The sequence below is a fragment of the Diplotaxodon limnothrissa genome, linkage group LG23, assembly GCF_057381915.1.
Source record: "Diplotaxodon limnothrissa isolate DT_005_m linkage group LG23, D_limnothrissa_male_GT1.1, whole genome shotgun sequence".
Classification (NCBI taxonomy): Eukaryota; Metazoa; Chordata; class Actinopteri; order Cichliformes; family Cichlidae; genus Diplotaxodon; species Diplotaxodon limnothrissa.
Window position 1 is genome coordinate 48,918,962 of NC_140617.1, and position 72,089 is coordinate 48,991,050.

General features: G+C 42.2%; 1 protein-coding gene across 1 annotated transcript; it reads left to right on the forward strand.

The window, feature by feature from the left end:
- The first annotated feature begins 10,859 nt into the window (after positions 1-10,859).
- pudp (pseudouridine 5'-phosphatase) lies at positions 10,860-41,359 on the forward strand. The gene is made up of 4 exons (XM_085348263.1): positions 10,860-10,923; positions 11,396-11,614; positions 15,350-15,579; positions 41,076-41,359. Exons 1-4 carry the CDS (start codon positions 10,860-10,862, stop codon positions 41,250-41,252), a joined length of 690 nt encoding a protein of 229 aa, XP_085204389.1. The 3' UTR covers positions 41,253-41,359.
- Positions 41,360-72,089: the final 30,730 nt, after the last annotated feature.

Sequence of the window (72,089 nt, forward strand, 5' to 3'; positions counted from 1 at the left end):
CGAGATGTACTGTCACGTAAAGCGGAGCGCAGATGTGACAGGAGCTGAAGCAGAAACCTGGAGCTTAAGAGGAGTTCTTTGTTACCATAAAGCAAGGACCTTAAAGGTTCTGGAAAACCAGGCAAGGAACTTGGAAAGGGGAAGCAGTTTTCTTCCCACATTGTTTACATACTGATATGGACAATGACAGCTTGTACTTACATTGTGCATATGACTCCATATGATCTCGACTGGGGATGTAGGTGGAGGCTGGAAGGAATACTGAGCAGTACTGAGCATTTCCTGAGTCCCACTGACACGCCCTTTGTAGATGTAGCTGAGTCTGGGGACGAGGTGGCTCAGTGAGGTAACTCAGGTAGGAGAGTCTGGCTGTATCCCAATTCAGGGTCTGCAGCCTTAATGGCCCACAAGGGCCGCGTACTCAAAGACCGCTAAGGCCGGAAGTGCGAGGCTTGTGAAATGGGACGGTCTAGCCTCCGTTGCGCTGCCCAGGTTGCCTAGCAACCATGATACTAACAGCTGGAAACGTGTCATACAGCTTTGTGTGACAGAAATGAAGGAGAAAATCTTTTGTTCATTTGTTTGTTTCTACATCAGCTTTGATCATTCTCTGTAAGATTAAGCTCAGCTATTGAACGGCGTATATTTGAAAGTAAAGGCTTTAAAACCAAGTTAGTACAAACGTCACTAATGTCACATAACTTTGCCGACATGTGGCCAACAGTAATGTTTAATGTTCTTCGTTATTAAACATTTGCACATAAATAAGTGACATAATATTCAGTACTTACTTAAAGTTTACTCTTCGGGGGCCCCTCATCCGCCGTTTTTTTTTCCGGCAAATTTATCCACACCCACCGCCAGGCTATGCATTCTGGGATATGTTGGGCCACGAAGTCTACACCGCCACAGCCTTAAAATTCAGGGAAATGAAGGACGCATTTGAGGGCCGCATTTCGAGCAGCCTTCGAATTGGGACAGCCTTCGTCGCTTCGCTGTGATGTAATCGGCCTTAAAATGCGGCCTTTAAGGCTGCAGAGCCTGAACAAGAGCAGGTGAGACACCCTGACAGGGACTAGAAAGAGAGAGCAGATTTCTCCTGTTTTGGCTTCCTGTTAAATCCAGAATTCAAAATCCTGCTCCTCACATACAAGGTCTTAAATAATCAGGCCCCATCTTATCTTAATGACCTTGTAGTACCATATCACCCTATTAGAGCACTTCGCTCTCGCTCTGCAGGCCTACTTGTTGTTCCTAGAGTATTTAAAAGTAGAATGGGAGGCAGAGCCTTCAGTTTTCAGGCCCCTCTTCTGTGGAACCAGCTTCCAGTTTGGATTCAGGAGACAGACACCATCTCTACTTTCAAGATTAGGCTTCAAACTTTCCTTTTTGCTAAAGCATATAGTTAGGGCTGGACCAGGTGACCCTGAATCCTCCCTTAGTTATGCTGCAATAGACGTAGGCTGCTGGTGATTCCCATGATGCACTGAGTTTTTCCTTTCCAGTCACCTTTCTCACTCACTATGTATTAACAGACCTCTCTGCATTGAATCATATCTGTTATTAACCTCTGTCTCTCTTCCACAGCATGTCTTTATCCTGTCTTCCTTCTCTCACCCCAACCAATCACAGCAGATGGCCCCGCCCCTCCCTGAGCCTGGTTCTGCCGGAGGTTTCTTCCTGTTAAAAGGGAGTTTTTCCTTCCCACTGTTGCCAAAGTGCTGCTCATAGGGGGTCATATGATTGTTGGGTTTTTCTCTGTATCTATGAAGCGCCTTGAGGCGACTTATGTTGTGATTTGGCGCTATATAAATAAAATTGAATTGAATTGAATTGAAATGGGATACAGCCAATGTCAAACCTCTGATCCAGAAGGAGCCTCCAACACAGGCAGTAATAAAATCTTATTATTTCTGTTGTTTTCTTAGTCATAGTTGTTATTTTTTATACATTACACAAAAAAAACTGAGCATGAGCCTCACAATCAGTGGGGAAATCTGTTGCATTCAGTCAGATCAGTGAGGAAAGCGTTCCAGATTAAGCTGAAAGTCGGCATTTTAAACGGGATTGTCTGATTTCCAACTCGGAAAATTGGGGCAGCCTCAAAAACTCCAAGTTAGCAATCCAAGAAGGCAGGAAGTAAACAGTAACTGTACAACGTTTAATCTGTTGTGCCTCTGTGGTGTCTTCCTGACACACTAAATAAACTATGCATGGATCAGGCTCTTTCTATGATTGGTCTGCAGCCGAGGTTTTAAGCACAAAAAACAAGTACTGTGCTGAATTGCTCGGTATTGCTAGTGATGCATGAATGACTCTACCTCGCAAGGAAGCAAAATAAATCCCGTTTTCCTTTCAGTCCTTATGATTGGAGCACGCTTCACTCAGAAGTGATGTCAGTTCTGAGTTCAGACACGTGACTTCTGAGGGAACAGGAACACAGTGAAGTCAAACTCTTTTTACCTGGTGGACCACACATCAACCCAGTATCACAGCAAAATGTGACACCGGTCCACCGTGAAGTGTGAAATGGACAGGCGTGCAGAAGTTGCGCTACCAGCAGGAGGAAATAATATATTTAAAGCCACGAAGTCGGTATTGAGCAAAAACATATTAGTACACTCCAGGGTCAGATTACTGCAACAAACTGCAACTTCTACATTTCATGTTTTCAAGAGGCAAAGCGTGAACGGACACTGTGGACAAGCGTGTCTATTACACACTGTGTCAGGATATCGGGTTGAGCACGTACTTTCATTCACTGCGGTAAAGTGAGCCGGCATTTGTGAGCCGCGGTCAAGCCAGCCGCCTCCTATCCGCCGCATAAATTTCCTTGCGCTTTTACACCAGTCTTTACGGTAGCGCCTTTTCGCTTTACATCCTGATTGAAAGCCTAGACTCGCGCACACACGCACGCGCGTGAACAGTCACACGCACGCGCGCACACAAATTACAATGGAACAGCTCAATACAGCCATCGTGACAGTCTGGTTGCATATTCAAAAATTCATTAAAAATCATTCTTAAAAGTTGATGCCAAGCTTTCAACACAATCCTCTTCTCGGACACCTACTTTACCTCTGGGCCAGATTTACTGTAATATTACTCAGAAATCACAGTAAACTCATATTCAGTGCAATACAGTCAATGCACTACAATTATGTTTATTTCAAAAATTCATTAAAAGTCATCCTGAATAGTTGATGTCCAACTTTCAACACACCCCCCCTCTGGGACACCTACTGTACCTCTGTGCCAAGTTTCATCCAGATTTACTGTAGAATTCCTCAGAAATTAATGGAAACATTTATTCAATCTAATACAGCCAATGCACTACAATTGTGTCAATTTTCAAAAATTCATTAAAAATCATCCTGAGTAGTTGATGTCCAACTTTCAACACATCCCTCCTCTAGGACACCTACTGTACCTGTGTGCCAAGTTTCAGACAGATTCACTGTAAAATTCCTCAGAAATTAAAGGACATTTATATGCAATTCAATACAGCCAATACACTACAATTATGGAAATTTCAAAAATTCATTAAAAATCATCCATAATAGTTGAGATCCAACTTTCAACACTTTCTTACTCTGGGCGTCCTACTGTACCTCTGGGCCAAGTTACATCTCAATTCACTGTAATCTTTATCAAAAATTGAAAGAACAATTATATGTCAATGCTGGATGTGTGTCCTTTCTAAGTGACACTAAATAACAGAACTCAGGCACATCAGGGAATAATCCAAATGGCGTATTTATTAAACAAAAACAACATACAAAATATCTCTAACCCATACTACATAACCTAAAAAGAAACAAAGGGACACTTAGAAGCACAAGGAAACAATACTGAAAGGGCAAGAGACACAGTCCAAACATAATCCACAACTAAAATGCCAAAAGAACAAGTCATCCCACATAGCAGACGGGTCTTGCCTGGATCTGGTGTCAAGCCGGCACTGCTGGCTGACTTCTGGCATGGTAAGATGGCACTGTTTATGTGATGGCATGCCACATTTGGCCTGATTGGGTGAATGTGACATGTTGTATAGAGCACTTTGAGTAATATGGGTGAGTAAAAAAGTGCTGTATAAGAATCAGTCCATTCACTGTCTGAACAGAGTTTCGTCATGTTACTTTTGCACTATTATGTTCCAGCACATGTTGTTATTACATGGCTTACATGGCTAAGGTACACATTAGGCTGACATCTGGGGCCAGAGCTGAAACTGTTCTGGGCCAGCACAGGGCCAGCAGTGTGTCTGCAACTGGCCTTGTGCTGGCTCATGTGTGGGCCACCTCTGGTAAACCAGATCTGGGCCACCATAGGGCCGTCATTCTTTGCGGTACGCAGGCCATGTGTAAGCACATTGTGTGGGACAGATCCAGGCCATACCAATTTTGCTATGTGGGAGGAATTATGTAAAAATAGAAACATCATAAAAATGAAAATGAACATAAAGTAAAATGTACTGAAAAGAACATCAGTATGGCCATCATTATTTGCTTGGAAAGTCTAAAGTTCCATGGCTTTGAACAGCCAGAGAACGCAATGCCCAGCTTAGAGCGACTAAAAGTAACTTCTTTTAACATTCTGTCATTCTGCTTCTATATCAAACATCCACTAAAAATAGTCATTTGAAAAAAAATATTCGCCACTTTTCATCAGTTTGGGTTCCTCTGTTTATAGCAATTTTTAGAAAAGAACCCAATACCTTTGTCACTATACAGTTGTACAGTGAGATACAGAGCATCTCCTACTCATTGCAAACATGCTGGGAGGGTGGCTCTATCCGCCTTAGTGCAGCTGCTGTACCATACTGTGATGCAGTAAGTTAGTAGGCTCTCAATGGGCGAGTGGTGGAAGGGTGAGCTGTAGTCCACAAAGAGCATTCTGGCGTAGCTCTGCCGCTGTTCTAGGTGACTCAGCACCGAGTGGAGGGTGATGGCATCTTCTGTGAATCTGTTTGCACGGTATGCAAACTGGTGGGTGTCGAATTCTGGGGGGAGGTAATCCTTGGTGTGCTGAAGGACTAGTCTCTCAAAGCATTTCATGATTACCGGTGTGAGGGCCACAGGGCAATAATAGTTCAGGCTGGTGATGGGAGACTTCTTTGGTACTGGGATGATTGTGGCTGATTTTAGACAGGATGGGATGGCTGCTTCATCCAGTGAGAGGTTGAAGATTCTGGTGGAGATGAGGGTGAGCTGGTGGGCACATGGTCTTAGCACTTTACCACTTATTCCGTCTGGACGCCTTCCTGGGGTTCACTGCTAGGAACACTCATCTGACATCGTGCTCCGTTACAGTGAATGGAGCGGTGCAGGAACCAGGTGAGGATGAGGATGGGAGCAGGGCTGAGGCAGATGAATGCTGCTGTTGTGGTGTTTCAAAGCGGGCAAAGAAGCTGTTTATGTCCTCTGCTAGCTGCCCACTCAGGTTTTCTGTTTTCACAGTTCTGCCTCTGTGGTTTATGATGTCTATTATTCCATGCCATGTGTTGTTGCTGGACAGGTGGGACCCCTTTTCAGGTCAGCTCGAGCAGACCTGTACAGAGCTCTGTCAACAGACCTACAGGGAGTGCAGAATTATTAGGCAAGTTGTATTTTTGAGGAATAATTTTATTATTGAACAACAACCATGTTCTCAATGAACCCAAAAAACTCATTAATATCAAAGCTGAATGTTTTTGGAAGTAGTTTTTAGTTTGTTTTTAGTTTTAGTTATTTTAGGGGGATATCTGTGTGTGCAGGTGACTATTACTGTGCATAATTATTAGGCAACTTAACAAAAAACAAATATATACCCATTTCAATTATTTATTTTTACCAGTGAAACCAATATAACATCTCCACATTCACAAATATACATCTCAGAATCAGAATCAGAATCAGAATCGTGTTTATTGGCCAAGTATATGTGCAGACACATACAGGGAATTTGGTTCTGGTAGATGGTGGCTCTCAAGCACAGCAATGTAAATCTCACACACACACACACACACACACACACACACACACACACACACACACACACACACACACACACACACACACACACACAAGTGTCTATATATACACATTACACATACATACACAAAGCTATGTAAACCAACTATAAATAACGAATCTAAACTTATATACATAAAATACAGAAATGAATGAGGTGGAGTGAATACTACAAAATGTACATAAGGTGCAGTTGCAGTCTGGCAGTGGGAGCAGTGTGACAGGTCAACTGTTAAGAAGGGAGATGGCGAGGGGAAAGAAACTGTTCCTGTGTCGGGTGGTCCTGGTCTGCAGGCTTCTGTACCGTCTGCCAGAGGGCAGCAGATCAAAAAGTCTGTGTGCAGGGTGTGAGGGGTCTGCGATGATTTTCCCTGCCCGTTTCCTGGTTCTTGAGAGGTACAGATCCTGGATGGAGGGCAGGGGGGCGCTGATGATCCTTTCTGCTGCCCGTACAGTCTGCTGCAGTCTGCTCCTGTCCTGTTTAGTGGCTGCTCCATACCAGACTGTGATGGAGGAGCACAGGACAGACTCAATGACCAGTGTAGAACTGGATCAGCAGCTCCTGTGGAAGACTGTACTTCCCCAGTTGTCTCAGGAAGTACATCCTCTGCTGGGTCTTTTTGAGGATGGAGTTGATGTTGGTCTCCCACTTCAGGTCCTGGGAGATGGTTGTACCCAGGAACTTGAAGATCTTCACAGTCGACACAGGGCTGTCTGATATGGTGAGGGGGAGCAGAGTTGAGGGATGTCTCCTGAAGTCCACCGTCATCTCTACAGTCTTAAGAGTGTTCAGCTCCAGATTGTGCTGACTGCACCAGAGTACCAGCCGCTCAACTTCCTGCCGGTATGCAGACTCATCACCATCTTGAATGAGGCCAATGACAGTGGTGTCATCTGCAAACTTTAGGAGTTTGACAGCAGAGTTATTGGAGGTGCAGTCGTTAGTGTAGAGGGAGAACAGTAGTGGTGAGAGGACACATCCTTGAGGGGCACCAATACTGAGGGACCGGGTTTCAGAGGTGATCTCCCCCAGCCTCACTTGTTGCTTTCTGTCTGTCAGGAAGCTGGTGATCCACTGACAGGTAGCTGGTGACACGCTGAGCTGGGAGAGTTTGGAGGAAAGAAGTTCAGGCACAATGGTGTTAAAAGCCGAACTAAAGTCCACAAACAGGACCCTGGCATAAGTTCCCGGGCGGTCAAGGTGTTGCAGGATGTAATGCAGCCCCATGTTCACTGCATCATCCACCGACCTGTTTGCCCGGTAGGCAAACTGCAGAGGGTCCAGCTGGTGGCCTGTAATGTCTTTCAGATGGGCTAACACCAGTCGTTCGAAGGATTTCATGACCACAGACGTCAAGGCGACAGGTCTGTAGTCATTCAGTCCTGTGATGGTGGGTTTCTTGGGAACAGGGATGATGGTGGAGCGTTTGAAGCAGGAGGGAACTTCACACAGCTCCAGGGATCTGTTGAAGATGCGAGTAAAGATGGGAGCCAGCTGTTCAGCACAGGTTTTGAGGCAGGAGGGTGAGACGCCATCTGGTCCGGGGGCTTTCCTGGGCTTCTGTTTCTGGAATAGTCGGCTCACATCCTGAGTGTGTATTCTTAGTTTCAGGGAGGAGGAAAGGGGGGTGAGAGGTGTGGTGGAGGTCGTTGAGTCTGGGATGGAGAGGGTGGTGGTGGTCGTTGAGTCTGGATTGGGGAGGGTGGGGGTGGTCGTTGAGTCTTGATTGGGGAGGGGCAGGGTGAAGGGGGGAGAGGTGGAAGGTGTGTTGGGGGTCAATGTCTGAAGCAATGTCCCTGGGGAGGGGAGGGTGGGGCGTGGGAGTCTGTCCGTCTCAAACCTGCAATAGAAAGTGTTTAACTCGTTGGCCAGGTCTTTGTTTGCTTCAATAGTGGGTGGGGGGCGTCTGTAGCTGGTGATTTCCTGCAGGCCCCTCCACACTGATGCAGGGTCGTTGGCTGAGAGCCGTTCTTCCAGCTTCTGGGAGTAGATCCTTTTAGCTGCTTTGATCTCCTTGGTCAGTGTGTTCCTGGCTTGCTTGTACAGGGCCCTGTCACCACTTCTGTAGGCGTCCTCCTTGGCCTTGCGAAGATGTTGGAGTTTAGGAGTGAACCATGGTTTATTGTTGTTGTATGTGCAAAAGGTCTTTGTTGGCACACACATGTCTTCACAGAAACTGATGTATGATGTCACAGTGTCCGTGAGCTCATCTAGGTTCTCAGATGCAGCTTCAAAAACAGTCCAATCAGTGGAGTCAAAACAGTCCTGCAGTTCCTGCTTTGCTGTGTTAGTCCACTTCTTCACAGTTTTGACTACAGGCTTGGCACGTTTGAGTTTTTGCCTATAAACTGGAATAAGATGGACCATGCAGTGATCAGAATGTCACAAAGCTGCCCGGGGCACAGAGCGATAGGCATCTTTTAGAGTGGTGTAGCAGTGATCCAGTATGATGTTGTCCCTGGTGGGGCAGTCTATATGCTGTCTGTATTTAGGGAGTTCGTGGTTTAGGTTTGCTCTGTTAAAATCCCCAAGAATAATTGTAAAGGAATCCGGGAATTTCCTCTCCAGGGTAGTAATCTGGTCAGCCAGCTCGCACAGTGCGTTGTTCGCGTTGGCCTGTGGAGGGATGTAAACTCCGACCAGCATGAAGGAAGAAAACTCCCGCGGTGAATAAAAAGGTTTACAGTTGATGAGAAAACTTTCCAAGTGTGGGCTGCAGTGTTTCTGTAACACTGTGACATCAGTACACCAACCTTCATTAATGTAGAAGCAGACTCCACCACCCTTTGTTTTCCCTGAGAGCTCTGTTTCGCGGTCCGCCCGGTGAAGTTGGAAGCCCGGCAGATTTAAGACAGCGTCTGGGACTCGCTCACTGAGCCAGGTTTCAGTGAAGCAGAGGGCAGCAGAGCGTGCAAAGTCCTTGTTAGTCCGGTTTAAGAGCAGTAATTCGTCGACTTTGTTTGGAAGAGAGCGGAGATTCGCGAGGTGAATGGAGGGGAGTGCCGTGCGGAATCCTCGCCGACATTCAAAAACAAAACAACAACAAATCAGTGACCAATATAGCCACCTTTCTTTGCAAGGACACTCAAAAGCCTGCCATCCATGGATTCTGTCAGTGTTTTGATCTGTTCACCATCAACGTTGCGTGCAGCAGCAACCACAGCCTCCCAGACACTGTTCAGAGAGGTGTACTGTTTTCCCTCCTTGTAAATCTCACATTTGATGATGGACCACAGGTTCTCAATGGGGTTCAGATCAGGTGAACAAGGAGGCCATGTCATTAGTTTTTCTTCTTTTATACCCTTTCTTGCCAGCCACGCTGTGGAGTACTTGGACGCGTGTGATGGAGCATTGTCCTGCATGGAAATCATGTTTTTCTTGAAGGATGCAGACTTCTTCCTGTACCACTGCTTGAAGAAGGTGTCTTCCAGAAACTGGCAGTAGGACTGGGAGTTGAGCTTGACTCCATCCTCAACCCGAAAAGGCCCCACAAGCTCATCTTTAATGATACCAGCCCAAACCAGTACTCCACCTCCACCTTGCTGGCGTCTGAGTCAGACTGGAGCTCTCTGCCCTTTACCAATCCAGCCACGGGCCCATCCATCTGGCCCATCAAGACTCACTCTCATTTCATCAGTCCATAAAACCTTAGAAAAACCAGTCTTGAGATATTTCTTGGCCCAGTCTTGACGTTTCAGCTTGTGTGTCTTGTTCAGTGGTGGTCGTCTTTCAGCCTTTCTTGCACTGAACATAAGTTCCCTGCAATTTCTGAAGAATATTACAGTAAATCTGGCTGAAACTTGGCCCAGACGTACAGCAGGTTTCCCGGAGGAGGGATGTGTTGAAAGTTGGACATCAACTACTCAGGATGATTTTTAATGAATTTTTGAAAAATGACATAATTCTATTGTACTGACTGTATTAGATTGAATAAATGTTTCCATTAATTTCTGAGGAATTCTACAGTAAATCTGGATGAAACCTGGCACACAGGTACAGTAGGTGTCCCAGAGGGGGGATGTGTTGAAAGTTGGACCTCAACTACTCAGGATGATTTTTAATGAATTTCTGACATTTCCATAATTGTATTGACTGTATCGGGCTGCTACATTGTAATTTGTGCGCGCGCGGGTATAGTCTTTCAATCGGCACATAAAGCGAAAAGGCGCTACCGTAAAGACTGGTGTAAAAGCGCAAGGAAATTTATGCGGCGGATAGGAGGCGGCTGGCTTGACCGCGGCTCACAAATGACGGCTCACTTTACCGCGGTTTTTCATTCTAAGCGGGCTGGATGAGTGAAACTCGCCTTTCAGTCTGGGAGAAGAATAAAAGGAAGTGCAATCCCAACAGGAGTCTGTTACCATGCTGTTTGAGCTCAAACTGAAAATAACAAACTGATGAAAAGTGAAAAACAGAAAGATTTCTGTCTGTTATCTATTACTTTTGAATGAGTCGTGGCAGGTTTATATCAGTGGGAAAAGCTGTAAATCTCATATATAGTCAATATTAGTTAAAAGTCCCTCACTTTTAACATAGTGTCCCAATTTTAGCATCAATTTTACATCCCTGCTGTAAAAGGTTCGTGTGGACTTCATTTCCCACAATCCATTGCTCTGGGTCATCGAAAAAGTATTCATGAGAAGACCGAATATTTTATTTAGAGAGCAATGCAGAAAGGCTTGTTATTTATAACCAGATGTTTACAATAAGGAACCGTGTGGCAGCTGTCTGTGAGGGGACGTTGGTGGAAACGCGCGTTTGGCCGCTATTTGTTTCGTGACGCGAACATCTGGCTGAGTTTTGGTTGTCCTGCTCCGGCCACGCGGAACTACAGTCACAAGTGAAACATGTCCCACGGCAGCTACAAACCTGTGGACCGTGTCATTTTTGACATGGCTGGATTGTTATTAGGTCCTGAAACGCATTTTTATCTTCTTCTGGTGATGTTGTGTTTTAAGTGCTGAAATCCATTCATTCACTCGAGTCGTGTTCGAGTCTGGTGAAGACCCGGTCCACCGCAGCCCGTGGAAAAACATTACTGATGTGTCGTGTAAAGTTTTTATATATGTGATGTTGAATTCGGCACAAATCTAAACCACCAGTCTGTGCTATCAACTTGTTTACCATAAAACAAACCAGTCTTTACACGAGTGTAAGTAAACTTGTGTTACCACTAAACGCAGACTCTGTAACTAAGTTACTTATACCTGGCAAATGATTCTGCCTAAGATGATACCGGCGTTTGGCCTGTTTTAAATGGGTTTTAATGAATGTTAAACACTGATAATGTCATCAGGTCAGATGTGCTCGTTTGTTTGTAGGTTTGTGGTGAACACAATGTTCAGTGACATTTAAGTAAAAGCTGTTTATTTCCTCATTGTAGACACCGAGCGACTTTACACCGTGTCCTTCCAGGAAATATGTGACCGGTTTGGAAAGCAGTACACATGGGACGTGAAGACGTCAGTGATGGGGAAGAAGGCTCTGGATGCTGCCCAGATGATCCGTGATAGGCTGCAGCTCCCCATGACAGCTGAGGAGCTGCTTGCTGAAAGCAGACAAATACAAGAAAAGATCTTTCCCTCTGCTAAACTCATGCCAGGTAAATCTGACTTACCCTGACATTTGACATCAGTTACTGTGTTTTCCAGCTTTCTCTGAGCAGACAAACAGCAGTAAGATGCAGCTGTTTGTGCTAAGCTAAGGCTACTTTATTGTCTCCTGTAGGAGGAAACTGAGCGTCCAAACGGGACAATAGCAAACAGTAAAAACACACGTAATTTAAACTGCCTTTCATTGGGTATTGTGTAGGCTGTGGATCTTCACGTAGGAGTGCTGCTCGTTCTGTGTGTGAATCATACCAGTGTGTGGAAGTGTTGTGACCGAAGGCTCCTCTCATCCAGTGTGATAGCTGCTGGACACCTGTAAACACCTGCATGAACATTAGAAGTCAGACACAGACGCGCATCCATCACGTGTCCATTTGTGTTACATTACACTGGCAGTTCATAATCACATACACCAACAACTCCCTGGATTTCATCCAGAAAGCCGTGTCATAATTAAATTATTGCAGACAGGATTTCATTTGTGCTGCTAATGCTACTAAACACAGGCTTAGTGAAACCTTTCACAGACGCTCCTTGTCTGCTCTTACAGGCTGGTGCTGCTGACGGTCATTGTTAAACAGGGAAACATCGCTTTAGTGGGCAGAGCTTAGTCCAGCTGCAGGTCAACACATGACAGATGTTCATGAGTGGATGAACAGCAGGGACTCTGCTAATCTTGGAGCTTTTTATACATGTCAGTAAGTAGTTTAGTTTGAGTGGACTCCAGTTTAGGTCTAGAGGTTTGATCTTCTGCCAACTGTATATGTGACCCCACAGTGACACAAGAAGAACTTTGATCACATGTTTTCTGCTTTGTGTGGATTAAACATGATATCCATTACTGGGCACGAGAGGCTTGAATCACAGCCAAACAGACTCTGACCAGTGGATGACTTCTCCCGTGTGTTCTTAGACCGGAGCCTATCACACTGCCCATGTTACACAAGAGCTTTAATGCATTTTTGTTTCAGTGTTGAATTAACTCTCACAGAGTTGGTTTCAACACTTTTTCAGGGTTTATAGAGCCAGATGTAAACGGACATGTTCAGAATAGTTAAATATTTAACACAATGCCAGTTTGTTATTTAACTCACAAAAATGTGTTAAAATAACACTAAAAGAAGACAAATAACTGCGCTCAGAGCTACTTTCTTGCTAGTTTCACTCCCCCAAGTGTCAACACTGAAAACTGTTAAAATTAATAAGAATTCCAATAAACAAATAAATTTCCAAATAAAAGTGTATTTTTGCCTGCAGTCATTAATACAGCTGAATGAAAACACCGTAAACGAAGGTATAAAATACAAAGTTTCACCTGAACACTGTTTGAATATCAAATGGTTTGTGAAATTTAAACTCAAATATTTTGAATCATACGACTTTCCTCACTTTGTACTGAGTGCATGACCATGGTCATCAACCTTTTCTCTGAGCAGTTTGTCACAAGAAAAAAGATTTTTTCCCAAAAGTATTTGGCAGAAAAGAGTCAAGACTGCAGCGAGGCAGCGTTATAATCAAAACTATCAACTTTAACTCGACTAGCTGAGAACAGCTCGTTTGATCTGGCATTCATTTCGTTTGATGGTGAAGGTTTCCCAGTGATAAGCTTTGGCCGTCTGATGCTTTTCAGCACGTGATCTGTTTCTGTTTTTAAAAGACTTCAGACCTCACACAGTCCACATGTGCCAGGTCTCTCTTGAAAATAAGGACTAATGTGGAATCAGGGCCAACAGCACACGGGTAATGGATCATTCAAGGATGCTTAGGTATCAAGTTTCTATGTGGTTACAAGTGTTTCAATAGTTTTGGTGCTCAGCAATCAAATGCTATAAATCTACTGACATACCTGCAGTCGGAGACGGGGAGAAAACGACGTTCATTATTTGAAGTAACAACACCAACAAATTCCAGTTTTCGTCTGCTGCAGGAATAATGTCACCAGACACAGTGGGATGTTCCCCACATGACACAAACCATTACCAGCTCTCTCCAAACTAAGTCCTGTTCTGTGTTGTGTGAGATATTCAAAAAGCAGTTTGATCATGCATTATATCAGATCAGTCGTTATTACAAACACGGACATACTTTTAATATTTCTTTTTAAACAATATAAAGACTTGAATTGTTTCTTGGAGAAATGCATGATCCTCTTAGGCTCATCCTACTGTTTGAGAATCACTGCTCTCAATCAAACGACAGAAATGATGTTTACTGCACGACTCATTAAAACCAGGAATTAGGTCCATTCCTAGATGATCTCCAGTGAGCTGTGAGAGTGTGCCATATACCTTAGCCCTCGGCTCTGTGCAGATCTCGCGTGTGGAAAAGTGATACCAGATGAATGTTATTCAAAACCAAATGAAATTTTGGGGCAAGTTTCGTACAATAAAATAAAGACGTCTGGAGCCAAGGGGATTGTTTCTCAGTCATCATAGTGTAGCTGAATTTGTAATGTGTGTGTTTTGACTGAAAACTAAAGCGGAGTTTTAAAATAACGTGCATCAGAAAAGTCAGGCTCTGATCTACACGCCTTTAAGAGCACACAGATGTCTGGATTTCTGCACATGAACCTCAGTCTTTCTGAAATACATATATACATATATATGTATTTTATACATATATAAAATACATATATAAAAGTCTGTATAAAAGTATCCCTTACAGGTACTTGATCATAAGTACTGGATTTCTGCTTTCACCTGTTGTCATTCTCACTCCCAGTGTTGTTTCAGCTGGGTCTGAGATGTAGGCAAATGTAGGCAAAGGCTGTGCAGCGGCACAAATATGAAAACAAAACCCTGAAACATACACACACGATTATCAACCAGGTGAGCCACCAGGATGGTAACCATTTGTCTTCTTGTGCCATGTGTTGTTTGGTACTCCTGTAGTACTCCAGTTGTACTCCTGTAGTACTCCTGTAGTACTCCAGTTGTACTCCTGTAGTACTCCTTCACCGCCACCTCCTAGCACAGATTCAACTAGCAACAAAAACATGGTGTTAAAAGCTTTTCTGAGTGAAATGTTGGGAACTTCATGAAAAACCATCTTTCTTACAAGCTGTTTAGCTGATGTTGCGTCACGTGCACCCTCAGTTCGTTGTGTCTTGTTAGGAACCTCGTCTATGATTATAGTTGATGCACTTGAGCTGAAGCTCGAGTGCGACATCCCAGAGCATGAGACGAGGAGCAATCGGAAAATTCTGAAGGAATAGAAAAACAATCAGAATAACTGTTAATGTTGGGATGCAGAGGGCCTGGTTACACCTGCCTTTGAAGCTCACTGTGACAGTCAGCACCACACTGCTTCGTCCAACAAGGTCTCTGAATATTTCCACATCAGCGTCTGTCCCTGTTGCATCCCTGTATATGACATCAGGGGGCAGGAAACATCTCTCAGTAACTGGAAAACAGTATAAATAAATTCATGTGCTCTTGAAGGCAGCACTTTTTATAGGTCACAGGTAAAAATTATCCATGTGAAACGCATTAAATCACCACTCAGTAACCATCAAACAGACACATTTCTTCCCCTGCACAACCTGAAGTCCAAATTTCAAACTTAAAAAGAAAAAATGACTGTTATGCTCTGCAGGGGAATACATGTTGGGAATATTTCTTAATTAACAAAACACTTTGTTAATTAATGTTTTAATGTTATCCTGTAAATTGGTGAACCAGTATATTATTCCTACATTAAGACTAATTCTGCAACGCATGTACCACCAGGTGTGGAGAAACTTGTGCGTCATCTGCAGAAGCACAAAATCCCCACTGCAGTGACAACCAGCTCAGCCGGCGTGACGTTCAAATTGAAGACGAGTCAACACAAAGAGTTCTTCGCTGTCTTTGATCACATTGTCCTGGGTGACGATCCAGATGTGAAGAATGGCAAACCTCAGCCGGACTCCTTCCTGGTGTGTGCCGGCCGGTTCAATCCCCCAGCTCCTCCGGAGAAGGTGAGGAGTGCACCGTCTGTTCGTCATTCGCAGCATTCGAGATCAAAGTAACAAAAATCTATTTTGTAACATTTGTTTTTGTTTTTTCACAAAACTCTTCAAAAATAGGAACCAAAAGTTCTTTACGTTTATAATTAGATAGTGAAATATTATTTAAAATAATTAATATTAAAACAATGTTTCAAAAAATAGTTTTTTTGTCCTCTTATTATAATTTTTAGTTGTCTTAGATTTTCATGTAATAGATAATAGCAACATGATTTTCTATTAATGAGATGATTTTTGTGTGCAGGTGAACGATATTTATTATCAGCAGGTGGAACAAAATCTTTACAGTTAGAAAAACATTCTTGTCTGCTTTGCCTCGAAATGTTTGATCCAGTGCGTTTATATAGTGTGTGTGTGTGTGTGTGTGTGTGTGTGTGTGTGTGTGTGTGTGTGTCCGCAGTGCTGCTAATACACTGAAAACACACAGACAGGCACTGATACTCACTAACTCGCTATTCTTCTCTTTAATGATCTTTAAAGATGTTTCTGGCACAAATATCTTTGTGTCTCATAAAGAGTTATTTCAGGATGTAGAACACGGTAACGAGCGAGAACAATCCACTGAAACGTCGTCACATCAGAGGATTTCCTGTACTGCAAGTTCTCAAATTCAAACTGAGAGACAAACTAAATAAATAAATGAATAAACAGTGGTTATCAACAGAAACCACTGTTGGGCTGCTTTGCAAAAAGCATTTACAAAGGATCACATCAAATGCTGAAACAGGGAGAACTGATATTTTCAAGCCTCCTTCCTGCAACACCTTTGTGTGAGGACACTGCTGTTGTGATTCGGTGCCGTGTAAATACAGTTAAATTCAATTGAGTTGAAAAATGCTAAAAATGAATGGTGCTACTGAGGAGACGTTGGCACAGGACGTGTGTGCTCAGCACAGTCCACTAACGCTGAGCTGATTCCACACACTGGATGAAAGTCATATGTAGAAAATATGATCCCAGAGATGAAAGATGCATCTTCAGTACTGCAGTAGAACTGCAGTCAACAGTAAGTCACACAATGTGAGTCTTTTATCTAGTTGTATTTCACTGCCAGTGTGTCAGCCAGGAGCTTTTTATTTGCAGCTAATGTGTTCCATTTGCAGTAATGCAGACAGGACCTAATGTCAGCCGCTCTCTGCACTGACAGGCACACACATCTTCTGCAGCACTTTGATCAAAAGTGGGAAGCTTTCAGGGTTCATGGGCTGTTTAAGATATATTTTCAGGCACTCTGGAAGCCATTTGCAGCGTTGAGTCAGTCAAAAATAGCTGCCAAATATCTCCCTAAAAGAACCAAATAACAGTGAGAGCTGACCTACTTTATGATAACACTCTCACTCTAGACCACACGTTAAATCTGCTGCTGATTATTACACCGATTCAATATGTGTTCAGGGATGTTCATTGTAGCTATGAACCCTTCATTTCATGTAGGTACAATATTACGTACATATTCATAAAAATTTATCTTGGAGAGTAAACCTAAGCAGCATTTTTAATCCTTCTCAGAAAGGCGCATGATAATGATCACAGAATATGTGCTCAGCTGAAGCGTGCATTGACTTACAGACACTGCTGGAGTAGCAGATAACCTCGAGGTTACATGAAGGCTTTTGCTGTTTGTATTAGCTAACTCGACCAATCAGATGGTTCTGTGTCTCCTCTCTGATTAGCACTGGTTTTGGACAAATAGACAGAGACTGTTCCTACTGCTTTGACTGGTCCCAGAGACACAGTCACCTCTGTAAAATAGAAGAGGTGTTGGAGTACCAGGAGCCACCAGAGGTGGAACCTTGATCAGAGAGGTGACCACAGCCAAAACAATCACTCCAACACTTTCAGAGATGCAGGAACATGCCAGGCCTTTACACACGGAGTCCATATGGAACAAAAACCCTATTACAAAGACTTACCCAGAATACTGGACTCTGTAACTGCTGACTGGAGGGAACACTGGTGGAAGTAATGCGAGCTGAATGTCACCTTTGAACCCTGGAGCTTTCAGCACTGAGGAAATGCTCTTCCAACTTTTAGTTTACTTCAGTTTTTCCCTGTGGAAACAGGAGTCTTGTCTTTTTTGCTGGGTTGAATTTCCTGGTTGGGGAGGCTGTGTAATAGCATCTAGATTTCTGTCACAAGTTTTCATTTATCATGTTGAAATTACTACCCTTTGTCAGCATCTGCACGATGCTGTTCTTCACTTGTTTCTTCTAAAATCGCTCCCATGCTGTACGCGAGGATACTCAGTGGTAATTCTGCTGCTACACTTTAAAGCTGAGTCTAAACGGAGTTGTCCTTTGCTTGTGAATGGATTTTATTCAGATTTTTGCTTTGACTGTCGTGAATCAGACCAAGGATGTTGCCCTTTTCTAAGCCCTGCCTTCAACTAGCACATTTACTGTCTTCACTTTTGTTCAGGACAGCCAGGAACAAACGTTGAACTGGCAACATATCCTTGGAACATAAAGCCTGAAGAGGTTACTGCATTTTAATGTGGAAAGAATCTTTTATGTGAAATATTTCTTATTAACAGATGCCCACACGCATTACTCATCACATTCAACACTAATGCAAATAATTCTCCATTTGAATGATTTTCCTGGCTTTATAGAAATGACCAATAAATGACACCGTTGGCTTGGAAACATGAAAAGTGAAAATGAAACGAAAGCAACAACAAAACAAACATTTTCATTCTATGAAGTGAAATGTGGGTGCACTTTATGCATTTGTTGGTTGGCTACTGTAACCTGTAGCCACTTGTAACCACTCACTTCCGCTACATATTCTACTATGAAAACCTGAACTGTGTGCATACATGTCCTGTAGTTTATATATATGAAGATTTTACAACTGTGGTGTGCAATCAGCTTGTGATGTTGTTGCTCCCTGCTTTGAAGAATGAACCAGGTCTGCAACTGTTTGCAGTCAGTTGCAATAAGCCAGCAATGAGTGTCAGTCTGTGTCAGTTTGAGAGTAAATGGGGTCAAAATTACATGCAGTGTTTTTATCATGTTCGCGTTGTTGATTTGTGTAGAAGAGATGAATAGTGTATTGATAATGAACGTCAACAAGAGCTTTGCTGTGAGCATTTAGTTTGTGTTACGTTTGCAGCAACGTTGGCAGCAGGTAGGAGGAAAGTGGAGAGTAAATAACAAACTTCTAGCAGTGAGTCAGTGACATTGTTATTCAACCAGTTCTAAAAATAGCTGATGGGGATGGAATAGGCAATATGTAAAATGAGCGTGCCACGCTCCTTTGAGTGATTGTACCAGAGCACTATGGTCACCGTGTAGACGCCTCCAGGATGGAGGGCATTAAAGCCCCGAATCATCTCAAAGGCACACGACTCTCATTCGGACACATGTAGCCGATTACATGTGCGATCCAGACGTGGCTGCACATTGGCTGCTGTTGCCTGATTTGGTTTTGAAATGTATTTTGATGCAATCACTTTTGTGTTACAGTTTATTACTTGACGTCACCGTTTCTGACATGATTTATATTAAAAATAAAACAGAATTACTTTGGATTAATGTGGCAGCTTTATTGCCTTCATCAAAAGTTTTTATCTTATGTTGTCAGACAGAATTTCAAACCCGCAGCTGTGCCCGGCATAAGTGTTAACAGTGTTTGTGTTGTTTCACTCTGCAAATCATATCGTTTCCTGCTTTTATTTAATCAGCATTTCTCCTCATGACCCAGTTTTCACTGAACAGTGATATCTAGTTGCATTGCTTTTGTCTTTGGTTTATTCCAATAGGAGCCTCACACATTCCCACTGCAAGGAGTAAACAGTTTCCAGAAGTTGCTGCAGAAGAAGAAATGATGCAGTAAATTAATGAAATGTGCTTATTCCATAAATTATACAATATTTATTTAGGAAATGTGTAGTTTGCCAGTCTAATTGGCTATTCACGTGCTGAAGTAAGACACTTATTTATTAGCACTTGTGTGTAAACGGAGGTTGTAAACTAGTTTTCCACGTCACACATCAGATGTTCACGTTCTGCAGGTGCATCATCCATGAAGGTATAACTCTTAGCTTTAATAAAACGTCGCAGCCATTTTAACAACACACCCTACATTTATAATTAGGTTGTGGATAATATGAAAACTACAGTGTAGACAAAACAGAAACCTTTCAGAAAGGTAGCAATAATGGGATTTACGGTCTAATTTTAAAGGGAAATTTGTGGCTTCCAATAGATGCATCGCTAACTCTTCTCCCTTTAAAGCATTTTGCTGCAAATAGGCCTGCCTGTGGCATGGTGCACCTGATTTTTTTAATCTGGAGCCAGCCACTGTTAGAGCTGGCATTTTTCTTGATGAGATATGAAACTGCGGCTCAGAGGGGAATCGACAGAGTGTTCAGTGGAATAACGAATGATGATGCGTCACTCCCTGGCTCCCACTCCGTGACAGAGGAGAGGAGGAGGGGTTAGCGGCAGAGACATGAGACAGAGGGAGAGAGTAGGAGGTAAACACAAGAAGCAGCGGTATGGTAATAGCACACATCCAATTATCAGCTCTTTCTGCCCTCCTCTCAGCTCTGATGGAAAAAGCACGTTCCTTTTAGGGCGCTGTAAAATGGGAAAATCGGACAAAAAGCAAGATCTCTATCAAACACGTGGACAGATACGGACTTGGTAATATAGACATTTGGTTTATCAGCTGTTGTATGTGTTTCCAATCCTCTGAGACACATGCTAGATAAAGGACAACGGTGTAGTTCCTCATATAGAGTTATAGGCATATAATGTTTAGTCAGTAACGTGGTGGGTAACTGTTCTCACTGTTTCAATATGGGAGTAAAAAAGCTGTAGTCCTGTTCAGAATGATTTTTAAAACATGTCCTACAGTGGAGTTTATGGGATATTCCCAACACCGGAGGCAGAGAAAGCCTCACGCCCCCTCACGGTGAACACTGTAGCTCACAGCTGAGTAATGTGGTGTCGTGTCTGAGGTCACCAAAGTAAAAGAAAAAGCTGCGCTCTGTTTTCGATGGAAACAGAAACATTTTTCACAGCTGTGAAGTAACACGGCTGATGAAACAGGAGATGTTACCAAAGGTGTGCTCGGCAGCCGCAAGCTGATGAAACGTGAACGTGAGCTAGTTTAGCTCACACAGATAGAAAATTATTAATCGTTCAGGGGAGGCTTTGTCATCCAGATAATCAGACCGGGTTCAGTTAAGACATAAACTTTTTTATCTGGACAGTTGGTTCATTACTACTTTGGCAAAGCTTAGCGTTCACCCGTTATACCAGCACATCGTTCTCTGTAGAAGGGTGGCATGAAAATGTGCTTCAGTAGCAAGGTCATTTTTAAATTGCTAAGTGCTCATTGTTTCTGCAGTCAGAGCGTGCAGTCCCAAAGCATTGTAGATTTTACTGTTGATTCAACAGTGTGCGTGTCATCCAGCCTCCTGTTTTTGGGGTTGTAGATTCTGGTTGCGCTGGTCAGGTGGATTTTTGTATCGGTGAGATTGAAGCGAAACGCCATCAGGGTGAAGAGAACAACAACTGATCTGCACTGTCTCACAAGGATAAAGAAGGTCTTTGTTACCCTGTAGTTGAACACTTTTCCTGGAGAAATGCTCCGATCGTGTTTTCATCCTGCTGTAGAGCAATAGTGAAGCCTGAACACAGCTCCAAGAAAACCTGTTAAAAGAATAAATAAGGGCTGTCTTCTCTGCACATGCCTTGAAGCGAAAGATTTGGTGGTCTATAAAAGAATGTAATTACATTGAACTGAAGTGTCATGGACTTGGACCCACTACTTATCCAAGCTTGATTATGATGCTTTTCTTCACCCTTCAGTTAAACTGAAGATGGACAGATTTCCCTGAGGTAACATTAGATCTTTGGATCAGTGTTCAGGTTCCCAGGTAGAAATGTTTATTTACAGGTTATCGCTCAGAAATAAAACTTCTGTTGATTTGACGATATCCTTTCTTTAAGGAGACAGGTTGCTGCAAACTACACCAGCGAAAAGAACCACGCAGCGTAACAGAGCCATCACTGTAGGGCTCCAACATGTTGGTCGTTCCTTTGTCAGCCATCTGTACATCATACATGCATGTTTTGTCTTTTAGTGTCAGTCCTTAGCAGTATTGTCTCATCCCTGGTGTAAAAATCTTTAAAAGAACAATCAGTGACGAATAAGCGACTAAATAAACTACTGACTTTCTGACATTCTGAGGCCACTTTATCAGCTTTTGTGTTCACTTTTCATTTTTACTACAAAGATTATTTCTGAAAACATAGAAAAGCAAAAACCGTGTACAGTGTAGATGCATCCTTGTTCCGACACACCTGAATCTAATGAATGGTTTGTTATCAGGCCAAACGTGATGGCTGCTGAGGAGGGAATCCAACCATCGGATTCAGCTGTGTTGGAGTAGGGATGCGTCTAAAAACTGCAGGACTGGAGCTGCACACCCCTGATTTAAAATATTAGGCAGACAGGATGAAGTGTGATTGCAGAGGAATGAAGGCAGCACATACTATATTAGCCAAATGGCACATTCTTGCTCAGTACGACATCCCATGTGTTCCACAGTTGTGTTACCTGTCAGTGGGTGACAGGTAACACAACTGATGCTCCGAGAACTCACTTGTAATTCAGTCTGTGTGTTTCTCACTGCAGCCGTCTTTCATCCTTTACTTTAATTCATCTCCCAGTGTGAAATATGACATGTAAAAACAATATTCTGATTTATTTATTCATGATATGATCAACAGAGTGTGAGTATATGTAAGAATGTTAGATAAAAGCACTGTATGAATGTGTGATTGGGTGAATGAACGTGGGTAGAGTTCTTAGATTGAGTAGAATGCTGCTTATATGAGTTCCTGTCTGTTTAGCAACAGGTAAACATCACAGAACGTTAAAAATAAATAAATAAAATAAACAGGGAGAATGCTTTTGCACATTGCACTACGCAGGTTAGATTTTCCTCTTGATCAATTAAACAGCATTTTGTATTTACTCAGATTGTCTTTAAAATTCAAAACAAAACAGAATATTACAATTTTGATTGATACGCTTGGAAAATGTGCTGAAAGCAAAAACAAAATCAGTCAGATGCTTTTTCCCAGCACGGTTTTTCCCTGGTTGGTCAAGCTGATGGAGTACTGTGGTGACAACGTTGGGCTAACGGGCGGGTGGCGTGGACACCTAAGTTTGTGAATGTGGTAACTGAAGAACGAGGTGACATAGGAAGCTCAAATTGATACCCTGGGTGTATCTACTAAAAAGCTTGGATGGGTTCGCCCTTGAGGTTCTTGAAGTCAGGCTGACGCGAGCTTTCGTGTTGTGCTGAGACAGGCTATTGGCTGCTAGTTGGATGGGATTGCTTCATTTAGCCATTCTGGGCTAAATGAAGACTACACTCGGCGACACACCCGCCGGGGGTCAAACTCTGGTAATTGGTGATTCTGTTCTCAGACATGTGAAGCTAGAGACACCGGCAACCATAGTCAGTTGTCTTCCAGGGGCCAGAGCAGGCGACATTGAAGGAAATTTAAAACTGCTGGCTAAGGGTAAACATAAATTCAGTAAGATCATAATTCACGTCGGCAGTAATGACACCCGGTTACGCCAATCGGAGGTCACTAAAATCAATATTGAATCGGTGTGCAACTTTGCTAAAACAATGTGGGACTCTGTAGTTTTCCCTGGTCCCCTCCCCAATCAGACCAGGAGTGACATGTTTAGCCGCATGTTCTCCTTAAATTGCTGGCTGTATGAGTGGTGTCCCAGAAACGATGTGGGCTTCATAGATAATTGGCAAACCTTCTGGAGGAAACCTGGTCTTGTTAGGAGAGACGGCATCCATCCCACTTTGGATGGAGCAGCTCTCATTTCTAGAAATATGGACAAATTTATTAAACCCCCCAAAATATGACTATCCAGAGTTGGGACCAGGAAGCAGAGCTGCAGTCTTACACGCCTCTCTGCAGCTTCTCTCCTCCTGCTACCCCCCAAAAACCCATCTCCATAGAGACTGTGTCAGCTCCCAAACAGACAAAAACAAACTAAAAACCAGAAACAAACAACTTAAACATAAACAATTACAAAGAAAGAACAATACAGTATCCACATCTGAACCAAAGAGTAAAACAGTGAAATGTGGATTATTAAATATTAGGTCTCTCTCCTCCAAGTCTCTGTTAGTACATGACTTAATAATTGATCAACAGATTGATTTGCTCTGCCTTACAGAAACCTGGTTGCAGCAGGATGATTATGTTAGTTGACATTTGTGATATTATAACCCAGCTGTTTCTTTCTTTTACCACTCCCTTTTACAACATTTCCTTCCCCCCTCAAAGTTTTTGAGACATATTGTTGCCATCAAATTCAAAATGAGCTAATATTTATCATAAAACATTAAAATGTCTAAATATTAAATACTCGTTTTTTTTCTATTGCAAAAGAAATATGGGACTATGAGATTTGTAAATCATTTCATTATGGTTTCATTTACATTTCCCATTGGAGACCAGATTGTTTGGAACTGGGGTGAATTGTTACTTCTAACCAACGCTGATCTGGACGGGCCATTGAATAGAGGCTTTTCCTTTTCATCAACGTCGTGTGTTGTGTTCGAATCCCTTTATAAATCCCAAACTGAAAATAAAAAGTAATAAAACATAACAAGTACAATTGCATTAAAGTACATTGTAATAATTTCCAAACAACATACATTTTCCTGGCTATTGTGATACCACTGTGATACCAAACAGTGCAGTGTGATTTTAGGAAGGCTTGGTCTGAGAAAAGAGAGTCAGGTACGGTTCTTTGGTGAATTCCCTTTTGGCCAGAGGAGCTTTGGATGTGTAGATAATGATGCTGCAACAACACAGCAACTATGATTGGAGTCTCACCTCCATACTTTTATTGGCTTTCACTCCTCAGAAACCATCAGGGCTTTGCATGGATTCACATAAAGGATCAGCGCTGTGATCCACAGTGAGGAGCGAAAGATGTGGATTTCCAGCTGTTCATTCATCACGTAATTTATTTGTCTCTTGTTTGAATTTGACTTGGCCCCATGATCAGGTTCACTTATAAAACAGATGAGTGTGTTTTGATAGAGAAGGTGTGATGTTATAGTGATGCCTTCACTGTCCATAGTAAACTTCAGTGCTCATGCTTAGATGGTTTTTTTCTACTTGCTATAATCAAATTGTAAGTTTTTGGAATAAAATACAAATATTATGTCAGTTCATGGCGTAAAGTGCTGTGACGGCCGAGCCCACGCCGCAGCCCTTTGCATTTCTCTTATCTATTATAATACATGATTTGCTTAACTACACCTGGATACACCAGCCTGCCCTGGAAGGGTGGCTTTGACATTTTCAGGCACCCATGTTTGCTTAGTGATGGTTTCTTGATTTAATCTGTGGACTGTCCAAAGACGTTTCTTTCCCATTTGCAATCTCTTTAAATTCAGCACAGTAGTAAGTCCTCTGCTTTCAAAATTGTCTTAATTAATGTGTCTTTTTTTGCACACCAGTTTCACAGAGAACCTGTTAAACTGGTACTTTAATGCCCAGTCATGCCCATAATCCTACTCTTTCAGAAGGATTGCAATAAAACTGTAGTACTGCTTCTACACATCCATACTTTTCTGTTAAGTCAAAAAGGCCATGACATCTTCTCTCTCTACAATAAAGTATAAACTAGCAGCCTACAAAAACAAAAAAGGTTCAAATGCTTTAAAACAGGCATCTGTTCAGAAAACATCAGCAGTTCATTTAACGAGTTTAACGAAATGGTTTCTCTAAAACATTGATTTTGAATATAAAACTCAACCTATGAAAGTTTGACAGCTGAGACATCCTTAGCTTATGAAGCCAGCGTCTGTAGTCACTGAGCTCCCTGCAGTTACAGTGGTCAGGGAAAGGCATTAACCGCTGACACGTGCAGGAACGCACACTTGGATTCAAAGGTTTTCATACCACTTGTTAGTGAAGAGCATTCAGACACACAGCTGCAAACTGTTACAGCACAAATATATGATGACTACTGCGTGAAACATCAAAAGAAATAGTTTTGAATGGCAAACAGAAAAACAGTGAAATAATAATTTCATATTTTTATTTGAAATATTGTCTGACCTTGTTTTTAAGTTGTATTTTACCTTGTCAGCCATGATCTCTTCACACAGGAATGCAAATCCATGATCGTAACGATCTGCATTTTAATAGAAATTCTTCCTAGTTTTTGTTCTCCCCTTGTTGCCATGGGTCAAGTGGATTTTTTCTCTGATGCTTTATCTTCTTAATTTACAGTTTAAATTGATTTGTAACATCTGGCCTCGTAGATAAATGAAGCTACATAGCAATGAAATTTGTTTTCTAATCATATTGCCTAAAGCAAGCACGAGTACTGCTCGTAACACAGAACCCAGTGCAACTCCATAACTAACTTTTGCGTGAGAGGCATTCCCATTTAGATATACAAACAGGAGTCTATTAAACATATACACTTCAAAGCACTGCAGCACGATTCCTGTTATTCCCATGGCATGTTTGAATCTCTGTAGTAAAATATTGTGGCCAACAGTATTGACTGCTGTTGCACTGAGGGCAAGCATAGGGATGACTTCACTGTTAAAGGCCATGAGAACGTCATGGGTGACCTTCACTAATGCTGTTTCTGGGCTATAAAGAGAGGAGAGCAATTAAAACTGCTGTTCTTAATCATATTCCAATTGGAAAGCTGTCAATATGTTTTTTCAAATTGGTAACATTTTATTTGTGAAGAAATTCATAAAGTAATTACTAGTTAAAGTTAATAGAACACATGGCTCAACAGTTTAGGTAGCTGGTTTACGTCGCTGCATGCATTACCTTAGTTGAAAAATGCAAAATGTAAATGAAGTATGAAGTATGAACATTAGGGCTGGGCCATATCAATACAGTAATGCCGGTATAATGTTGGGCAACGTTATGGGTAAAATAGAATATGGGTAAAACGCGCGTGCGCAGTGCCTTTGTTTTCATACGCACATGGCAGAAAAAGCATGGCGGCGACGCAGAATGAGAAGGATGAAAGCGGATCGTTGAATGAAACGATGAACCTGAACTGGTTCGTAAAAATGCTGCAACCTCAGTGGTGTGGAACTGGTTTAGCTTTCGTCCGTCAGATACACAACAACATTTTTGGCAGCGCATGCTAGCGGGCCGTCGTTATTACCGTGTTGTTTGGAAAATACGGCACACTTAAAATCATCCTTTGATTTTTCTGAAAGTCGACAGAGCCCCTTATAATCCCGTGTGCCTTATGTATGAACTCTGGTTGTGTCAAATGTTTCAGTACGACTTTGCTAAACTACGAAGCCGCACCGCTTGATGGATTGTCGGAGCATTACGGCTGTCGTAGGCGGAGCCTCTCGGAGTGATACGTACTGTGCTTCAACATAATGTTACCGTATTGTGTGTGTATAACCTCATGTTATACATGTCAGGTTAAGAGGAGTTTTTCCATCATGAGGTATGGATATTCCTGTTGTTTGGAAGTGATCTATGAATGAACCCTTAGGTTTTGTTTGTGAGGGGAAAACATTCTGCTATTTCAAGTTGTTTAATTTATTTGTACAGCATCAACAACAGTCGCCTCAAGCCGCTTTGTTTACTTGTGATCTCTTGCTGTGTGTCTTTTGGGTTATGTCCATACCCACTGCACTGTATTAGGATTATCAAGCAGCTTCCTGTATTTTAATAATGTGGTCAGACTGCATAAATGTACATTATGGTTATTTTCCTTGGAGGCTGTTTCTGCCATCGACGTTGTTTTTTACCCAAACAATCATTCAAACTTGGCCTCAGGGAGGCAGGATCCTCGGATCGACCTTTGGACCAATCAGTGTGACATTTGAGACACAATGCTAAAACATGCATTTGCACTTGGTCTTGTGTGCCATTGTGCGTATCTGTCCATCATCAGCACTGGCTTTATTTCTGCTCTCCTTAACAGAAATGATGAAATGGTAAACATCCTTGGCTCATATTGCTCTAGGCTTCATCATCATTTGAAAGATTCAATGGGCAATCTATCACTGTCACTTATTCACTCGCCACTGCAGGCAGCATACAAACACACACACTCGTATAGGTCCTGTATGTTGCTGGAACGCGTTCATATATCTATTTGTAATCTATATGTAAGTGTGTCACCTTGTTTCACGTGTTTTTAACACCACTGTCATGTTGTATATGTCTTACTATCACACGCCTCTTGAGAAAAACACAACACCTCTCATCATCCTTATAAACAGGGACAATTACAACAGAATTAGATTAGGGTTAAAAAAGTCTTTCCATGAGGCCTGTTGTATTCCTCATTATGTTTCTGAAAATGTATAACAGTAACATGAAAAGGATAGCACATACGTCATTACACTGGTAATACTGAGTGTCTAGATGCCAGAAGCTTTGAAAACTAGAAGGTAATCCTAACATTTTATCTTTACAGTATGTTGTTTAAAAGTGAATTACCTGAAAATACTAACGTAGCATGTTATCATGGAGATACATCACATATGCTTAATATAATAACTATAATAAACATAATAGATTGATTTCCAGCTGGTTGGCTGCAAGCTACAGCTGGAAGACAGGCGACTCATTGGGGACTGCTGACCGTCTCTGGTCGTGTCAGACTCGTGTCTTCACCCAGCGATGCCCGTTCGCCTGTTAGCTCGAGAGTTAGCCAGAACTTCTGTCTCAGGAAAACCAGGACCATCACAGGTGGCCTGATAACGACTGTGTTGAGTCTGTTCCTTCCCGTTCCATGCAAGGCCACCTGGGTTGGCTGGCAGACTGTTTACTTAGCCTGGCAGGGCGAAGGACACTGTCTCAGCTGAACTCTGGACACGCACACACACATACATATACTGATATGCACACACTCATCCCCCTCCCTTTCAAAACGCCTTCGATGCTTGTTCCCTCCTGGGAACACGGCGGGTCAGAGCCCGCGCTGGAATGGTAGCGCTGGGCAGGATGGCTGCTGTGTTTGCTTCGGATTACTCCTCACCCCCCACCCGACCCTGTGGCTGGTCACGTGCTCTATAATGTTGTGCTGTGGACATTTATCTGCTTTTTTGTGCAGAGGAGTTTTTTTGTTTCCTGTTCTCATGCTGTCCTCCCAGGAGCCCAGCATGAGTAGAGGTCTCTTTTTTTCCTCTTGTACTTTCCCATTGTAGTGTATATTTCAGTGTTTTTCTGTAACGCTACCGATCTCCGACCTGTATCCCCATGTGGTGTCTGTGTCGTGGGTGTAAGGTCGCGCGGGGGGAGGGGGTCCTATTTCACTGCAGGGCAACCTGCACGTGGCGAATAAAGCCTTGATTGATTGATTGATTGATTGATTGATTGATTGATTGATTGACCCCTTGCATTCTGCCCATCACCTGCCCTCCGGAGGCGCCTCAGACCAGTTGTGTCTCACACGTCCAGACAAAAACATTTTCCTCCCCTCGGCCATTTGGACTGTTAACCCTTTAACACTCAGTTTTGCGTAACTATTTTTAAATCCCGGTAGCTCTGCAACTACTTAAGGTAGCGCAATAATTTTTTTGCATATGAAACCGGAGGAGTTGTACTTACATCTTATGCCATCAGCTTGTCCTCGGTCACAGTTTCCTTCCACATAAAGCTTTGCAAAAACTGCATAAAAAGCACTTGCAGCAACAAAAACATAATATTCCAGAAACACGCTTTGCCGATCTGATCAGCTGTTCGTAACACTTCCTACGTCCATCAGCGCGAACTATCGCATGTCCGCCATGACCTGCCTGAACAGAGCGTTCTCACTCCCGAGGCGTAACATGTCGACGTTTTGTCACGTCCCGCGGCGTTCCTGAGGAACGCGAAAGGAGACCTTCGGCGTTCTTATGGTACGCGGCGGGTTATGGCTGGAATCCAGTGCAATGACGCTCCCGCGGTAGTAGACGTTCCAGCCCTGTATTCCAGCCCTAAACCTAACCTTATCCCTAGCCCTGACCATAACCTTATTCCTGACCTTAACCAGGACTTTAATGATGTTAAATAGCGTGTTTCTAAGCGATTTGAAGAAAAAGAGCGAACATGTGTAGGTTCAGTCCAGACGGTTCTCATATTTCCTCTTTTTCCGAGGTCGTCATTTAGGAACGTGGTGGGTAGCCGAAAACGTAATATGGTGACGATTTGTCACCTAGCGTAAAATGTTACGCTTTGGGAGTGAGAACGGGTTGGCCTGAAACCAGAAGTGATGTCATTTTGAGGAAATGTAGTTTTTTTTTATCTTCAGGGCCTTATGAGCCTATACTGGTGTTTTTAAAAGTTATGTTTGACTTTATGACTTTCTGTGTCGTTTCTGGGATGCTGAGGACTCATATTGCACTGCTGGAAATAGTTTATTTTGATGCATATGCTGTTTTTTTGCAAATTTGCAGTATAATATTTATTTTCGTTTTTCCTGCAGTATATAAAAATTAGTGTATTTCAAAAATAAAACTATGAAGACACTCAAAATAAATTTCCTGTGGTGGGAAACTATTTTGTGCAACTTTTTTGTATTTGCAGTTTTGAGGGATAAACCTCTTAAATTTCTCTAACTAGAAATATATGTTAAAAAAACAAAAACGATTTTCAATTTTATATGTAGTTTATTGCACTTTTTTGCAATTTATGTAATTACTATGCACTTAATGCAAACATATTATTAAAATTTGGACTATAATGGGTATATTGATGTATAACAACTTGAAATGCTCCCAAAAAATGGCTCCACAGCATGTAAAAATATAAAATAAGCTCTGGCGGACTTGGTTCTATGGTAGGTCTTAAAGGGTTAACAAACCCTATCCCCCCACATCCCACCCCTGCCCAGCCACTCACCAATCTGACCCTCATCATTCAGGCCACTCACACATGGACTCATATACATTTCTCCTGTTTGTCATTTATTCCTGCTCTCCTACATTTTTGTTGTACATGTGCAATGACAATAAAAGCCTATTCTATTCTATTCTATTCTATTTCCATCCACCGCTGTTCTGATCACGCCTATGTATATCCTCCAGAGAACTGAGGAAAAAAGAATCCTGTCATTGAATTTTTTTTCCTGCCTCTTTGGAGCTAAAAGAGGACACTCAAACACATGACGTGTCAGTGGAGAGCCCGGGATGTCCTCCATTTAGTACATCAGGACTTAGTAGGGTAGCTCAAACAAGTCAAAAGATGTAAACCAAAAACAAATATCCATTAAAGAGGACATAAATGAATAGGCTTGGTTCTCTATATAGCCCTTGATGCTAAACCTGGCTCAGCCCTTAGCTTTCTAGTGTCATTAGCACTAAATTCATAAATATCCAGAGGCAGCACACATAATAGCGCTGGACTTTCATCATGTTGAGTCAAAGCAGTGCTGCTGAAATTCCACCAGCATATGAACTGTGCTACACACAGGAAAAACCTACTGGATAAAGTCTACTCCAAAATCAAATAGGGATACAGGAAGGGATGAGGATCGAGAACTGGTTCTTGTAGAGAACCGCTTCGCCGTAGTCCAATTCCTTGGATTCATTAGTTTGCCTGCCTATCGATCCCGCTTATCGGTTCTTGCACTCTCGCTACAATCAGCTGATTTCAGTTAATCAGAGGAGGAAAATAGTGACGCAGTCTGCAGCGTGGACATTAGTTTTATTATTATTGCACAAAAGGATGAGAGCGTGATGGTAAAGTGGAGACTGCTCCAGGACAGAAACAACTGCATCACACTGTTGACACAACTTGCACCTGCACAGACAGCATGCTAACACTAAGCTAGCCAAGAACCCAGAGTGATGTTAAAGCTGAGTAAATGCTGACCCCAGCACTGTGATAAAGGGAGCTGTGATTTGCAGTGAAGCTGCTGAACTTCAACAGGTAACAAACTGATGAGCAGTCAGGCTGCAGCCTGTTCATGTTTCTACAGTAGAATCACAATCACTTTCTTTTTGTGCTGGTTTTCATCTTTGCTTTGTGCTATCGGCTTTGTGTTCATTCCTATTGACTAAGAGGAAGATCACATGTGCCCTCATTGGAATAGGGTTTGGTGTTGGTGTGTGTAGCTGTAAATTTGGTTTGATGGTCTCTCTTCAAAGCTACAAAGCTGGAGGAGTAGGCTACATCTGTACTTTCCTAGCACTTCACAGACATAACACTGACAAAAACATCTGGGTGTATGCCAACCAGAGGTCAGGACCCTGCTTAGGAACAAAAACACTGCTTTTACTGTAGATCGAACTGATGTGGTACTCTGCAGTGCAGCCAGGATATATCTGGCATCATAAGTTGGATTATAGAAATAACTGTTTTCAACAAAAAACATCAGAAGTAGCCACATCACATAATGTGATTATGTGGAAGTCATAAATCACAAAGACAGGAGCTGTGGAAGGACTTCAGTGCCAAAAGCTGCACAAGGTTGATTGGATATAAAATCATCAGCACAAGTTTCGTGAGAACGGTTAGTAATGGGAATGGAAGAAATATACAATGACCATCAGTCGTCCTTGGTCTGGAGCTCCATGCACGATCTTGCCTCATGGAGTGAGGAAGATGGGGATCAGCCCAAAACTACACAGAGGGAGCTGTTTAATGATCTAAAGGCAGTCAAGATGGCAATCGATTTCCCTCAGCCAGAACACTGGAGATAGCAGATACTGCTATGGCAACCAAGGAGTGACTTAAGAAGCACATTAAGGTCATGGAGAGTGCCAGTGTCCAGACCTCGGTCCTATAGGAAACCTGTGGAAGGAGCTGAAGCTTCGAGATGCCAAGCAGCAGCCAAGAAAACAAAAGGATTTAAGAGTTTCTGTAAAGAGGAGACGACCAAAATCCCTCCTGAGATATGTGCAAACCTGGTGACCAACTACAAGAAACATCTTCTCGCTAACTGCCAACAAGCGTTTCTCTACCAAGTAGGGCTGCACGATTAATCGTTAGAAAATCGTGATCTCAATTCTAAGCAAAAAAATCGTGATTCTCATTTTATGCAAAATCCTGCAGCCCTACTACCAAGTACTGTCATATTTCGCTCAGCGATCGAATACTTATTTCACTAATGCCGTGGAAATAAATGTGTTTTATCTGGAGTTTTGGTTGATATCCTGTCAAATGTTTGTGTATGTGTGCGTCATCATATGTGCTGGTTTACAGGCGGCACTTTTTAATTAGTCCTATTTAACTTAAAATAACACTTTCCAAAAATAGATTTTCCAGACAAGCAGGAGAAAAGTAGGTTTCTCACACAGATCAGCACCTATTGAAAGCCTTCTTTATGGCTCATGGTTTCTATATTGTTTTGGCATTTTTTGCACATAGCACCTGTTGATGTTTAAATTTCAGACATACAAGTTACATAATATATTATATACTGGCATTATTGTTTGAAACATGAAGACATGAAAGTGATATAAAGCTTGATTCTATATTCATAAAGCGTATTAGGTTTGCAGTACAGTGTATCGCCTTCCCACTATTTCTACTATCTCTTTGCTTTGAATCTAAACATGCAATTTCAGTTCAATTCAGTTGTGTTTATATAGCACCGAAATACAACAACAATACAATAATACAGAGAAAATCACAACAGTCATATGACCCCCTATGAGCAAACATGTGGCGACAGTAGGAAAGAAAAACTCCCTTTTAACAGGAAGAAACCTTCTGCAGTGCCAGGTTCAGGAGGGGCGGGGCCATCTGCTGCAACAGGTTGGGGATGAGGATACAAAGACAGGACAACGACACGCTGTGGAAGAGCGCGAGGGATTAATAATAAGTAATAACTGAACACAGAGAGGTGTATAAAAGAGGAAACACTCAAGTGCTCTGTTGGGGTGATGCGGTACTGTAAGGTCATTAAGATGAGACGGGTGCTCCGTTGCACAGCAGGTAATTGAGGATGTTCCTCACAGCTCAGTAACCTGCTGTGCAATATAGGTGATGATCTGTATTAAATGACAAACTAAAAATATCTATGATTTCACATTATGGTCTTTTGTTTTAAGGTATTGCAAAATATATTGTTCCATATTTCTTCCATCATTACATCTCCATTTTATCACAGGCGAGAGCTGTTCGCACATTATTCCACTCGTGAGACCCCATGGCAGGCTTACACACCTTAAACTCATAATGTTAAAAATGAACCTCTGTGTTAACGGCTAAAACTGCTGCTGCAGTGTAATATATTTTATATAATGTATATAATAATTTTACCTTTGGCCTTTAATCGTGTTTTCTTGAAGAACGTCTTATATGTTATATTTCTATACTTGTGTTTGAAATGCTCCAGAACAAGTTGAAGTACTGATTCAACTTCTTTACTCTAGTAAAAGTGGAAAAAGTACTCTAATACTAATAATGTAATACAAAGTACTCTAATTCTAATGAATGCATTCAGTTTGAATATTATTTAGGACACAAGCAGTAAAAGAGAGTTATGTTGCCAACAGTGTTGGTCAAGTTACTTGAAAAAAGTATATCAGTAACTAATTACTGATTACTTCCCCCAAAAAGTAATCCCGTTACTTTACTGATTACTTATTTTCAAAAGTAATTAATTACTTAGTTACTTAGTTACTTTTTAAAAACACGATTTACAACCTGAATAGGTGATAAAGTGATAGATCTTTCAGCCCAATTCTACTTTTTCTGCATAATCCATCATACAAAATGTAATCAAATGGAAAAGTCTCTTTTTAAAACTTTTATAGTTTTATTAATTTTAATCTTTTAACTTTATGCATCAAGCAAAAATTTAATTATATGCAACATTCTCTGACTGGAAGAAATTAGTTTAACATTTAAACCTATTTTCTGCAGATTCCAGCACATAAAATATTTTATTTTTTTGTGTTTACACTCAGTCTTTCAAATAGATGCAAGTAAAACACAGCAGAAAATAAATAAAATCAAAGACTAGCGGTCCTGTTGCTCTATTTTCACCTGTACGGCAGGAGTTAGGTAGGCGGAGGTTTACCCTGGTGCAGGTGTGCCGCAGCGGTCAGTGGAAGGATACGGCAGTTACTCTGTGAATTTTCCAGTACGTCATAGCGCACTCGGAGCTTGCTTGGAAGTTTAGGGGTTTTTTTCGCTGTAAAAAGATGTTTTCTTCCCACGCACAATGCTAATGGACACTAATGTTTTTGTCACTTTTTATGGAATCAAACTCAAAGTAAGGTCAGTACTTCCACGCTTTAAACGCTGCACGCTCATACTCTCTCCCGCACTCGATATATGATCCATTGTTGATCTGCACACAGCTGTTGTCACAACCGTAGCACTCGCTTACGTCACTGTCATGAGACATTCTCGCAAAAAAATCACGGTTTTAGTAACGCAGTAACGCAGCGTTCCTACGGGAAAGTAACGGTAATCTAATTACCGTTTTTGCAATAGTAATCCCTTACTTTACTAGTTACTTGAAAAAAGTAATCGGATTACAGTAACGCGTTACAAGTAACGCGTTACTGCCCATCTCTGGTTGCCAACATGGTAGAGGGTGACTTATCCTCTACACCTAAACAGACATGAGAGCAGTCAGGGGTGAAAGTGAGATTCAGCAAGTGGGGAAAATCCTCAGATCAGTTGTAGTGGCTCTGAATTGAATTGAATTCAACACGATGAAAGCAGATGTTTCATTTCCAGTTTACTGTATATTGTCTTCATACTAGAGCAGATACAGTTGGTATAACAAATTCAGTGAATTAATCTGTGTCGTCTGTATAAATGTAAATTAACTCTGCTACACTCTGCTAACCCAAAACTAACCACAGGTCATCAGGACTTCCTGATGCTTGTTTTAATCAGCTATCACGACCGTGGTATTAAATTGCTCCTTATTACACAGAAACTATGCACAGGTGTCATTACTATTTTTTAGGTTTGTTTTAAAAGGTTATTATTTGGTTATTAATGTGTTATTAAATAGAAACAGGCAGTTTTGCATTTTGCAGCTCAGGTATTTCAGTGGTAATAACACTGTATTATCTTCTTGTTCCTCCCTTGTTACCCTATTATTAACAATTTATTATGGAGTTGTATTTCCATATTATTACCCCCAGTTTGTGGGTTCTCATTATTCTATTACATAAATTTCAGGGCAGTATTACTCAGCTGTAACCGCTGTTGCTACCTTGATATTAATGGGTACTAAGTGGTTTTTACTTTGCTAATTGCATAGTAATAACATAGAAATTACCATATTATTATGTTCTTGTGTCTGCCGTGTTTCCCTACTCTGACCTCTTTATTATAAAGCTTTAATACAAAACTCCTACCAGTTTTAGTTTGTCAGCAATTCTCAAACCTACCGAAACATGACAGGTTGACATGACAGGACATGTTGTAGAAACATTATGTCATGTAGAAATGTTAGTCCTCTTTCCTTTTCTGGAGTGCTAGCTAGATGCTGATTACACAGTAGCAGTGTTGATGAGGGTTAGAGTCACCCAAATGGCAGCAGTGCAGTCCTATGTTATTTAAATTGCTTGATTTTTTTTAAATTAAAACTGCAAAGATGCTATTGTTTTTGTTGCATTAGAATCTTGACTTTTCTCTGATTTCGGGGAAATAATTGTGCAGAGTAAAAATGGTAAATGGCCTGTATTTGTACAGCGCTTTTCTAGTCCGTAAAGCGCTTTACACAACCATTCACACACACATTCACACACTGGTGATGGCAGCTACATTGTAGCCACAGCCACCCTGGGGCGCACTGACAGAGGCGAGGCTGCCGGACACTGGTGCCACCGGGCCCTCTGACCACCACCAGTAGGCAACGGGTGAAGTGTCTTGCCCAAGGACACAACGACCGAGACTGTCCAAGCCGGGGCTCGAACCGGCAACCTTCCGATTACAAGGCGAACTCCCAACTCTTGAGCCACGATCGTAATTGTGCAGCGTTCTTGAGGGTAAATGACGGCTAATCTGTAGCTGCCTCCACCAGTGTGTGAATGTGAGAGTGAATGAATAGTGGAATTGTACAGCGCTTTGAGGGTCCTGAAAAGCGCTGTATAAATGCAATCCATTATTATTATTTATTATTAATCTCTGGGTAGAAAGAAATTATATTTCAGGTTGTACGCACTGTTCACCTCAGTCGCATTAATCTTGTAGATGAGAGCCTTGTTTACTGAACTGTTGTCCATAGCCAGCAGCATAGACTGTAGCCAGTCAAGTTGCCTCCAAATCACAGCATGCAGGCATTTGCTGCTGTCACATTATTGCACCATGCTCCTCTAAAGGGGCAATGTGTTTGCATTAGAGGGCCAAATGTCTGTGTATGAATCTGCCCACAGCAAACACACAGCTCTGCCTCACTGTACTTTGTCTTGACTCGTTCAGCAGTGTGTACTCGAGTACACAGTGAATCCAGATTGTGTTGGTTCTGCTGGTTCTTGCGTGTTTGGGAGCAGGCCCCAGGACAGGTTGTAAATCTTACATAGTACCTTTTGAAGAGCAGGACCAGTGGGCGCTGTGTCTCCTCATAACTCTGCTCATGGGGATCTTAAGTCAGGAGGCTGGGCGGAGTCAGTTGGAAGCTTTGAATTTGGATTCCCTGAAGATGGCCTTCGTGTGTAATTATGTATAATGTACATTGTTTTTCCTTTTTTTAACTTCTGGGAGTTCACCACTCACCTTTGTACCATTTGGACTTGATCAACTTGAACTTCAATAAATAACTGGAAACACTGGGGTGGTCCAAAACCTTTGACCAGTAGTGTATCTAACATGCATATAATCCTTTCAGTGGTTCTTTTTTCTTTTTGCTATTTCTGTTGATCCACAGATTTGTTTTGTGCAGCTCTAGAAATTTTTAGTTCATTTCTTTAACTTTTGACTTTTGTAATCCACCCAAGCTATTAGTCTGCTGTGCATCTGTGTCTGTTTTCATCCAGTTCAGCACAATCAGGAAGCAGATTTAAAGGTCATTGCACGAGCTCATTGGATAATTACCGTTTTTAATTGCTCTCAATCAAGGGAATTAGCAAGAGTGCTCTGGACTCTGAGTGTTTCCACCACCATTGTTCAAGATCCTTCAGTTTCAGGATTAGTGACATCACAGAAGTCAATTATGTTTTAAAGAGGCTTGAGGATGCCCCTTTGTTCAGCCTGAGCATTAGACTTGAAATGAACAAGAGTTTTTAAGGCTTCAGTAAAGCTTAGCGTTTGGTGACTCCTGTAGAGCTTAAGATTCATTAAACTGCAACTTCCTTTATTCACACTCAAGTGCTGTTTGGAGCCATAAGCCACAAAAAAGAAAAAATGGAATTGAAAGAGAAATTTGTGATAAAGAGAAAAAAGAAAGTACACCCTCTGTCAGTTGTAAAGATATAATAAAGAACTGTCCAGCCCATACCAGGTGTTAGAATGAAGGTAATACAACCTGAAAAACAACTCATGTCGCATTTCGCTATATTTGTTTATTCATCAAAGACTAAGCCAAAATGTAGAAGCACTGTGTGAATAAATCATAACCCCTATTTCAGGATAAAACGCATAAAACAACAAAACTCAGTTTAAACAGAGCATTTGGAGATGAAAAACAAAAACACAACAGCGCAATGTCATTGTGAGGCACCCACTCTTCATTAAACAGTGGTCCATTCTCTGGGAACGGAGGAGACCAAATGTTTGACTTTAGTGAATGAATGTTACTATTCACTTAAACCAGGAGCACTTTTTTATGCTTTTCCTACACAAGTGCTTTCTATCTAACATTCACACACATTCATACTGATGCATAATAGACATCGTCTATTTTTATGCTGCTGAAAGAGAACAACAGGAAACAGCTGGGCGAGAGGCAGTTAATTGTAGAAAATCACCAAAAAAGGAATCGTATCTAGCTGTCACTGACTAGCTGTCACTGATGCATGATAATATACTCTGCTTATGCATACAGGGTGTGTACAGCCCTTTAAAATAGTGTATTTCCACTTTGAGCTCTACCGCAGCGGTCCCCAACCTTTTTTGCGCCACGGACCAGTTTATGCCCGACAATATTTTCCAGGACCGGCCTTTAAGGTGTCGCGGATAAATACAACAAAATAAAACCGGTACCGGTACCGAAAAAAAGATTTGTTCATAACACACGTGAAAAGACCCAGGAAAGAAGAAGTGGAGAGCAACTTAGGGTTAGTATCTTGGCCAAAGATATTTGGCATGCACACTGCACCAGCCAGGGATCCATAACTAGATAATCTGGTCTACCTCCTGAGTTACAGCCAGCCCGATATTTCTAGAGTTCTGAGTCCTTTTGTGACCTCCTGGATGAGTTGTCAGTGTGCTTTTGGAGGATTTTTTATAGTCTGGCCACTCCTGAAAACATTTTGTGCATTATAGTTTTACAGCTGATCAAAAACAACAATACTTTTCCCCAAAACAGAAATCAAAGTTCCAAACATGAACTCAGTAATGAGGAGCTCCACCGTTATTGTTGATCACTTCAAAAATCCGTTGTGGCATGCTCAATGCAAGCCTTTCCATGAGGTGAGTGGGAACATTTCTCCAAGTGGTGAAGACGGCTACACGAAGGGCATCTTCTGTCTGGAACTGTTGTCCATTTTTGTAAACGTCCCTCACCATCCATCCCCAAAGGCTCTCAGTTGGATTTAGATCAGGGGAACACGCAGGATGGTCCAAAAGAGCGATGTTATTCCCCTGGAAGTCTTCAGCATACCAAGACATTTTGAACTATTTATTGTTCCCAACTTTGTAGGAACAGTTTTGGGATGGCTCCTTCCTGTTCCAAAGTGACTCAACAATTCCCATAAACACACCCATACATCCTAAATATTGTGGAAAAGCCTTACTTGAAGACTTTAAGCTGTAATAGCTGCAAAGGGTGGGCCAGCATCATAATAAACCCTATGGATTAAGAATGGGATGTCATATGTGTGTGGAGGCAGAAGAGCAAACAGTGCATCTCTGTGCCAAACTGAAAACTTTGTCTGTTGTTGCTGACATTTATTTTGACTAAAGGATGAATTTCTCAGATCCGTTTGCGTGCTATCAGAATTCCCTTTTTTCCGAAGAGTTACACAGAAAGTCTTGAGGGAATTTGATTATAGAAATATTCATTTGGATGAGTCAAGGACTAACAGTTGAAGGTGAAGATCAGTGCACCCTCACACAAAACACTTCTTTTTCTAATTCTGACAACGTTTTAGATAAATCTTGAACAAGATCAATTAACTGTGCTGATTGTACTGATTTTCTGCTGCAAGTCTGTGTTTACTGTTCACTTTACTGGTCAAGTGTCATGGGCTTAATTTCAGCTGCGTTTAAATAGTTCACCTCCAACATCACCGTATATTTATTACTATGTTCAGTTCCAGCCTGTTTGAAAAGAAAATGGAAAAAGAAGTTTCTTATATATTTCCTGTGGTAAATTCAGAAGATCTAGTTTATTTATTTGTTTGTATTTTGTCTTTTTTATATTGCTTAAAAATAAATTGTGTCCACAGTAGAAATTTCAACCTCTAGCTCTATGAGATGTGATCATAGATGCATTTGCTCCTGTGGGCTGTGTGTTGATAGCGTCCAATTTGTTAAAACAAATATACTGACTTACACAGGATTGTCTTGACTCCTGTGCGGCTGGTATTTTCACATACCACCCTAGAAGTCCTGTCAGGACCACTTGCATATATGCTCTGCAGTTGCACCATGGACATGCACAAACATCAGCTTTACTGTGAAACTGATGACGCTGTCAGAGCAGTTTGGTCATAGTGGATTCCACAGTGCATTAACTCAGCAGAACCGCTGCTGAGCATCACACGTCATCATGCAGCTGCCCACAGTGCAGTGAAAACCCACGATCTTTGTTTACCACTACCTCTAAACTGGGCTCCCACCTGACGGTGTCGTTTTCCTCACAGTTTGAAGGTGGTCATTCTGACAGACAGTAGCACAGCAGGCAGATTCTCAACCACTTGAGCACCATTGAGTCTGTCATGGACCCTGATATTGTTGTATAACCATCACATTTTCATAAAATAGGAAAAGATGAAGAACTTCTGGGTAATCCTTAGTGACATGAAATAAAAGCAATAAATTATTGTAGAGTCTGTAACTTAAAATCACCTTGTGGCTGTTGTGATTTGGCGCTATCTAAATAAAACTGAATCTACGGGGAGGTTGAGGGGGAGCACTGGCAGCTGCAGTATGTTTGAAGTTTTGGCCTGCATTATGGCTCATCAGGGTCATTATTCTTAAAATAAATGGATATTCTACCTGACAGGATTAAGCAGAGTCAAGCTACAGAGAAAAAATTAATTATACTTTTATATAATTATATAATTTTCTCTCATGTTTGTGCCATCTGAGGAGGTGAAATCCAGGTGAGTATATAGGATAATATCACTGTTTTTCTTTTCTCCTGTCTTTGCCCAGTGCTTGGTGTTTGAAGATGCTCCCAATGGTGTAAAGGCAGCACTGGCAGCAGGAATGCAGGTGGTCGCGATTCCCGATGACAACCTGGACCGCAGCCTTATCCAGGAGGCTACGCTGCGACTAAGGAGTATGGAGGAGTTTGAGCCGGAGCTCTTTGGCCTGCCAGCATATGACTGAAATGGCTCATACCCCAGCACGTAATTCAGGAAGCTAGTAACCATTGTTAATTGATTGGTTGTTAAACAATAACTTCATAAATGAGTAAACTATTAGTAAATGGATGGGCACCGTAAATCTGCAAATGTAAATCTGTATTACACCTACACATCTTACTTACTAAAAAGTTGAACCTGATGGTTCTAATCTTTGTTCCAAAGGGAACCGTTCAGCTTAGGGTGGTGGTGATGTAAACTACGTCATGTGACTCGTCTTATTATCGTACTCCTGTTATCGAAAGGCTCATTTGAACCGTACAAAAATCTAATAAAGAAAACATCAGCAGTTTGAGTTGAGCCATGTTCAGGTTCTTCACTGTCACCTGTAAAATACCCAGAGTAGCAGGCACATTGGCCCTTATTCAATGATGCACAATACAAACACACACGCACAAGTAATTGTCTTACATTCGTTAGGTGACTTTTTAATCTGATAATTTAATTTAATAATGAATGGTTAATATTAGCGTCGGTGCTGTTATCCCGAAGTATATATCCTCATATTATGAACTGTAGCTTCTCGGAGGAGTCACTGGAAAAGCTTCAGATGCAGGTCTGTCATTCTAACACAGTATCACCTTTTGTGGTCGTCTGGATGTGGACACATCGCGAAGTTGAAGTTGTTCTTGTCATACACTTCGTCTAAGATGCCTTTTTGAAATGTCAGAGACAATCCTCCTCTGCTCAGTGTGATCCAGTGAAGAGGCTGTGAGTCGTCCTCACTCCTGAACTGACTCCATCTGCTTGCAGAGCAGGCTTTAATGGGGGAACCCTGGAGCAGGCTGGAGGAGGCTGGTGCCGCAGCTCCTCAGTCTACTCCCATCGACTCCCCTTTCATAGCCTCACATCCTCAACAACAAGGTCGTCTCAGCTGTTTTTTTCTTCTGTGCTTGTTGCTTACAGAGTCGTCACTGTCTCTGGGCCTGAAATGTGATTGTTTCATTTTCTGTGTGTCTTCATTTCTTGTTTCCAGCAAGGCAAAGGTGTTTTTTTACATTTTGTTTCCAAAAGAATTATGCCTGAAAAATAATACCGGACTTCATTTTCTCCACCTTCCTTAAATGAATAAATAAATCCTATGACAAACCCAGAAGATAATACGTTTGCATTCGTTCCTAATCCCTAATAATTTTCTTCTTGACTTTGATTTCAGATTTAATTAGTTAATTGGTTATTTTCAGACTTGCATACATTTCTCAGCACAGCTTTTCAGAGCATAGAGTTCATGAACACATAGCAGCTGTGCGTCATTGCTAATTTATTTAGGCATTTAAAACATTTCATATAGCATCAGTTAACGTGTGAAATGCTGACGATAATCATGAGGACCAAGTGTGCACAATCACTGCAGGATTTAGAGCGGTGCTGCTGAAGGGAGGAGATTAAGTACAAGACAAAGCTCCTTACTGTTTACGGCTTCATATGAACGACCCACATTTTACCAAAGAGACCAAGATGAAAGAAACTACAGAGTATTTGTGCTCTATAAAAGTAGAGATGAGAGATGCTGCCACCTGCCAAAGCTAAACAGCTTTGAGAGGTGATAATAAAAAAGGCCCGTGGTGTTTCATCCACTGTAATGGGCAGCGGGGTTTGTGGGTCTGTAGGTCCAGCAGTGTTCAGTTTACCCGTCACGCCACATATCATCTCTCGCACACTTACCTACATAATGTAGCACTAGTACTGCATTTGTCTCTCTTTGTTTAAATGTCTCAATCATCACATTTAATTTTAAAGAAGAGCATTCTACAAAAAGACTGACATAGAGGATGCACTTAAACCCACTTTAGAGAACTCTGGATTTTAGGTATTGCAGAAAGAGTCCGTGGAAGTTGGATTTATGGATATCAGTGAGGGGATCTGGTGGCTCTATGATGTTGTGGGGTGTTTTGCGTGGTTTTATCCCGTAAGAAGAAAAGGTGAATGCAAATCAATGGAAAAGCTGATCACATTCATCCTAATGAAACTACTCACAGGTGCATTGATGAGAATGTAAGAATCACCAGACCACAGTATAATTAAATGGCTGTGGTGTTCTTTCCTGCCATGGCCAGTGCGCACTGACTGGCACCAATCCTCCAACAGCGCCTTTCTGAGGAGCATGCCTTTGTATTCTAATACATGTTTGAAGATCCTGGTTTTCTGCTCTGGACTAATACTTTTTCAGATCCAGCATTTGTCACACAGCCATCTTTAGGTCTTTTGGCTACAGAGTGCTGTTATAAAGTCTGTATGAGCGCTCGAGGCAGTGCACAAACAAACAAGCGAAAACAGGCAAACAGCAAAGTGAGTTTCTACTATTTCCCATCTCTGCCAGTCACCCTCGCCTTTTATCGTTGCCACAAACCTTTTCGACTTCATTTCTGCCTGTGAGCGAAGAGGGCAGGAGAGAGCCTGGAAGAAGCGCAGAGATAGCTCGCTGACACGTTTCCCAGGCCCGTGTTGTCGTCTGTGCTCACCACTGATAGGCTGGCGTGGCTGTGGGACACATTCATCTTCAGTGTCAGGTTTTATATCCGGATTTTATCAGCACTTAGACAAGCAGCTTCTCCACAGGCAAAGTCAAATCACTGGACAGCAGAGAGACATTGTACAGATAACCTCATTTAAACATTTTTCTTCTTAGTGTGTGCCACGCAGTGACGCTCTCTGTGACTGAATATGGAAAGTACTGGATAGGCAGGCTCATCAGATTATGCCGGCAAGCCGTCCTATATTTTAGGACTTAGTTACTGAATGTCATATCTTTGAAGAAGCAGGGATGCATTTTTCTGGAAGATTTGGAAAGAACTCATATTTCTGTAATGGGATTTGAAGAGAGAAGAAGTTGCCACCTTGGTGGAAGAAGTGCTGGCTGTAACCTTTGGGAGCCTTGGACATCAACTCAAGGAGCAGTAGTGTAAATATTTAAATTCATTTGTCCCAGAAGTAATCAGAATCCAAAAGGTTTCATCCAAGCACACTGCACTACTTCTCTACATTGCCAAGTCCTTTTGTTAACAGTCCTCGAGGAAGCCTACTTTTAAAGATGTGAACAGAACAAATAGCTCTACTCTGTGCGAGAAAGCAGAACTTTTAGTTTTTAACCCTCAACACCCCACGCCAAAGCGTCTCTCAAGCCTGCCTATCATCAACAAACTGGCTGTGGCTAAACTGCCAAGAAGGCTAGCGCACATAAGAATGCCAACATCCAGTAATAGTGGCTCTGCTGGATGTCATTTTGTATTCTGTTGTCAAAATGTGCAACCGTACTCAAACCAAAAGGGATTTTATGGAAATGAAGATACTGAAGGTCTCTGACCGTGAGAGGGACTCTGCCTGGTTATAAGATGGGACTCAGTGTTTCCTCAGTGATGCAAATATAGCTCATGTTTTATTCAGCTTCAACTCGTGAAACAATGCAACTGATGACAGGAGCAGGTGATTTTGGGAAGAAGATTTATGAATGCAAAAATGTTTTTAATGCACAATTAATAATAGGCAATTATGGTAGTAAGGACTTCTTGGGTACTACTTTTCCTTGTACAGAAAACCTTCACATGGGCTTTCATATCGTCCTACATCTTTAAAAAGTCTTCCCATGTCTCATTTCCACCACATATGTAGTTTTAATAGTGGCTTTAAAGAGCAAACAGCAGATTTAGGACAAAGCTTTATAAAAAGACGTGACAAATAGTGTTAAACAATCTTTTGACTGACAATTAGAATTTTTAAAAAGCACTCGATACAACACAAACACGAGTACTAAGATCACTTGTGTCATTCAATGTTCCACTTTGACTGAAGTCATGGCCGCCATCTTCTGTGGCTGAATGCTGTGGAATCTGGGGATGATTTCATGTAAACCCAGCACAGTGATATATATGATTAAATGTCCTTGTGGGTTGGTGTTCGTTGGTAAAACATCAGGTCTCTGAAAAGCACAATTTCAGAACATAGGTGTCATATTAGAAATCATCAGTCAGGTTTAGCTGCCAACCTTTTTAACCATATGAATCCCAGTTTGTCTTGTCTTTGTTGTATTGGCACTGAGCATGCACACTTCCAAAAAGACGAGGGGACATCAATGCTCTACTTTTAGAGCCTGAACTTTCTTGGATTTTCACTCTGGACATTTTGGCCCCAACAGGTCTTAACGAAGAACTGGACATTCTTCTTTTTCTATAATTCCAAGTATTACAGTGTAACATAACTTTGATATTTTCTCTATATTTCTTATGGATTCATGTGTTTTAGTTCAGGGTCATGTTGTCGTTACTACAGCTAATAATGAAAGCGCCTCTTTAAGAGTTCGTCATGGAAATACCTGATGGCATTGTAAGATCTTTTAAATGTTTTTGGTATTGTACATTGTGTATACACATTTTTATGTCTTCATTGGATGCATTGTGGTTTCTGTTCTTTTTATTTAATTTTTATCATGATGATAAAATGCTTATTACAAATTTTTAAAGGCCATAAAAAATGTAACAGTAAAATGCAACATTGTGGCAAATGAGAGATTAATGCTACAGGAAATCATTACATGGTGGTTTAATGCATGAAGCGGTAAAACAAACATTTTAAATCCAGTTGATTATTTTATCACTGAGAGTGCTCTCAGTGCTGCTGTTTGTTTTAAGCTATGAAACTTTAAACTGGATCCATTTAAACGTTAAAGCTTCCTGTCCCACAGCCTGAGAAACTGTTGCAGTTTGTGGCAAATCAAAGTGAAATCAGTTTGACTGATTGAGCAGGTAGTCTTAGTATGTTCCTGTTTTTCCAGCTGTGTAAAAATGACACTCAGATCAGAATCATGTAAAAACAACATTTTCTAAATCACCAAATTGCTTCATTTTTGTTCTTGTGATGATGCAGTGCACAGTTTGTGCTTCATTCAGTTGGTTGCTCCACAGAGATTGTCATGGTACGCAGAAAATGTACCAAGAATACGTGTTCATTTAAACTGATTTCACTTTGATCTGCAACAAACTGCAGTGATTTCCATCAATTAGACAGGACAGTTAGCTTTAATGCTTAAACAGATCCGGCCTAACCTTTCAGAGGTTTATAATGGAGCCCTCACCTTAAAAGCAGACGGCATGAGGGTGGGAATGGATGTTTGTATCTGTGCCTGTATGTCTGTGTCTATATGTCAGGTTGGGTATCAGACGCCACCTCTCTGGGGACATCTCAGGCCCTCCAAGGTATGGAGGCTTATCTCCCCCCACCACTCCCCCTGCCAGTGGCGGACGCCCTCAGACATCGTTGGTGATTCTTTGTGTCCGTGGATGGGCGTCCAGGTACACACCGGCTCACTCCTTGGTGGCTGCTCGGGCCACTTCGGAGGTGGGGTGCCCCCGGCCTCTCGGCCTGGGGCTCGGTCACTCAGGCACGGCTGGCTGCCGGCGGAGCTCACGGGCGCGTCACTGCAACCCCACCTGGCGTCTGCTCCGCGGCTGCTGAGTGAGCCCTCATCTGGGACTCTCCTCAGCTCTTTCTGGGACAGTGGCGCGGCTGCCCCTCTGTTGGTCTTCCTTGGTCTCTTGTGTTCTGGGGGCCTCTGGATGTCTGGAGTTTTGATCTCCTCCATACCTGCTTCATGCCCTGGAGGACGGGGCTGTGGCCCCCCCACACCCTCTAGCAGATTATTACATGAAGGAACCTTTTAAAAAACAAAAAACAAGCGCGTCCATGCTCACAGGTGTACACACGGGTGATCACACCCACAAACTACACCCTTTTTGGCTCCTACCTCAAAGCACACTGTGTTCTGTTGATCTTATGTGCTGCACAATAATGTTTAATATTTAGTATTTACTGTCATATTCCCATATATCATTGTGATGTTGTTTATTCTATTACTCTCTTTTTTTTGCTTGTTTTCTCTTTGTTCTTTCTCAACAGGTGATCCAGGTGATCGATCGATGTATTTTTTGTCTGTTTGTTTTGTTGGTTTTTGCCCTTTATCCCGTCCCTCTTCCTCGCTGTTTTTTCCCCTCTTTCTTTCTCCCTTTTCTTTCCCCAGTCAAGTCTGTCCTGTGTTCAGCAAATGAAAATAAAATAAACAATAAAAGCAAAGGTGAATCAAATGGACCAATATGGCGAGGCTGGGATGGTCCATTTGGTAAAGTAAAGCCGTTGGGCATCTTTCTTTGCCTTTAGACAATAATTCTGATGAAAAAGAGCCAAACGGGACAGGCGGAAAAGAAAAAAGAAAAAAAAAGCAGGCAGCAACACAGAGATTTTAGTGATAAAATAATTTACTGGAATTAAAAATTTTACTTCATCAGTCTGTGATACATCACCAGATTAACAGTCATCTCCTGTCCTATGTCCTTAATCACATGTGGTAATGACTCTGGAGGAAGTGGCTGTCAGGGCTAGTGCCTTGGCAGGCCGCATGAAGGACCCAAATGCAGGACTATGAGACTTAGAGGGATGAACTTAGGAAGGCAATTTTATTACGCTGTGGCACAAACTCAAAGGCACAGGGAGACACACAGTGACATGTGCTGTACAACACGACCATGGACAGAGGAAAAGACAGGGCTTAAACACACAAGGGAGTAATAAGGGGATGGAAAACAGGAGGGAAACACAGCTGGGACAAAACGAGACAGGGAGGAAGCAAAAGCACTGAGCACGTGACAGGAGACTGTCAAAGTAAAACGGGAACCACGAAGAGTTCAACTTGTTGCTGAGACATGGAGCAACATGTTACTGTCACATGTCTGAGACATGACTGACTGGGGAGAAAGAGGGAACGTGGAGCACAGAGAGTAACAAACTGCGCCATGGAGAATGGGGAATGACCACGGAGACAGAACTAAACACACACGGTGACCTATTAAGGGAGGGAAAGATGGAAACAGGCTAAATAAACAAGAACTCACAACCAGAAATACAAAGGATTAAACAGGAAGAACAAGGACGCTAAACAAAACTAAAACGAGAACATAAGAAAACTAGAAACACTGAGTCATCGACCCTGCACCATGACGGTGGCACTCATAGGGATCATATTCTGGGGAAGAAATCTACTTTACTGGATGCTGCAAAGACCATAACCATCCTCACGATTGCCCATGTTTATCCTGATCGCCCATGTTGGGGACAACGCACAACGTCGTTAGGGGAAGTGGACACTGGAGGGGAACAAGATGCTGATGCTCACAGTCGAGACAAGAGGACGAGACAAGCCCTGTGTGATGGAACGTTATCATACATGCAGCTCAGTCAAACGGCAGAATAAGCTAATGTTTGTCTTCCAACTAAATCCAGGCTTTGTTATCTTCAAAGCTTCCTTTTTTGATGCTACTGATGAGTTGCAATCTCATCAGTAGCATGTAGCGCTGTAGCATGTCAGAGTGATCACGGTCTTCTAGTCTTGTTTTTGCCACACTGTCCAGGAACCTAATTGTGTTTCTGTGAGTAAATTTGCTCTGTGATACATTAATAATACTGTGTGCTTTTAATTTGGTTCTGCACTGCTCTGCTCATTATTTATGATAGAGACTGATTCCTGACTTCATTTTTAATCGCACCTATTCCACCTTCCACTCGTTTCCACTTGTATGGCACAGTTACTGTTAAAGTGGCATGGAAAAATGATTCTGCTTCAGAATCACATTTTGCTGTATTAATATTGGGTTTTTTTAAGATTATTTCCTGTAGGAAGCTCACGGGTCAATAATGATGCATGAAGGGAAGAGAGAGCCATGAATGGTTTACATGGGCGTGTCTGTGAAGGAGAACAGTGACAAACAAACTACCCAGAACATCAGCATCTCATTTCAACGACCCTCAGGGTCTCTTTTTGGGTTTCTCTCTCCTCATTTTAGGAGTGAATTATATGCATTAAAGGTTTTTTTGTAAAGCTCGTAGAATGTAGCCAAAAGAAGATGCTCCACTTCTTCCATTCCAGTAGAGCGCCATGAGCCCAGCAGCCCTCTGTCTCACAGAGATCGAACACAATGTAATATACATGTACCCAGCTGTGAGTAGTTTAAGGGGAAGCAAATGATGATGCAGTAAAAGTTTCTCTTGGCTCATAAAAAGAGCATCAAGCTTTGAGGCGAGCACATCAGGAGAGCTGGTCATAACTGAATCCCTGAAATAAGTATGTCTCCGCTCTGCACAACTACATTTCGATAGTACTGTACACACACAAAAATGCACAAAATCTCTATGGACCACAGTGTTTTCATCTCCAAAAACATCTGTAAACATTTCCTCTTTATTTGAACCAAGCGTCACCTGACACCAGTGTTGGTCAAGGTCACATCAGGCTTGTGAGTGTTGGTGGTAAAGCCCCATATGTGCACCTATCCTCTTGTAAGATGTCGAGAGCTGCTGTCAGGGGCTTCGTCACAGTGCAGTACTCTTTCAAGAATTGGTACTTCCATCAATTAAGGCACTTGATTCCCAGTTTTACACACAGGGGATTAAGTTCATTCAAGGTAAATGTGTTGGTTCTGGAAATGGCCTCATACAGGGAATTCCACCTTGTGGATGTGGGTACACTTAGCTCCCTCCACCTGTTCAGAGGCTAATGTCCATCGATTAGCTTTAGTCCAAAGAACAGAGCATTTTGCAATGCTACTCCTACATACAGCCTTGGTGTCAACATCGCTTGTTGAAATCAGTTAATTGTGTGCGATGCACATCTGTAGTGTGGAGGGAGGCTAACCTGTCCATCAACAGATGTGGCTGAAAGAGCTTCTTTGACATCAGTAAAAGTCAGTTCCACATTCAGACTCCAAATCACAGGGCTGACATACTCTGAATGCTTTGGCAAAGTTGGATGCATTATTCGATACAGTGGCAACGACTCTGCTGTGCAGCCCATATGATGAATGGATTTCTTCAATCCTTGCTCCACTTACGTCACAGGTGTGGCTGCCTCCAAGTCTCTTGCATGCTATGGCGGCTTTGTTGCGCTGTAAATTGGAATTAATCCAGTGAACTGTTACACCCATAAAACTTTTATTATTCACCGTCCAGATGTCAGCAGTGGTGGAAACAAAGTCCACCTCTTTGAGAGTTCATTATGTCGTATTCTCTCTCAAGATATCCTGCAAATGACTTTCTCTGGCAGCTTGTTATGGCCCATCTAGGGTTGGCCAGACCACAAAATAAGGGTGATCCATCCTCGTCAGACCCCGAGCAGCCACATCACACAATTGGTAAAGTTTGATAATGATTTATTTACAATAGGTTGATTCGTAAGATTATTTGACACAAAAGGAGCTGGTTAAAGTTTTGGGGTGGACCTAACGCCAAAGCAACAAACAAAAGGAGCCTGTCTCGAGGATTTACCAAACTTACCTAATCAAAAGAATCAAACCAAATGACAGCAACTTGCCTCCCTAAGTATGAAAAACAGGAGAAAACTATTATCAAACAAAAAGGCAGTCCACCCTTACTCCTGTAGCAGGTGAACAGCATTGGGCATGTTACAGAAGGTCTGCTGGTTGGGATAACCTGAGGATGAATGGCTGGCCGTCCATGGCGCTGTCATCATATAAGCTGTCTCCAGCTGGTTAGCCAGTCCGTATGGTCCATCCTCTGGATCCACCAGTCAGGGAGGCGCCTGCACACTGAGATTTGCATATGACACAACATTACGGCCGCAGTCGTAGCACCGCTTTTAGTCGGTATTTTGTCTGCGATGCGTCGCAATGACTCTGAGCCTACAGTGGAAATCGGACACTGCGCTCCGTGTTATCTGTTGCTGATCTACACACGTGTTTGTTGCTACCACGGACGTGCCACGCTCATATTATCATGATGAGACACTCTCACAAACAAAATCACCTTTTAGCAACGTAGCCTGCTTACTTGAAAGTAACAGTAATCTAATTACTTTCTTTCCAATAGTAATCCTTTACTCGTTACTGGAAAAAGGAAATTGAATTACAGTAACGCGATATTTTTACTGTTTACTATTACTGCCTAACTCTGCCTGGCACACAAGCAAAGTGTCTTGGATGTGTGTGTGTTAAATTACTTGCAATTAAACAAGTGGAAGAACATGCATGAATAGAGACCTCGATATTTCCAGGTTGGACGACACATTGCCTCAGAACAAGGACATGAGAAGCCAAACAGGAAAGATAAGATGAGGGAGAAAGAGGCGCCTCGTCGAAGCCAAACTGACGGATAATTTACATGTGATTTTGCTGATAGTTAATCATATTTAATATTGATCAGAATATAAAAGTATGAGTTTAACCAGTGTAATGAATAAGTTATTTGAATGCAGGCCTGTCACTGAGAGTCTCTGTGTCATGATCCTGGGTTTTGTAGCCAGCATTTTCTGGACTCAGTTGTCTGTTAGATTTTTTCGGTCTGGCATTGTTGTAGTTTTCAGTTCGGCTATTATCTTTGCCTAGGTTATGTTCTCACTCTGCTCTGGTTAGTTATTCACTGGTTCCTGCCCCCCTGTGTTCCCCATGCCTACTCTGTGTTTCTGTGATATCTCCCATGTTTAATCCGTTTTGTCTTTCTGTTTACTTTGGCCTGTCAAGTTCTGTTTCCTGTTTTATTTTGATAGTCTTATGTCCTATGTGTGTTGTGTTTAGTTTTGCTTCCTTCTTGCTTGTGCCTTGTTTTCCCCTGCTGTGTCTATTTCCTTGATAACCTCATGTCTATTTAAGTCCTCAGTTTCCCTCAGTTCTTTCTCACGTTGTTGTCATTCCCTCCTTGTGTGTATGTGCGCACACACATGTCAGTTTGCTGACTTATGTAATTGGTAAGTTCTAGTGTTTTTGTTTTGGCTTGTGTCTTGTGGCTTGGTATTTTGTTCCTGAGCTCCAGCAATAAAGCAGTTTGAGTTCAGTTAAGCCAGTCTGCCAAATCCTGGATTTCGGGTCCTCTCTGCCTGCCACACACCCCTACACGACACTATAGAGTGGCCTGTTTATGCTAAATGATGTGTGTCTGTGTGAGCAGGAGGTTGTGAGGGGAGAGTGAGTGAAACACTAAGTAGACAGTAATTTCCAGAGAATGTCTGACTTTAGTATGTATGACTTTATATTGAGTATATTGTGACAATCCCAGAGTCATGAAGGAAAGTAAGAAAACATATTCCTATGGTACAGAGTTAAAAAGACATCATGTTGAAATCATAAAGAGTCATGATATGAACATGGCATAAACTGAATAAGACAGTGTATTCATATGTGACTGAATAGTCACATGTAATGGAGGTAATCACAGATCATATTAGAGTACAACATGGAACAGAACAAAATGTAGCGATTTTAATTAAGTAATCTCAAATTCGGTAGCACTTTCTGTTAGCAGTAAAGCATATTTTCACTGAAAAACCCCCACTTTCAATATCAGTTGAAATGTAAGCTTTATTTGAATTACTCTCAGGGCTAAAGTTACTGTGGGCAGGTCTTTGTGGGCCTGTTTTAGTATGGCTAATTGCTCTGGCTAGGACTGTTTGAGTTGAAAGGCTAAAGATGTTCACCTTGATACGGATCTGAAGCTACACAGACTCAAATCGAAAGATATTTGTAGCGCATTTTAGGATTTAGAAATGTGTTGGATAGAATGTAGAGTACTGTAGAGACACTGACACTGCCCTGGATGTAGTAAAGGCCTAAACGTGTCATAAAGTTAGGAGTAGACTTTTAGGAGACCCTTCCCCACCTTGGGCTGTGAAAATAGAACAAAGAGAAGCTATAGCTCAGGGGGAATTCCAAAAGGGTTAAGTTGGTGGGGGTCTCAGTGCTTGTACCCTGATAACCACGTTTTGTAAAGAAGTTCGGTGTTTGGAGTCTTCTCTCACCCCCATTCTCTGCGACCTGCTGGAGCGGGGGGGCTAGGAGGAGGAGTTGGCCGTCCGACTGCGGTCTGGAGTGTGGGGCCTCCCTGCTGCTGCGGAGTCGGGGCGGTCTGCCTCCCCCCACCGCAGGGAAAAGGGTAACACCACCTGGGTCTGGGTGCAGTTCCCCCCCTCCAGGGGCAAGGGTACCTAGACCCGGGGCTTAGAGTACGCTTGGGGAGTGTGATCGTGTGTACAGCGTCTCTTTATGTCTGTTTCCAGGGATAAGTGGGTGGGGGTCTCAGTGCTTGTACCCTGATAACCACGTTTTGTAAAGAAGTTCGGTGTAGCTTGGGTGAAGGGAGCCCTTTTTTATGACCGGCAGGAGGGGGGTCGCTTCTATAAAACTGTTTGTAACAGACAAGGAAGTTGAGATTTGCAGAGACATTGCCGGGTCATGTACATCTCCCTTCTAGAAGATGCATGAGTGAAGATGAATAAAGGATTGGTGAGGTAACTACTGAGTTCCGGTGTCGTCTCTGGAGGCCTGAGGAATAAAAAGAACTGGGGTGAAACTGCTTTATGTGACAGTTTCTACAGCACCAGATGTAGAAACACTGTCCTAGCAACACAGTGAAGAAGAGACAGAGGAAGGTGAAATCAACGTGGGAAGAGAAAATTAGCCCACAGAGACAATTAGAAAGATTTGTTTAGAATCAGATAGTGAAGATAACATCCGGGACGTATCATTATCCAGGAATGGCAGTTCATCTGGACTGGAAACTACTTCATAGCATTTATCAATGTCAAATTTCAACAGGTATGGAATAAGCAACTCTTAGGGTTTTTTTAAGCAGTGTATTCTCTTGAGACATTATTAAAGAAATTGCATATTTTGTATGATTTTTACCCTTAGCATTGGTAGAATTAAAGGAATTAACTAATCAGAAAGCAAGTGTAATGTAATACCTGAAATAACAGAAGAAATTAGTCCAAGAGTTCATCATCCAGGAAGTCACAAAAGAACCCAGCAGATCTAAGGAACGGCAGTTACCTCAGTTAAAGTCAGTTTAGAAGATTCAAACATCCATCCATTCGCTTCCGCTTATCCTTTTTCAGGGTCGCGGGGGGCACTGGAGCCTATCCCAGCTGTCATAGAGCGAGAGGCGGGGTACACCCTGGACAGGTCGCCAGTCTGTCGCAGGGCCAACACACAGGGACAGACAACCATTCGCACTCACATTCATTCACACCTAGTGGCAATTTGGATTATCCAATTAACCTATCCCCACAAGCTGCATGTCTTTGGACGGTGGGAGGAAGCTGGAGTACCCGGAGGGAACCCACGCAAACACGGGGAGAACATGCAAACTCCACACAGAAAGACCCCGGCCTGATGGTGGAATTGAACTCAGGACCTTCTTGCTGTGCGGCAACAGTGCTAACCACCGTGCCACCGTGCTGCCAAGAACAACAATTTAGGCCTGAGATGTCCCCAGAGAGGTGGCGTCTGATACCCAACCTGACATATAGACACAGACATACAGGCACACACAGACACAAACATCCATTCCCACCCTCATGCTCTCATATGCACTCACTCCACACTCAACCAACATGGAGACAGACATAAAGAGACGCTGTGCACACGATCACACTCCCCAAGCGTACTCTACGAACCGGGTCTAGGTACCCTTGCCCCTGGAGGGGGGAACTGCACCCAGACCCAGGTGGTGTTACCCTTTTCCCTGCGGTGGGGAGAGGCAGACCGCCCCGACTCCGCAGCAGCAGGGAGGCCCCACACTCCAGACCGCAGTCGGACGGCCAACTCCTCCTCCTAGCCCCCTCGCTCCAAGCAGAGAACGGGGGTGTGTGAAGACTCCAAACCTCTCTCGACCCGCTCATATGTAGTGTTGATGCATGTGTGTTCTAAGGTGCAACATGCAAGGTGTAACATGACTGTAAATTCAGACACGTGAGGTTGTGCTGAAAAGGATGATAGAAAAGCCAAATCAAGGTCTGTGGCCTGGAAATTATACCAATTTAAGCTCATGGCTAACAGTCTAAAAATGCACTTCCAACCCGGTTCTTACCTATGACATCATCAATTCTTTATCATAGGAGCAGAAGGAGGACATCCAGGCCGTTTATTTTTCAAAAACTGTAGCTAACTTTTTCTTAACATCCCTCAAATTCCTGGGTCGCATTGTGTCAGCTGCAGGTATTCAGGTGGATCTGGATAAAACTAAGAAAGTGGCTGAATTCCCAGTTGCATCATCAAGACATTCCAAATTTTCCTATGCGTGGCCAGATGGTAGCGCCAGTTTGTCCCCAATTTCTCATAAATGGCTGAATGACTGAATACATTAAAACGCCGAGCAGCAAATGGAAATGGACACAGGAGTGTTGCACTGCACTGTCTGGTCGCCCCACCCATCCGAGAACATGTAAACGTTGACCTGCCCTTTGTGGTTTACACTGATGTTAGTGACATGGGCCTGAAGAAGACAGAGGAACAAGGAGGATGTCCTGGTGAATCCTGAATAGTGGAGAAGGTAACTATTATGCTGTGTTATTGGCCCTGCAATGATGGACATACTTGGAATGGGAATTTTTCACTGTGTTCACAGATAATTCAACACTATTATGGGTCCTTGATGTCCAGACACCTAGTGCATGTCTACAGGGATTCACTTTAAGGAATAAAGGAGGGAAAAGTACAACACAGTTCCAGATGCCTTGTCCAGATGACCACATGACCACATTGCTGCCCATTTACCACCAACCTGTAGCGCTCAATTCTATCAAAGGAGCTGCTCAGATGAAATAATCCGGAGGGCACAGCAGGATGACTGTTTTGTTGTTTTCTTTAAAATAAAAACAATAATAATCACCAATAAAATAAAATAAAAGTCAAAAACAAAAGCATGGTAGCCAAATTTAGTCATGTTTCTTCTGCCCATGATGCACAGGTACATATTTACGTCTCATGTGTTTTATTCTTCACACTCAGTGACATTGTGCTTTGTTCTCACTGTTTCTCAGAGATATATTTATTTATGTGACATGAAAACAACAATTTTATAAGTCATGAAAAAGGAAGGGTGTACATCCATTTAAGATCGGTCTGGAAGTCAACAATATGATCCATAAAGTGCATTCATTGAGATTTACAAAAGAGGACCATGTACGGCTTCATAAATTTGACAAAATAATACATTTTTCTGCCTTTGTGCGAGTTTTACTTTGGGATCTACACACGATGAGGTCAAAGTCTATGTGCATAGGCCTTTCTCTCATGGTAATTTGTGAAATGTTGAAGACATTGCACCCATGAGAAATTTGATGCTTCTCGCGGTGTGGCTTGCAGTTCTCATCTGATGAGAACGAGAGTGTTGACCCTCCTGTTGTCTCTCAGCCACCAGCAGAAACAGTCCCCTCCAGTAATATGGTCCCTTTCCCAACTCCAAAAACTGAGTGCTGCAAATATGATCAGAATGGTTCCACACCCCACCAGATACGCAGTCAGCCATGTTTAGGACATCAAGTCATCATTTTAGCTCTTCATGACACCATCGATTGAAAATATTGTACTTTGAATGACAATAAGGGTCATGTGGGACAAGTGGATACAGGGTTTACCCCTGCTGTACGATCTAGGCCTCCATGTGACTGTTGACCAATGCTTGTTTGTGTTTCATGGCTGGTGTCTATTTTGTCAATATATGCCGAGCAAACCTGCCAAATATGGCATCAAAACATGGGCAGCATGTGATGCACAGTCCAGCTTTACCTGGAATAAGCAAGTTTACACAAGCACATCCCCTGGTGAGGGACCTGGGAAAGAAATCAGGGCAACAGAGTGGTGCTTGATTGTGGTAGGTATAAAAAATCGATTTCCCCGATTCAAATCGATTTTAGTTTGAGTAATGTGATATTGATTCATTAAATACTGAATCAATTTATAATTCTATAATTATAGAATTGGGTATCCAGGGGATGGTGTGCTCTTGGTCCTACAGATAGCCTGAACATGTGCAACAAATACTTTAGAGGGAATTGGCGGCCATGCTAGAAATTGGGGTAATAGAACCCCCACGTTGCTGGGTATAGCTCTATAGTTCAGATGAGTCTATCCAGTTCTGTGTGGATTGCTGCAAGGTGAATGAGGTTTCAGTTTGATACCTACCCCATGCTCTGGGTTGCTAGGCATTGCTTGTACTGGATTTGACCAAGGGCTACTAGCTACACCACCTTCTTTCCAGAGTCTAAGGAAAACACTGCCTTCTCCGCTAGATACAGGTTGTACCAATTTGTCACGCTTCTATTTGGCTTGTTAGGAGCCTGGAAACATTTCAGCATCTCACGGGTCAGGTGGTGCAGCCACCCACCATATATGCCGATGTCTATTTGGATGACGTCATCTACAGTAACACCTGGATGGAGCATGTGCAGTGGGCGGCTGAGGTGCTGGAGTCTCTGAGGCAGAAAGGGCTCATAGCGAACTCAAAGTGTGCGGTTGGACGGAAGGAGGTACAGTACAGGCGGACAAAACTGCAGCCATTGCATCCTGCCAACGTCTCAGGAAGTTAAATAATGGTGCAGAGGCTCCAGCCTGTAACTCTACCCTCCAGATTTTTAGAACAGTGCCCCACATCCTATTTCTATGTCAGTAATACCAGTATTTTAACACAACATTACAGATCTAAATGTGGAGCCTCAAAGGAGAGAATGTTTGCCCAATACCAGACACAGACTATACCTGCCATGCAGGCATTACAGTTGCTTTGTCCAGTGCAGAGTGCTTTGTAGTGTCAGAGCAAAGCAAAGAATTTCATACATACAGATCTCAGTCAGAAACAAGCCTATTACCTCAGTACCTCCAGCTGCCTGAATATGATAAACTAATACTGTTATTATTGTGCCGAGTGGCTAGAAAAGGCTCTTTGGACATTCTGTATGAAAGGTTTAGATGGCCAGGCAGTCAGCAGCAGATGGGTACTTTGGGGAGTGTCCAGGTCAATGGAAGCATTTGGCTTCATCTGCAGAGAGGTCAACAGCTCTCAAACCATGGCAACAAGTGTATTACACAACTCAGTTGTTTCTACTAAACTCCTTGTGTTATGGTGTTAAAGTGGTAGTTGAAATTCATCTTATATGCTTTTATGAACTTGGCAGGAGGGGAGAAACAAAGAAAAGGTGACAGCTTTAGAATTAAATGCCTGAGTTTGTAGAGTAAGTCAATATGCAGTAGAGTGGCCTCTAGCTGTCCACACAGGGTGCATGACAGAAGTATCAGTGGTGGGCAACAGATCTGCTGGACGGAGGAAATGAGACAAGTAAACTTTATTTCTTTGAGTATCAGATTTGTCTTTAAATACTAAATGATTCTTCAAGCACTCTCGCATAACAAACAATAACTGGTGATGCTTATAGACTAGAAAGGAGGGACTCACAATGTCAAACTCAAAGGTTGAATTTTGACCATAAAACTGATAAAAGACACAGCTGACACTGCTGACGCAAAAACACCCCCGCTGCTGAGAACTTTTTATTGAACTGATAAACTTTTCCTTTGCTCATAAACATTTTAAATGCACAACAATTAAATGGTTACTTGATATCTCAGCTTTTTACTGATGAACAGTGTTGGTCAAGTTACTTGAAAATAGTAATTAGTTACTAATTACTGATTATTTCTCCAAGACAGAAATCCCGTTACTTTATTGATTACTTATTTTCAAAAGTAATTAGTTACTATTTTAATTAGTTACTTTAAAAAACCACGATACACAACCTGAATACGTAATAAAGCAACAGACCTTTCAGCCCAGTTCTATATTTTCTGCATAATAGATCATATAAAATGTAATCAAATGGAAAAGTCTATTTTTAAAAACTTGTTTTATTAGTTTTAATCTTTTAACTTTATGCATCAAGCAAAAATTTAACTATACGCAACGTTCTCTGACTGTGTTTAACATTTAAACCTATTGTCTGCACATTCCAGCAGATAAAATATAATAATGTTTTGTATTTACACTCACTCTTTGAAATAGATGCAAGTAAAACACAGCAGAAAATAAATAACATCAAAGATTCAGCAGCACTGAGTCCTGTCACTCTTAAAGCTACTGTCACCTGTTTAGCAGGAGTGGGCCGGGTGGAGGTTTGCCCACAGCGGTCATGTCAGTGGGGGTTTCTCTGTGAATGTCACATTCCCGTGGCAGCGTGCTCGCTGCTCGCTCAGATTTGAAGTTTAATTTTTCTCTGTAGAAAGACGTTTACTCCCCACGCAGAGTGAACAGTGGATGCTAATGTTTTTGTCACTTTGTACAGAATCAAACTCAAAGTAATGTGATTACTTCCAAGCTTTAAACTCTGCGTGGTCGCACTCTCTCCTGGATGAGTAGATATTTCAGATCTGCACACGTCTGTTGCTGCCCAACAGATTACAGATTACAACTGCCCGTCTCTGCTGGTGAACACTTAAAGTTTACAAAGCTTTAACATTGGCCAGTGGTGTAGGTTTTTCACCATAACCTGTGACAATTCTTCAGGTTATATTCTACAAATATAACCTCAAAGTCCAATAAGCATTTACAGCATTTTGAGATTTATTAATATAAATTCAATTATTCACCTTTTTAGTGTCCAAGACATCTCTGTTGACTGTCAACCCCATAACTCAGCAATAGTTTTGCCTCTAATGTTATTGTCTGTGCCTAGAGTGGGTTAATAGATGGAGACAAGTTTGTTTAAATGTGAGTTGAGGTCACGAGATGTGATGAGGCCAGTGTAATGTAGATTTATCTGGAAACATCCTGGAGTATCATCCTTGATGATATCAGTGCACATTATCAATGCTATCATAAGCTAGTAGGTGTTGAGAAAACCAGTGTGAGGCCCACAGAAAACAGCCTGCTAGCAGCAGGAGGTTCTGGCCTAGAAACGCTGTTCATGTATACAGACTCTGATTATCCCCAGCGAGGACGGGGAGATTCAGTGATGGCACAGACTTTGAATTATTTTTAAAAAAAATGTTCCTTTGTGACAAATAAAACGAAGACAGAAATAGAAGCAAATCTCCAGGGTCTCTGCTACTATAACACATTTAAAGAAGTTCAAGACTTCATGCTGGACAAAAAGTTTCATATAGCCATTTTCTAGTTGGTCCTAAAATAATGATTCTTTACACCAACTCTGTGGCACTCTCTGCAGAAAATGTATAATATGCAAGAAAATATTTACTTAAAACAGATTTATTGATAAGCTTTTACAAAAATATAAAGAAAAGCAGGTGAGGAACAAAAATCTGAAACATGAACTCTTCCATGAAAACAAGGAACACACCTGACAGGGATAACAAATGGACAAGAGAATACTGGGACAATACACACATGATACCAAAGCAAGAGGCAACGCGTGAGGGATCAGTGGAAAACAGTTTCAATTCAATTTTATTTATAGTGCCAAATAACAACAACAGTCACCTCAATACCTTTAATATTGCGAGCTAAACCCTCTACAATAGCCGAGAGAAGCCCCAACAATCATATCAGCCCTCATCAGCAAGGACATGGTGACAGTGGGAAGAAAAAACTCCCTTTTAACAGGTTAATGCCTCCGGCAAGGAGGGGCAGTCATCGGCCATGATTAGGGGTGAAGGTGAGGGAGAGAGGACAAAGCCATGCTGTGGAAGAGAGCCAGAGATTAACAATAAATAATAATAAATGTAGAGCTGTGTATAACACATGGTGAGTGAAAAGGGGCGAGTGCACACTCAGTGCATCTTTCCCAGCCTACGTCTATTGCAGCATAACTAAGGGAGGATCCAGGGTCACCTGGTCCAGCCCTAACTATATGCTTTAGCAAAAAGGAAAGTTTGAAGCCTAATCTTGAAAGTAGAGATAGTGTCTGTCTCCTGAATCCAAACTGGAAGCTGGTTCCACAGAAGAGGGGCCTGAAAACTGAAGGCTCTGCCTCCCATTCTACTTTTAAATACTCTAGGAACAACAAGTAGGCCTGCAGAGCGAGAGCGAAGTGCTCTAATAGGGTGATATGGTACTACAAGGTCATTAAGATAAGATGGGGCCTGATTATTTAAGACCTCGTATGTGTGGAGCAGGATTTTGAATTCAGTTCAATACAATACTTATGTAGCACCAAATCAGTATCACAGTTACCTAACGGTGCTTTCTATTGTATGGTGAGAAACTTGGCTTCTGCGTGTTAGATAAACGGTGTTGCCTGTTGCACCTCGGATGGTGTCATTAGGGTAGCTGCAGGGTCATCAGCCGTGAGCCACCCTTCATTGATTTTTCACTCCATTAATCCTGGAACATCTTGGTGTGGTGGAGCGATGGCAGAGATGTCTCCTTATCAACCCCTGCAGCTGATCCCACGACACTTGTCTTTCCTTCTCAGACAGATCATGCAATAATACATATTTCATAGTTTGTACATTTGTCAGTTAGGACTCTAGTTCTCTCACTTTCCTGAACACTGTCCAGCATTACATTAATGTTTTTAATGACAGTATTTCAAGGCCAGTAGCACACTGTCAGTGGTAACATTAAAATGACTCTTTATTATGAGCATTCAGTTGGCAATGCTAATTGCACACAGGCATATACTATACAAATGCACTCATCAACCACTTTATTAGGTACACATTGCTGGTGCCTTGAGACCTGCGTTAATTATTTGTTGGATAAATTCGCCGAGGTGCTGAGATTCTGGTCCTTATTGATCAATGTTTTACATTTACTCAGGGCCTTCTTGGTGTGATGTTCTTCTGCTTCCCTGGCCGCTGTCTGTGGGGATGGTGTTCGCTCTGTGTTGTAGCGTCCTGATGACACCCAGTTTATGCTCCAGTGGATGATAAGAGTCAAACCTTAAATACTGATCCGATTACTCATGGCCATTGATCAATGGTTGTTGATCAGTGGTTGTTGATCAATGGTCATGAGAATTTGCATAATTAAGATTAAGGAACTGACCTCCCACCCGATCAGCAAGCACTCCAGCGGGTGGTGAAAGAAGCTGGCAGAATTATTGGAACAAGTCTGCCAGGGATCAGTAATATCTTCCCCACTCGCTGTCTGAGGAGGGTGCACAGTATCCTGCGGGACCAACATCACCCTGCGCGCCACCTTTTCCATCTGCTGCCCTCAGGGAGAAGGTACAGGTCTATACAGGCCAGAACATCCAGACTGGCCAACAGCCTGTATCCACAGGCTGTGAGGCTCCTGAACTCTCTGCCCCCCTCTCACGGACAATAACCATATCCAACTTCTTAATAGCAATGAACTGGTCTGCATTGGTGCATCATATCTTTATTCTCTTCCCCCTCCTGCCCCCCCCCCCCCCCCCCCCCCCTCTTTCTTAAATAGATAACTATCATATCTGATATCATATCTCACAGTACAATAATATTGAATGGGTTGCATTGTTGTATTTTGTCATGTTTCTCAGGTCTTTGTCTGAATTTCTACGAACATTATTGCTAAGGATTGTCTTATTGCATTGGAGTCACACTGGGTTAAATATGTACACTTGGGTTTTAAGGGGTATTTATTATTTTCTTCTTTTTTTTGGGTTGTATGGAAGCCTCAAACGCAATTTCATTGTTCTTGACAATGACAATAAATAATAAGAAAGCAAGAAAGCAAGCCCATTGTTCCTTCAGTGGGCTGGTTTCAGTCATTATGCAAATGTCCTGTTTATAAGGTTGAAACCTGCAAACACTGCAAATTTGTCTGCTGCTCATACAAATTTCCCCTTGAAAAATTCCAAGATTGCTTTACTGGTCTAAAATCTAATGAGTGAGGAGGCCACTGAAGTACCGAAGTTTTTTTACCTACTATTTTAGAACAGCATCAACACCACATTTGAGTGGGTGGAGTGAGGCGCGGGGTCTTCAACACACACCTGTTCTCGGTTTGCCATCTGGGGTGGGGGGCTGGGAGGAGAAGCTGGCTGTCTGGTCAAGATCTGGGCTGGTGGGCCTCCCTGCTGCTGCAGGACTGGGGGCGGTCTGCTTGTCTCCACCCCTGAGTAAAGGGAACCATCCATGGTTGCTCAGATGTGTACTGGCTCACTCCTGGTGGCTGTTTACCCCAGGCTCTGTCAAGCCCCTTCCGTGGTGTGGAGGGGCCTCAGATCTTAGGTCTCTGAGCCCGGGCTTGATCTGCTCTGGCATAGGCGGGATTGTTGCTCCAGCCCCCTGTGGCTTCTGCATCGTGGCTGCTGGGTGACCCCCCATCTGGGGCCCCCCTTAGCTCTTTTCCAGGTGGGTGGCATGATTGCCCCTCCTGTGGTCCTCCTTTGGCTCTCGTGCTCTAGGGGACCTCTAGATGTCTGGGGCCTGGCTCTCCTCCATCCCTGTTTCCTGTCCTGGGGGATGGGGCTATGGCTCACCAGACCCACTATTAGACCCTTACATGGAGAAACCTTGTGAATACAAGCGCGCACACACACGCACACACACACACACACACTCAGGTGTTCACACAGGTGTACAAACAGGTACTCACAGACACACACTGTCTGGGCTGACTGCTGCCTCCAAACATATCATGCATTATTAATCGCGTGTGCTGCTCGGCAGCTTTCAATATTTATTATTAATATTACTTACATCTATGTGTGTTGCTATGTGGTTTCCCTTCTGTGTTGTTTTCTTTCTGCTTGTTTTCTTCCAACAGGTGGTAGAGTCTTTTCTCTTTCTATCCCTCTTCTCCTCTATTTCCCTTTCCTTCTGTTAACTCTCTTCCTAACTCCTCTTTCCTTCTTCTTTCTCTTTCCCATTTCCCATCTCTTCTCCCATTCCCAGGTTCTGTCCATCCTGGTTGTAATAACTAATAAACTATGACCAGAATATATGTATATGTAATTGTTACTTATAACATGTATGTAACTTTGTAATTTTAACATGTTGTCGCCTCTTGGCCAGGACTCCCTTGAAAAAGAGGTTTTTAATCTCAATGGGACTTTTCCTGGTAAAATAAAGGTTAATAATAAAAAGAATAGTATATATTGGTGTTTTTCTTGGCCTTGAGACAATAATAATGATAACTCTGCTTGTGACAGTGCCAAACAGGACAGGGGTAAAAAAATCTACTGTTTTAGAGTCCGTGGAACAGACCAGCTCAGTTGTCTCTTTCTAGCTGACAAAAGGAGAACCCGGTGTGGTCTTCTGCTGTCCATCTGTATGGTGTTTGATGTGTTGTGTGTTTGAGAACTTGATTTTTTCTCTTTTATAAATACATATGAAGAATTGCATCTTCTAAGTCTCTCAGCATCTTCTTATTTTCATGACAGTAGAGCTGCCAAAATATTTTTTATACTAATACTGCTGATATTAAACCTGCCTACTACAAACTGCAGACCTGCTGGTGGAATCTCATAGCATGAACACCATAACATTTAGCTGTTGGTGATACATGTTTACGTCACCTGTAAATTAGCTTCTTATAGTTATGTTCTCCTGAGTTCCTCATTATAAATGAATAATAAATAAAACCCTGTTTATAAATCAGAAACAGCATGTCAAATATTCTATTACATTTTCAAACTTGATAATAACAAATATGACTTATCACACAGATAGATGTAACAAGCTCATAAACATTATTCTTTTATTTTATGAACATGTTCACATACATTTGGATCTTTGTCTTGATGATAGTTATTGAATTTAATTCGCTTTTGTAAATTTAATTTCAACTTGATGTAAAGCAGAAATAGACTCAACCTAAGGCTGTAATGTTATCACTGAAGCATTTATTCAGCATTTCCTGGCATGCATGGTTAAATATAGTGGAGCAGCAGTGGAATAGTAGTGGAACGACAGCCAATTACAAATCCCTGTGCATGCCCCGAGGAGGTAAAGTATGTGGTAGCCTTACTAAAAGGAATTATTACAGCATCAAATTAAAGCCTTTCCAAGAGACCATGACAGAAACCAAATCCTCTGGGAGTTGGCACAGACTGGGAAGCTTATGCCCACCCACTCCCCTGTGTGCCAAACAGGGCTTGATATAGGACAGGGCATTTACACAGACTGGATTTTAATTAGACATCTGAAGGATTAGGGTTAGTTAAAAAAAAGTATACTATATACACATTATATATGTGTATATATATATATATATATATATATATATATATATATATATATATATATATATATATACACATATATAATGTGTATATATATATATATACACATTATATATGTGTATATATATATGTATATATATACCAACACTGCCAGCAAGTTGTCTATAAATGTGACAGACTTGAAATATATAATAATATATAGCTGAAATATGAACATTATATCATCATCGCACTATATGACATTGCATTCTTATCAAATAATGATACTACTACTACTAATAATAATAATAATGATAATAACTGTTAAACATAACCTGGTGTACATTCTTTAGGGAATGTTTAAGGATTTTGTTTACTTGATTAGACAGCCTAATTGTATTTTGTTTGTTTTTTTCCTTTCCCCTTCTTTTCTTTTCTTTGTTTTTTTAAGGTCAGTGTTGCCCTGTTACTACAGAATACTCTTTTCTTCCTCTGGGTACTGGAAATACACAAATAAAGTGTTCTGTGTTCCTACCTTTTATGTGTCTTTTTTTTTCCAAATATCAGCCTGTAAGAGTTTAAATAAAAACACTTCTCTGTTCGATAGTTAAAAATGTATAACAGGTATTTTATTTAATAAAAGAATCACAATTCATGTTTATTAACAGATAAATTAGTACATCATACCATGATAAGTAACATATAGTGTGACATTTTTTTACTGTGATGAAGTATGTGTGAAGTATGGTTTGTCATGAAAGAAAAGTATATTTTAAACACTTTATTTGACTACTTTTATGATTTAAATGGCACAAAGGAATATGAAGATAAAACCAGTCTTATCAACCTTTACCTAAATAATAGCCTTGGAACTTTTTCAATATTGTGATATTTCACAATTTTTAGTGTCTGGCACAGAAAAAACTTTTTTTCTAATGAACATAACCAAATTTACTAATAACCAAAGCATCTGACATGCATAATCAGAAGATCATTCTATATATTCAAGTTTCGTTCAATATATTCAAGTTCTATTCTAGCCCCTGCGGGCGGTCTATCCTTCAAGCTCGGGTCCTCTACCAGAGGCCTGGGAGCTTGAGGGTCCTGCGCAGTATCTTAGCTGTTCCCAGGACTGCGCTCTTCTGGACAGAGATCTCCGATGTTGTTCCCGGGATCTGCTGGAGCCACTCGCCTAGCTTGGGAGTCACCGCACCTAGGTCTCCGATTACCACGGGGACCACCGTTACCTTCACCCTCCACATCCTCTCTGAGCCCTTGGTATTTCTCCAGCTTCTCGTGTTCCTTCTTCCTGATATTGCTGTCATTTGAACCACTACGTCGATCACTACGGCCATCTTCTTCTGTTTGTCTACCACCACTATGTCCGGTTGGTTAGCCATCACCATTTTGTCCGTCTGTATCTGGAAGTCCCACAGGATCTTAGCTCGGTCATTCTCCACCACCCTTGGGGGCATCTCCCATTTTGACCTCGGGACTTCCAGGTTATACTCGGCACAGATGTTCCTGTACACTATGCCGGCCACTTGGTTATGGCGTTCCATGTATGCCTTGCCTGCTAGCATCTTGCACCCTGCTGTTATGTGCTGGATTGTCTCTGGGGCATCTTTACACAGCCTGCACCTGGGGTCTTGCCTGGTGTGATAGACCCCAGCCTCTATGGATCTTGTACTCAGAGCTTGTTCTTGTGCTGCCATGATTAGTGCCTCTGTGCTGTCTTTCAGTCCAGCTTTGTCCAGCCACTGGTAGGATTTCTGGATATCAGCCACCTCCTCTATCTGCCGGTGGTACATACCGTGCAGGGGCCTGTCCTTCCATGATGGTTCCTCGTCTCCCTCCTCTTTCTTGGGTTTCTGCTGCCTGAGGTATTCACTGAGCACTCGGTCAGTTGGGGCCATCTTCCCAATGTATTCTTGGATGTTCGTTGTCTCATCCTGGACTGTGGTGCTGACACTCACCAGTCCCCGGCCCCCTTCCTTCCGCTTAGTGTACAGCCTCAGGGTGCTGGACTTGGGGTGAAACCCTCCATGCATGGTAAGGAGCTTTCTTGTCTTTATATCAGTGGCTTCTATCTCCTCCTTTGGCCAGCCTATTACCCCAGCAGGGTACCTGATCACGGGCAGAGCGTAGGTGTTGATGGCCCGGATCTTGTTCTTACCATTCAGCTGACTCCTCAGGACTTGCCTGACCCTCTGCAGGTACTTGGTGGTTGCAGCTTTCCTAGCGGCCTCTTCGTGGTTCCCATTCGCCTGCAGGATCCCCAGGTACTTGTAACTGTCCTCTATGTCTGCAATGTTGCCTTCTGGTAGTTCAATCCCCTCAGTTCTGACTACCTTCCCTCTCTTTGTTACCATCCGACTACACTTCTCCAGTCCGAACGACATTCCAATGTCATTGCTGTATAGCCTGGTAGTGTGGATCAGTGAATCGATGTCTCGTTCACTCTTGGCATACAGCTTGATGTCATCCATGTACAGGAGGTGGCTGACAACTGCTCCGTTCCGTAGTCGGTATCCGTAGCCAGTCTTGTTAATGATCTCACTGAGGGGGTTCAGGCCTATGCAGAACAGCAGTGGGGACAGAGCATCTCCTTGGTAGATCCCACACTTGATGGTGACTTGTGCTATGGGCTTGAGGTTGGCCTCTAGTGTTGTACGCCACATCCCCATTGAGTTCCTGATGAAGGCTCTTAGGGTCCTTTTGATCTTGTACAATTCTAAGCATTCCAGTATCCAGCTGTGGGGCATTGAGTCATAGGCCTTCTTGTAATCAACCCAGGCCGTGCACAGGTTGGTCAGTCTGGTCCTGCAGTCTCAGCTTACTGCTTGGTCTGCCAGTAGCTGGTGTTTTGTGCCTCTGGTATTCTTGCCCATCCCTTTCTGTGCCCCGCTCATGTATTGACCCATGTGCCTGTTCATCTTAGCCGCTATGATGCCTGACAGGAGCTTCCACGTGGTGCTGACGCAGGTTATTGGTCAGTAGTTGGAGGGGACAGGTGTTTTTGAAAGTTATGTTTGACTTTATGCTTTTCTGTATAGTTTCTGGGATGCTTAGAACTCAAATTGCACTGCTGGAAATAGTTTATTTTGATGCACATGCTGTCTTTTTTTGCAAGTTTGCATTATAATATTTATTTTCGGTTTCCCTGCAGTATATAAAACTTAGTGTATCTCAAAAATAAAACTATGAAGACACTCAAAATAAATTTCCTGTGGCTGGAAACTATTTTATGAAACTTTTTTGTATTTACAGTTTTGAGGGATAAGCCTCTTACATTTCTAATATATGTACAAAAACCAAAAACGATTTTCAATTTTATATGTATTTCATTGCACTTTTTTGCAATTTATGTAGTTACTATGGACTTAATGCATACATATTATTAAAATTTGGCCTACAACCCAGGCGCTGCCGGCGCCAGGGAAGGCGAAGCGGTCGACTGGTGAGACTGAAGGTTGCCTTCTTACGTCCCCGGAATGATCAATACTTTTAGGCAGCCAGATTTGACTACGTGAAACACTGGACCTCCCCAACCATAATCTACCTCTGTTTGGTTCCTGTCGCTGGGATTACTACAATAAACCCATGCCTGCGACCTCCGCGACATCGTCGGAGAGGAGTAAACTTCCAGAACCTACGGACACTTCAACGGGCGCCTATTTCCACTACTAAGCCTTGGACTTCACTAAGGATTAGCCTTGCTAATGTCCGCTCGTTAGCTAATAAAACCTTTATTTTAAAGGACTTTTTTACTTACCGCAATTTGGATCTCATGCTCCTAACGGAAACTTGGCTGAGACCAGGTGAGCTCAATTGTTTTACTGAACTCCTACCTTCTGACTGTGATTATTTAAATCTGCCGAGGATTGGCAAACGCGGGGGCGGAGTTGTGGCTGTCCTCAGGAAGAGACTAACATATAAACAACTTTCAACAGACTTTTGAGGGGCGATCGTGGCTCAAGAGTTGGGAGTTGACCTTGCAATCGGAAGGTTGTCGGTTCGAACCCCGGCTTGGACAGTCTCGGTCGTTGTCCCCAAGCCCCGGCTTGGACAGTCTCGGTCGCTGTGACCTTGGGCGAGACACTTCTCCCGTTGCCTACTGGTGGTGGTCAGAGGGCCCGGTGGCGCCAGTGTCCGGCAGTCTCGCATCTGTCAGTGCGCCCCAGGGTGGCTGTGGCTACAATGTAGCTGCCATCACCAGTGTGTGAATGTGTGTGTGAATGGGTGGATGACTGGATATGTAAAGCGCTTTGGGGTCCTTAGGGACTAGTAAAGCGCTATATAAATACAGGCCATTTACCATTTATTTATTTACTCACAAATAGTTTCCTGTTTGGCACCGAAAGTTTTCTTTCTCTCACTTTCTTTTTCAGTGCTTTGCTTTTCCAGCTGGAGAGCATCACTCATTCTCTGGATACCTGCCTTTTCTCTAATGTAGACCTTCATCATCATCATCATTTCTTCCTTTTCTTTCATAAAGGGCTCACTGTCACAAACCGTGGAATTATTTTCAGTAGCAAAGACCTTCCTCTTAGGCGTTGTTCCCTGACTTCTTTTGCAAAAAGAAACCTTTTACTTTTTTCATGTTTTCTTTCTGCAGCATCCCTTATCCATGGGAAGCATTCCTCTAATCCATGAAGGCTTTCCAAATTGTTTCTTTCGCCTCCCTTTCTGTTTTAAAAGCTTTTATTTATTTATTTATTTTTACTTCAGTCATAGCTTCTTTTTTCAACATTAAAAGCACCCCTTCTCTTCTGTTTAGCCTGGTGTTGTTTCTTGAAGGGTTTTTTTTTCTTTTGTTTGTCTCTTGTTTAGTCAATGCCCTGCATCTCCAAATGGAAAGCATTCCTCATCTATCATGTTCAAATACTCTCTTTGGAAAACTTCTCTCTGGTTATTCTCTTCTTTTCCATCTTATGCTTTCTCTTTCATCTTCTTTATTTTGGCTTCTGCACACAGCAGAGGTTTCCTCCACATTTCCTTAATAGGAAGCTTTTTGGCTTCCATTTGAATCTGGCCTTCTATATCATGATAGAAATTTCCTGCTGTTTGACACAAAGTAAGGTCATCTGTGTCACTCTGGATATGAAGAAAAGTAGTTTAACATCACTTAGAATTTCTGGCGTTAAAGCTTATTATTTCTTTTCCTGTATATTTTTCACAGGAACCATAATCATTTGCCTTCTTGACACCTTCTTAATATCATTATCCAACACCTTAAATTATTTATCAAGACATTTTGAAATGTGGATCATATTTTGTGATCCATACATTTAGCAGAGGGGCTGCTATTGTGTGTGTGGATAATAGCAAACACTGAAATACATTTTTTGCACATAGCAATGCATTTTGTTGACTCAAATTTAGCTTTTCTTTGCTCAAAATAAATTTCTCCTTAAAATGCAACACTTGCACCTGCAATTTTTTTTGTGTGCTTAATTATTATTATTATTTACATGTGTTCAGAATAGTGGCACAAAAATAAATAACAATATAAAGCTACAGGCTACAGCCCCACACACCAACACAAATCCCAATTCCAATGAGGACACATGTCATCCTTCTCTTAGTATTTAGGTATAGCACAAAACAACACAAATCAAAGACCAGTTACAAAGAGAGTTTAAAGTGATCGCCACGGTGATTCTACTGTAGAAACATGAACAGGCTGCAGCCTGACTGCTCATCAGTTTGTTACCTGTTGAAGTTCAGCAGCTTCACTGCAGTTTACAGCTCCCTTTATCACAGTGCTGGGGTCAGCATTTACTCAGCTTTAACATCACTCTGGGTTCTTGGCTAGCTTAGCGTTAGCATGCTGTCTGTGCTGGTGCTTGTGAAGAGTCGAAGTTGTGTTAACAGTGTGATGCAGTTATTTCTGTCCTGGAGCAGTCTCCACTTTACCATCGCGCTCTCATCCTTTTGTGCAAAAAATAATAAAACTAGCCAACTACATCACTATTTTCCTCCTCTAACACATGAACTGAAATCAGCTGATTGTAGCAAGAGTGCAAGAACCAGTAAGCGGGATCGATAGGCAGGCAAACTAATGATTCCAAGCAACTGGACAACTGGCAAGTGGTTCTCTACAAGAACCAGTTCTTGGTTTTCACACCTGAGGAGCTAAGTGCAACTGATCGCTTTGTGGTAAAGAGGTGTTCAGTCCTCTGAGTTCTGCCAAGAGAACCTCCTTGCTGCTTTGCTGTCCTGCCAGGGAGTCCTTCATCATTGCCATCAGCTCACCATCTGTTCCACATGTTGTGGTTGAGCTGTTGGCGCTCTGCTTATGAGGATGATATGGATGGAGATTGTCTCCCATGCTGGATCTTCTCTAGTTGATGCCTTCTCCTCATGAAGCTCTTGCTTTTGGGACTGCAGCCGTGTGTGCTGGATTGGGAAGTGCCATCTTGCTTCTGACACCACAAGTTCAACCGCAGATTAAACTCAAGAAAGTAATTTTCATGCATCACTTAAGAATCACTCCACTGTAATTGGACTGAGCTAACCTTTGCTGGTTATACTCCAAAAAGTAAAGTTAGTAAGAAATTTCGACATACACTAAACTGTTAGGGTTACAGATACCATATCAGCCACTAGACTGTCCAATTCTGCGATGGAGGTTTATGGCCATACTAAGAAAGGGGTGAACTCTTTCTTGGTCTGGCCAGTGTCCGTTCCCCAGTTTTATGGTGAAAGCATTTCACAGGATTGGCCTACAGTCACCATTAGGTCAGTCTTTTGAAATGTTACAGTAGTTTGTAAAGTGAAGGTAGTTTGTCCTTGAGTTTGCAGGGCCATGTAAGGGTTTATATGGTCCTGCTGTGAACTCCAATCTGGGCCATGTTTAACAAAGAGTTAATGGGGTTCTGGGAGTGATAGAAATAATACAAACAAGTCAACAATTTAGTTATCAGAATGCTC

What these genes read in the sequence shown, in the direction of transcription:
- pudp (XM_085348263.1), top strand. Translation starts at nt 10,860, where the DNA reads ATGTCCCACGGCAGCTACAAACCTGTGGACCGTGTCATTTTTGACATG. An exon ending in CATGGCTGGATTGTTATTAG is followed by an intron (nt 10,924 to 11,395) that starts GTCCTGAAACGC and finishes TCCTCATTGTAG; the next exon opens with ACACCGAGCGACTTTACACC. An exon ending in CTCTGCTAAACTCATGCCAG is followed by an intron (nt 11,615 to 15,349) that starts GTAAATCTGACT and finishes ATGTACCACCAG; the next exon opens with GTGTGGAGAAACTTGTGCGT.